This window comes from Nelumbo lutea, chromosome 1 (assembly GCF_056320005.1).
Source record: "Nelumbo lutea isolate HS-2025 chromosome 1, American lotus-T2T, whole genome shotgun sequence".
Taxonomy (NCBI): Eukaryota; Viridiplantae; Streptophyta; class Magnoliopsida; order Proteales; family Nelumbonaceae; genus Nelumbo; species Nelumbo lutea.
In genome coordinates this window covers 175856612-175913209 of record NC_142684.1, presented here as the reverse complement: position 1 = coordinate 175913209, position 56598 = coordinate 175856612, and the positions used below count along the sequence as shown (strand labels likewise).

Sequence of the window (56598 nt, the reverse complement as noted above, 5' to 3'; positions counted from 1 at the left end):
TGAATTTTTCTCTTCCTTCCTTCAATCCTTATCCTTCACTTTGGATGGATGTCTTTTCAACTACTACCACCCTTTAAATTCCACTTTGATCCGACCCACCTACATTACTCCCTAAATTGTTGAGGAATTCATGAATTGGAGAGAACTCTTCTGCTGTGTTTACTTAGCTATCACGACATGTATCCTATTCAAATAATAGTACGATGAACTTTATTTAGTTCTCTTTTTTATTTTTTTTTATTTATTTTTTTTTTTTTTGCTTTGGATTGTGAACATTCATGTAAACACAACACATTGGTCAAGACCACATCTTGTTCAATCTTATCAACAAATTAAACCCCTAATTATGGCAGCAAGGAAATAACATATTTATTACATTTTTACAATGTAACTTAAATGCTCAACAGTATATTTCATCATACAAAATATCCATCTGGAATGAGTGGGCAGAACTTATGTTATAGGACTTCGTTGCTGAACCGCCATCAGATTTAGATATTCCGTATGACTTTCTTTTGTCAGGTAAAAGTTTAAGCCCTGTGTCCCCGCATTTATGATCATTTTTCGTCAAGCTAGAAAGAGCTCTCCAGGGGCCCAAAGACCATGGCGTTTGATGTTTCTGCAGCTTCCATGATGAATTAAGACCTCGGGCTTATTGTTTGGAATCTGGAGGAGGTGGAGGTATAAGTAGAAGGGATGGTTTTAACTAGTGGGATTAAAGACTGCACAACATCAGTCATGAGAGGTCGGTAATCAGCTTCTGGTTGAACACAAACAGCAGCAATGGCAGCTACCTATAATATCAATGTGTTGAGAATAAAATTTGTCAGTTGTGATCATGGTGAAACAGATGGTAACTGTAGAAGGAGCAAACTGACCTGAATTAGTTCCTTCTTTGAATATTGGCCTTTTAGAGCTGGATCAACCATTTCTACAACTTTCTCTCTGTTGGTCAACCTTGGAAGAGCCTGAGGCAGAAAGAATAAATAAGCAACGCTTCAAAGATCGGTCAACCTTTAAAGATTGGAATCATGCATGCACAAGAAGAGCAGTCAGGGAAGCTAATAATGGTCCCGATGAAGGTTAAAAATGATGGAGACTGGAGGTTATACTAGGCCTCTCTGCAGTTGAGGTAGGTTCATCTCAGAGAGATGTTCTGGGCTCCTCATGCATAAATGGTGATTCTTACTGAGGTATCAAATAGTAACCAACTAACCATTTTGAAACTATCAACTAATTGCCCCCTCTCATATTACTAGACAAATCTTAAATTGTGATCAAGCTGACAATTGGAAATTACTCTGTAACGGATGATATCCTAGGAAGCAGAGGTAGATGTTGATTCAATCTCAAGCTGTCAATGGATGGCACCGTTGTTATGGCTCTTTAATTTCAAATGCTTTTGACATTTATTGAACATAAGAGGAAACCATAGTAAAATCGGTAAAAAAGACTAGAGCTGTTTTATTACTGACCCATGAGACAAGGAAATGCTCTCCAGGAGGGCGCTTTGTATCGACAGGTATACGACCTGTTAGGAGCTCTAGAAGAACAACCCCGTAGCCATAGACATCTGATTTTGCAGTTAGCTTACCAGTTGAAGCACACCTTCATTAACAAGCAGTAACAACAATAATCAGATTATTAAGCTCATAGTTCACTCAACTATAAATTCAGAGGAAAAAAGGGGAAAAAAGTGAAAAAACAATCACAGATTCTATCCTTTGGGTGTGTATCTTTCTCCCAGATTGAATATGCTAGTTATAATTACTTTAGTCACAAGAGTGCGGTTTGATCCTTTTGATGGTTCCTTCTTTAATTCTATTAAACTTGCCACCGAATGCTTAATTTGTTCAAAAGGTGTTGACAGTGCCTGAAACTTGGGAAATGACCCAAATTCCATTTTCACCACCAAGAGTGTTAGAATTCCAAATGTGGTCGTATATCTTAAAATCATTTTCCTTCAAATCGAACTTTTCACATTAGAGTGGCCTTGAGTGAAGGCAGATCAAGATGGTCCCCCAGCTTGCCTAAGAACCGGAGCAATGAATGTATAGATAGAAGGCCACACACAGTCACTATTAGGTCACTATCAACTGCATTAATGCCAAGGACCAGACACTCCGGAACTTATGGATGCCAGCTGAAGCCTAGAAGTAGCAGGAAAAGAAATACTAAATTACTAATAGACTCAGCAAAGACCGGTCTGAGAGCACCAAATACCTACAAAGCCCAAAGAAAGAGGGGGGTTACTGGATTCTGCTCTTGGAAGTCATTTGCAGACTTCTGGGACACCAGAGAGTCAATGGATTCAACACACTTAAGTAGCCATTGATAATATTTCTTGTTTCCTTCAATTAGCAGACTATCACGATCCCAATCATGAATCATTGCCAATAAGACAAGTGCGTTCGGATATGGAGTGTAGCTTATGGTTACATACATTCTGCCATGGCCCCCACACATGGATGACCATGTCTGCACCAGTCGTCTGCACATGGAGTGTGTCATGCCAACCGGGTAAATGCAGAGAGACAGACACCCAAAAGATAGGTAGGTGGCAGGTAATAGAAGACTTACTCAGGCGCAAGGTATCCCGTGGTCCCTACCACAGTGGTTGTGATCTGACTATTGATCCTGTCGGGACCTGTCTTGGCCAACCCAAAATCTGAAGCTTTGGCTCTCAAGTTCTGATCTAATAGAATGTTGCTGCACTTGAAATTCCGGTGGATGACTGTTGGGACTGCAAGCTCGTGGAGGAATTCGAGTGCTCGAGCGCAATCGAGCGCAATCCTTAGCCGGGTTGCCCAATCCAGGGGTTGATATTGCTTGTGGGTCCGGTGGATGTGGTGATGGAGGCTGCCATTGGGCATGTATTCGAATATCAGAAGCCGATGCTGTTGGTCTGCACAGTAGCCCAGTAGCTCCACCAAATAGGGGGAATGCAGTCGGCTCAATAAATCCACCTGCATTTCAAGTCAAAATTGGAAACCATTTTCTTACCCACCATGTGCAAGTTATAAAAGCCTTCATAAAAATTTATGGATTAGGTCTGAGTATGTGTGTGAATGTGTGAAACAGAGAAAGAGAGAGACAGAGAGAGAGCAAAGACAAGGAGAGGGATTTCTTATCTAATTGTTTGTTTGAATATCAAATTGAAACTTCCCATCATTTTACTCTGTCTCAGCTCTACTTCCCAATTTAATATCCTTTGATTCTATTTAAATACAACCATAGGATTATCTAGGAGCTACAATATATTTAATCTACTAAAACATCAAATAAAAACAAGAGAGAACAAACAAATGAAAGAGCAAATAAAACAAAACTAATAAATGAAGTGACTCACCTCAATCCTGAACTCACGCTCCCCTTGTTTTCCTTCTCTGTGTACCATCTTGATTGCTGCCACAGTCCCATCACCCAGAGTCCCCCTATACACCACCCCATGTCCTCCCTTGCCTATCACATTTGCTTCACTAAATCCATCTGTTGCCAATTCCAGCTCTTTGTAGGTGAAGACTTGCACTCCTCTAAATTTGGCTAAAGGGAAATGACCTGAATTTCCTCCATAAAAACAACCACTCTTGACATCTGTCTTAACATCAAACACCCAATCAATCAGCAATTCAAATGCCCACAAAATAAAATTAGAAAACTCTTTCTTCCTTCAATCAGGGAGGATGAGATTCACACAAAGAGAAGTATATATAAAATTTGAAGTGGGTTCTTACCCGGACTAGCACTGAAACTTCTGGTACTGTGAACACCGAACCTACAAAGTTTGATGTTGTTGATGTTACTGTTGTCGTTGCTACTTTTGCCGGTGCCATTGTTTTTCCCAGACCTAAGTTTGCGGAGCAGGATTACAAGTAGACATACGGCGAAGGCCAAAACAATTGAGATGATGGGTATGATGATTATGAGAAGGGAATCCCGAGAGAGAACACCATGGTGGTCTTGATGGGACTCTGTGTGTGAAGTGTATTCGTGATAGGCATATCGGCGTGCAGTCAGACTGGGTGGTCCTGACGGAGCGTCTGATGGGAGAACCCCCATGAGCTCTAAAGAAAGAGGAGAAGAAGAATGAGGGAGAATTGTAGAGGAAAAAGGATAAATAGAGAGAAAGAAGGAGATTGTGTTGGCATCAAAGAGGGTGGATGCAGATACATGATGAGCTCGTTATGGAGCGGAGGCTGAGTTTTCCTTCCTGGGAGGTCAACTTGCCTGTATGGCCACATGAATCCATACTTGTTTCACGTGCATTCTCTCTCTCTCTCTCTCTCTCGTGAAGTTTAAAGGTATGATGTACTTCATTCGTCCCTTCTTTTGTATTATTTATTAGTATTGTCGTTGTCTTGTTATCAGAAGAGCTTGGAAGCTTTTGCACTACTGTCATATTATACAGAAATATCAATAATTAACAAAGGCAATCTGGGTAAAAACATCATCCCGAACTTCCGTGTCGTTGATCATTTTTTTCCTGTAAAAAACAATAAATCTGATAACTACAATGTTGTTTAAAATAATTGGTCTTTATTTTTGTTATTTGTTACAAAAATAATAAATTATTCTTAATTACTTAATAAAATAATTACTTTTTATATTATCTATAAGTATTCTATTTTATTAATGATTAAACATTATAATTTTTTGTAAAGTTACTTAAATATTTAAAATAATTAAATATTAATAAATACAAAAATTTAGGTTATAGTCATAATTAAATTAATCTAAGCCCGAGCTTGAGGTTTAAGAATTCGAGTTGGGCTTCGATTGATCCTCAACCTGACTCAACCCCCTAAGTTGCAACCCTAGGAGCAATGTGACATTTGCAATTATCTGAACCAAATTGAGCTATAGGGGATGGGATATCCCCATTGTGTAGCCCAATGAACCAAAAACATAAAATATATTGGGCCAGATTTTCATAATGTATTAATAATTTTATAGGTTGCCTAGATAGATTTTTTTATATATTCATTATAATAAACTAAAATTAAATAAAAAAAAATTAATTTATAAAAGAAATCATAGTTTTATAATTAATATAGACATGCTTGTCCCTATCACAGCCCTGACAAATATTATTACACTTGGGGTGTGGGGCAAGGCAACCTTAAAAACTCTTAATACAATAGTAAAATTTGGCCCAAGATCTTGTATTTTTTGGTTCAATTGGCTATACCAATGGGGATAGTCTAACCCCCATAGTTCCTTTGGCTTCAATATTAATAACTTTTATCTAAAATTAGTTAAAACCCCAAAAATAATGTATGAATGGGTTGTCCTTGTTTTGGTTCAATCTAATCATGAATGCCATTTCTCTTAGGTGTGCAACTTGGGTGGATTGGATTTGAGTTGAGGATCAACCAAAGCCCAACCTATAGTCTTAAAGCTCAAACTTGGGCTTAGATTAATTTATTATGACTACAACCTAACTTTATATATTTACTAATATTTAAATATCTTAAATATTTAAGCAACACTTACAAAAATATTATAACATTTAATCATTAATAAAGTAAAATAAATAAACAACTATTTTATTTAGTAATTAGCATTAATTTGTTGTTAGCTATACTTGTGTTAATTTTTATTAACTTTTCTATTAATGTTTTTTAATTTTCATCATGGTTAGATAAATTGTTATTAATTTTTATATTTCTAAATTGAATTTAAATGAATGCTATTTTTATTAATTTCTATTAATTTTTGTTATAAATTTGTTTTGATACTAATTTTTATTAGATTTTATACTCTTTCATTTTTTTTAAGTGGAACTTAAATGTATGTGCACTATATAAATAATAATTTCAAATTAAATGGCTAATTTAAAACATCTATTGAAATATTGCACATATATACTTATTTTAATTTTCATAACTTATGTTAGTGGTATTTTATTGTTACTAACTTCATTTGTTGGTATTATTAATTTGTTTACTATTAATTATATATCTATTTTTTTATTAATTTAATATCTTAACATGGTGAAATTTAGGAATGGAAATAGGGCATGGACCACTCTATCCTCATTTGGGTATATAAATTTATGCACGTTTTAAAAATGACCTATAAAATGAACACTGTAGGTTTGGATTAGAGATGAATTTGTCAAATCAATTTACAAATTGATTTAATGGTACTTCTAATAACTTAACTTCTTTACTATTATTATTTGCTTCATGGGGCTACCTCCATCCCCAAAACCCATAACCCCCAACCCTAGTAGCAGTGATAATTGGTCCTATATCTCCACTACAAACATCCAGAAAAGCTATCAACTAAGCCATCATTAATTGGTAACTTAACAATTCAAGTGGGCTCCTCACACGGGTAAGTATTTGTGTAATTTTTATATTTAATGAGACCTAAAAAGTTATTTTATGAAAATAATATTAAGTATTTGTTTTGCATTTATTAAGCTTTTCTGACTCAACCCGAAGCTTCCAATTCAGGAAAAAAAAAAAGTGGAAGAGTTTTAGAATCTAAGCTACCAACTCAATTATTACTGAATGCCAATCAATGTTCCCCATAAAAAATCCAAACTCAACTCATGTTAACCACAAAATAAACTCCCTTCTACATGAATTCATTAGCAGATTACCAAATTGCTCATTTCAATTGAAGCAACCAAAGCATAAATAAAACTCAACCAAGTAGTAGATAACCCAACCCCTTTTTCTAAAATTTCTCAGACAAAGCAGAAATCATGGTGTTCCAACCCTCTCATCATTCTGTAGAACAACTGCTGCAACATAAGTATGAGGAAGATTATTGGCTACCCAAGTATATATTTTTTAAATCTGTGTACCACTGATATAGAACCAATTTTCATTCATTATTTAATATAGAGAGTTGGAAAGTTACAAAAGCTAAAATAAAAACAACAAAGCTCAAGTCTTCGAAGCAAAATAAATAAATAAATAACATAATTAAAGAAATGAAAGTTTGCCTAAAAGGCTAAAACCTACAACAATGAAAAAGTTTAATTTGCTTCGTCAATGATGTACCCAATCCCATAAGCCCTTCATGTGGAACTTTTGCAACTTTTATCAATGAACAGAGCTCATCGGCATCTTCCTTATCATCCCTCTTTCAAGCAATGAGAACTCGAACTCACCTTGTCACACTCTAGATCCCCTATTGCTTTCTATGTAAACTTTTTGATTTCATGTATGGCTCCCATGCTCTAGGAACCATCTTCTTGAAAGTGCGTTGATGTAAGAATTTGTAGAGATTGAAGGTGTACTCCCTAGTGACGATCACCTCTCATTTCTATCATTGTTGCTATAGCTTTTTCAAAACCCCTTAATCTGAAAAGGAAACTAAATTAGAATTGAAGTTGCGGAAACCATAAAAAGAACAAAAAAAAGCATAAAACAGTACTTGAACTTTCAAACATGTCACTGTAGTATCTAAACTTTTAAAAAGTGTCAAGTTGGTCTCTACCATTAATTGATTATCAGTTATGTATTGAAAATGTCAAAACTACCCTTCAAAAATAGACAATGTTCATTTTCTTCTATCTTGAAACTGAACCAGTTGAGGTGCTTGAGATTCTAGACTAATGAAGTCGTAGTCTTTGACCTTTAGATCTGAAACACATTCTTGTCTAATTATTTCTTTACTTTCAGTTATTGTTTCCCTCTATCATATTTCATGTTTTTTCTCTCAAGGTAGAAGACAATGAACAGTCTTCTTTTGAAGGATAGTTTTGATATTTTCAATAGATAACTGACAGTCAATTAACGGAAGGGACCAACTTGATACTTTTTGAAAGTTCAGGTATTGTAGTGGCAAGTTTAAAAGTTCGGGCACTAACTTGACAGTACCCCCAAAGTTTAGGGTACTAAAGTGAAATTTTCTCCAAAAAAAAACTGAGAGATGTGCATAGCTACTATTTTGCACATATACGGCTGCAACAATCCAAAGATTCTCATAAAGCTCTCTCATTTTGTGCCGAATGAAAGAAAACCAATAGATAATTTCACCTGATGCCAACCCCAAAGCATTTAGCTCTATGCTTCATTTTGCACTTATTTCATAGTTTTCTGTTCAGTTATTAGAACATGCAAGAAGAAGAAGAAGAAGAAGAAGAAGAAGAAAAGAAAAGGAGGAAAAGAAATTGAGGATATAAAAGAGAATGGGTTGAAACATCTCCTAAGAAATGCTCCATTTGAGAGAAAAAACCCTGGATCCAAGCATTGCTTTAATTGAGGACGGTAAATGATTAAAAGAATTTTGTTGCTTTTTTAATTGTAATGCTGTTTAAGAGGTAATAATGTATTTTAAAATGAGAGACCATTTCTTTTTGCGAGAGAGTTGCTGATTGGAATAAATATAATCGATGGTTGATAATGATTATTTTTTTTATATTTTAAAACAAAAAATATATAAAAAAAATACAAAAATTTTGAAAAATAAATAAATAGATTCTTTTCAAGAGAGACATGCTGACATGAACCGTCCAATTTTATTATATATATGTTAGTATTATCGTTGTCTTGTTATGAGAAGAATTTGCTGGATTGATTAGTAATTGTCTTCCGTGTCGTTGATCATTTATTTCCCGCTATTTGCCCAATTGATTGACAGTTGAGAAATTAAAAACTCCTTACTTCTGATTCAGGCTATGGACCTCTTGTTGCCGACTGCCTGGAGTCTAGAGAAAAGATATAAATGCTGATGCTTTTCTTTGATAATGTAGAAGAAAACTCGTTCTGTGATCTTTGGCAATGCGTAGAGTGAAGGGTGTCAAATAATTGAAACTCGTCTGGAAACTGAGACTGGGTCATGAGGCTCTCAATGTCTCTAGCATCATCTTTGATTGTTAATCTACTCTTTAGGTCTAAGTTGGGACCCAACTCCCAAGAACACATCTTCCCGGACAGCCCAGACCTCTCTGAAACTCTTCTACAGGCAAGGGACCTCATTGACGCATTACAATAAACACATTTGATGAGCTACAAATTAACAACAGTTCTTCCACAAGGTTTGTTTTCTGGACATATATAATAGAAGAGATTGCAGTAGATACAACAACTAACATAACATAATGGCAATATAGCGGAACTATCAAGTAGTAGAGTAGTAACAATTGACTGGGCACGGTAATAATCAGTGGTCTTCTGGGCTGGTCCTGAGGCCTATAATTATTGGGGGCTGGTCGGGCAGGAAGCTTTTAGTGGTTGGACTCTGCAGCGTGTCAATCCGGACACTCGATTTGACACTGGTCGCTGAATTAGAGCGAACTCTATATGATTTTGATTGTACTAGAATGATCTACAGACACATATCTTCTATAACATCATCATTAGCTCGTATCACAACAAAAATCGTAGGATTATTTATCCAGTATAAAGAATGTCGTTAGCCCTACTCCAATTTGGCCATGAACTAACCGAAATCACTGCTCCAATCCAAATGCTCAATCTGGTGTAGCCTCGAGTCAGTTTTGTCACGTTCTCTACTCCAAAATCGCAAGTATGCATCAACAATTCTGGACATTGCATCGAGAACTGATCAAGTATTAACTCTCGATTCATTTTTAATTCTCATAATATTCCTCGTAATGAGTGCTGGAGTTGGAGACTGTGCTTGGACTGGAGTGCAGAAATGGAATCAAATTACAGCCCCCCACAAATCAGCTGGTTGGAAACAACCAACCAAACCAACCTTCCCTTTAAAGAAGTCAAGTAAATGATCGGCGGAAGCAATTAAGCAAACAAGCCTAAAATATTGCGACTTTCAGATTCCACGGCAAAAATCCCTCCCATAATTCCGTTTGGGGCAGAATTAATAAGCATAATTAAACGGCAATTTGCAATGCAAATGCATGGGTAGGGTTTAATTAATTTGAAAGTGACAGAGGACTGCAAGACCAAATAGACAGATCACTGTGCTTATTCTCTCTCACACAATTACACAGACGCAAAAAGCCAGTAGCTCCCTCAGTAATACCTGGACTGCTCAGAGAGAGATGCTCCAGAGTCCAGTCTGCTGCCCTCACAGCTCAAGTGGCCGCGACGTTACAATTGGTATGCTGAGCAGGATGACGAGAATGCACATGAACTTAATCAATTGGGTGGTCCCTACATGTTGCTGAGAGTTATCCAAAGTAAATCTTTACATCCCTGGTTCAGTGTTCTCTCATTAAACAGTATAATACAATCTTCTTTGACAAACAGTATCTGCTCCTCTGAGAGAATCAGAATATCCCAGCTCCCAGGAAGCAGCAGCTGTAGATTCCCTGTACAGAAAGATGGAACCGTTGAATTGTTGGGATCTTTCATCCAAAGTAGCACAGCGAGTATGCATGCAAAATCTTCGGATCAAAATATAAATATATTTCCCACTGCTGTGATAGGCAATTGTTACCTTGTTGGATTTCAAATGACAGGTGAGAATATAAAGGGTAGAATAGTTTCTACTTCTCTAATGCTAAACAGAGAAAACCACCTCCTCAGTACAGTAATGGCCCTAAATGATGAACATTTCTAAAACTGCAGGCATCATCTGATCGTCAGAGTTGGAATTACCAAAACTATGACGCCGGAAAGATATGATACCGGGATGAATTTTGATGAGTACAGACTACCGACTGATTGCTTATCACTTTTATTCGTTATGAGCCTTTTCCGATATCATCGCATAAGCATAGCCGAACCCTAAACGCCATTGGGCCCATTCCTCTCCTGCCAAAATAAGACGAACCACCAAAGAGGTCTCACACTATTTTTCAAATGCCAGTTAACGATTTACGACACCGGACAGAGAAGCTCGTGTCACGGTGTCAGGTTGGCAGCGTCAAAGCCCATTCATGAATCAAACATATTGTAAAGGTGGGTCGTGGGTCCTCTTGTCTTGTTGATCGGAAAAGGCTAATTTTTAATAAAAAAAGTAAAGAATTCAGGGCCTGGGCATGAATTTCTTGCAGAATCAATCAATTCTTTCTGCCGCTTTTCGTAATCGTAGGACTCACCAGCCAAATTGTGTACAATTTGCATACGTGCTTGCAATCGCTTTATGGAAATTCTCTAAAATTCATCATTAGTTTTCAGCATTTCTCTTAAATTCATCCCAACTTTTCAAAATGTCTAAAGCTCATCATATTACTAACTTGATGTTAAACAGACCACAGGTGTTATTATATTGCTATTTTAACTTTTATAGAAAAATATAAAATATATATAAAATAAATTAACGGATGTTAATATATTATCATTTTAATATTTAGACATAAAAAAAGGAAAAGGTTCAAAAAAATATTTTCAAATAAAAAATACATAATAGAAATTACAAAAAATATAAAAGTTATAGAAATTGCAAACAAAATTAAAATTATTTTCAAATTATAGAAACTATAGAAATTGAAAAACAAAATCAGAAAATAAAAATTGTAGAAAAAACACAAAAAATTATAGATTTAAAAAAAAATAGAAAAATGTACAAAACAGAAATTATAAAAAAAAACATTAGAAATTATAACAAAACATTAAAATGCAAAAAAAAAAACAAGAAAATTGAAAACTGAAAAAGACTATTTTTCCTCTAACTCACCATTCAAGGGTAATTTGGTCATGAAAGTTGTTATTTATGCTGACATTGACACCTATGTTAAGAAGCATTAGCGGTGCACTAACGAAAGATGAGTTTTGGAAAATAAAAATTTACTAATATAGTGAGTTTTAGACATTTTGAAAAGTTGTGATACGTTTAAGAGACATGTTGAAAACTCATTGTGAGTTTTAGAAAATTTCCCTTTTTTATAATAAAAATGCATCTTTCAACGGCGGATAACAAACCATGTCATCTATGTTTTACCATTAAAAGCATGAGCTGACGTAGCTCTTTTATCCACCGTGGAAAGGAGCCGCAAGATAATAATTGATATTACGACTTAGTTTGGAAGGAGTACAAATGCAAATATGTAGAGTAAAAAACCTTATATTTTGTATGTATTTGGATCGTATATTTTTGCATTTGTAATATTTCCAAACTGAGCCTACTCGAACATGTGTATCCATCATCTTTGCAATCAAGGCCTTGTTTGTTTTGCGGATTTTGGAAGGGGGGAAAAGTCAGTCAATGGAATTTTGATTCCCATTGACCAACTCTCCCATGTTCTTTTTCAAGATTTAGGTGGGATCCACAATAAATGTCTTTATCTTGGGTATCACTTACTCAGGAAAGTGTTACCCTTCTCCCACTTAGGAAAATTAATATGTCAAAATATAATATGTCAAAAATGCCCATTAAAAAAATATAATTAAAAAAGCATGGACCTAAACCCAAGGGTACAAATGATGAAACATAGAAAAATTAACCACTTAACTATGAAAGTGGGTGAGGCAAAAGAACATGTGGAAGTTGAAAGTAGGGGTGAGCAAAAAAAATTGAAAAACCGAGTCAACTAAAACCAAACCGAAAAAAAAAATCAATTAACCGAACCAATCGATTTGGTTTCAGTTCGGTATTTTAAAAAAATTGAAGGTACCAGTTCGGTTTTAGTTAACCAATATAAAAAACCGACGATTAACCGAACTGACCAATATACATATATTCTATATATTTTATATATACTTATGTATATTATATATTTTTTATATATTATAAATTAATAAAAATGCATTATATATATAATTTTTTATTATATATTTATATATATTTTTATAATATATATTATAAAAATTAAAAAACCGAAAAATCGACAAACCAAACTAACAGTTAATCAACTGGTTTCGATTCGATTTCGGTTATCAATTTTCCAAAAACCAATAGGACCGGTTCGATCCTAAAAAAAGCCTCACAATTCGGTTAACCGAACCATGAACACCCCTAGTTGAAAGGTCTCATTTACCCAAGTAAATTTAACAAAAAAGAACATGGGTAAATACACTTACCCTGGTAAGTATATTTACATGGGTAAGTGGCCTCTTTATAAATGAACAAGGCCCAAAAGATGCCCAGGAGATATAGAGGGAAACACATCCAAAAAGGACAACATTGAAAATTAAGGGAAATTTTCACTTAAGTAGGCTGAACTTTAGGGGTAGTGTCAAGTTAGTATCCGAACTTTCAAACATGTCACTGCAGTACCTAAACTTTCAAAAAATGTCAAGTTGGTCCAAAATCGTCAATGAACATTAAGCATCATGTAAAAAGACAAAAATGCCCTTCACAACTTCACCTATCATCTAATTTTCTTATGATTGGTATTCGAGATTAGCAACCGCCTCCGATATCAAGCTGGTTATGACAAGCTCTCGAAGTGTAGTTGCAACAGATGACTCGGACAATTGCATGCGCTACTGAGTTTTGTTTTGAACTTTTGATTTCCTCTATTTGTTTGCTCCCCCAATTCTGATTCCTATTAAAATGGCTTAGAAAATTTTAATTCAATGAAAATAACTGAATTGTGTGCTTGACCAATCCGTATAGATATTAACTTGGCTCCATAGAATAGGAGCAAGCTGGAAATAGATGCAAGACCGAGTCTGATTAAAGAGATTAGGAAAGCTGGCAATAAATGCTTGACCAATCATCCAAGAAGATGATGAGAGCAATTTTCACACTTTGAAGCAAGAATAAAGAATATATATTCTGAAACAAAGAAACCTCATGCTCTCATGGCAGCCAATTCAAGCACCTCAATCGATAATCAGTGTCTTCAGCAACTGTAGTTCCGATAGAACCATCACATTGATCATACGAAATTTTAACCACAAGCCACATATTCAAGATTGTAAACAAGAGATAAATGACATTTAATATTATAGTAAATAAAAAACAAAATGTTTTCTTCTTGGCTTCATGCTCAAACCATATTAATAGCCTTCAATAAAAAGATGAGTTGCAAAACAATGTCTCCAGAAAAACAAAAAGGTTGGATAACGGGCTCAATGCAAAACCACGATCTCTAGAATGGAATTGATTCAAGGTCTTGAGAAGAAGCCCAAGAAAAATAGGAAAAAAAAAAGAAACGCTTTTCAAGAAACATGGTTTTCTGGATGAGAGATTAAAGAAACATAGACACCAAAGGCGTGAAGATGAGAGGATAATAAGTCTTAGATTTGTTGTCAGCAGTAAAAGGCATAAAACAGTAGTGCATTCTGGGTAGGAACATCAAGGTAGAAAACAATAAAATAATGTCTTATTTTGAAAGATTACTTTGACATTTTCAAATATTTTATGTTGCACATGTCATCAAGTGATAACTGACAGCGACTAACTTGACACTGTTATTTTTTTATGAATTTAGTAGCATGAGTTCTGTAACCTCATCCCTCAAAGTCCAAAACTATTTGATGCAACACTAGATAGTGATCCTGCAAGAAATGTTGGCATATCAGTAACGACGAAGATTGTAAAAATAATTCAAAAAATAATAAACGATAGCTGATTAGTATTATCCATTGAAATTTTGTATATTTATTTCATTATTTGTATTGAATTCTGTTTTATCTGTTCCGCCTTCATAGTCGGAGACTAAAGGCTGATGCGAAAAAAGATACAACCAGAGGGTACTGTGTCATGGTGAGGGGCCGTCGGCTTGTTGGCTTAAAAGAGAATAGTAAGTCGAGTCTCTTTCACTAAAGAAAATTCAATGGATATTGAAAATCTGTAGAAACGGAAACAGAGCAGAAGAAACATATCAACCGATCAACAACGGAACCAGGATCCAACAATCAGCGATGATCTGCCCCTCCATCAAGCATCAGACTTGCCATACCCCTGCCAAGTGATTGCTGTTAATAAAGCTTCATTATTTATTATACAGAAAATCGCGCTACACGTCAACCATCATCTAACCAACAGAGAATCAAAAATCGGTATTATCATGAAATGACAATCTTGCATCAGAGTTCCAGGCAAAAATTATCATCGTAGACAGAATATGAAGGCAATACACATGAAATGAATTAGAAATCATCATTTAAAAGAAAAGTCCTGCCAAGCCCCTGTTTTAGGCTATTAGTTCCGTTAGTCATTGCACATCCCTCTGTTTGGAGATGAACCATGGGAATGTAGGCTCTCTGCATAGTGAATACTAGTGAGCTTCGCATGCATCCCTGCTGCCACTGACCCGTAACTGGGTCTAGTGTATAGCACCCCGCCTCTAGGGAACCAAATCCACACCACCCACACCTGTCTTAATTTTATAATGGTAATTGTACATAGAAAAGGTACAACTCCGCCACTGTGAGCATCTTACACTGCTGGTCCCAAGCTCGAGTGTAAGACTTTAGCCAAACTCTTAGGGTCGTATGAGTTTCCCTTCCTTTCCCTACCTTTTCCTTCAAACCAAACACAGCCTTAGTGTAATGGGTCCTGAATTCTTCTTTTCATGCCTGTACGCTCATAATTTAAGGATATGACACTAAACAAAATGGAACATAAAATAGGATTCATGTAGCAAAACCCCATATACTTGGGATAAAACTCACATGATGAATTGTACCTAAAAGGTATAAAGTACTAAAGTTTAACCAATAATAGCTCCAGGTGAAATTGAGTGAAATACCAATTGATTGGTTATCAATTTGTTAGTTAAAATACCTTTTCAGTCCACAAGTAGAACTCATTGATCCTTTGAACCATCCCAATAAACATGGCAGGTATGGTGTTTATGATCATTTAGCTGGCCTTAACCAGGATTTATTACAACAATCAAGATGAATTCTACACCCCCTATAAAATTCTACCTGGCCTAACTCAGGAATTCAAGTACAACTCAGCTATTGCCAACAGCTCTCTGCTGTATCACTGTTTTCCATGTATCCTAACAAAGGGCCCTCCGAAATAGGAGTGACAAGAGATGAAAAAGGGTATCTGTTAGCTATGTATTCTGGTCCAATTGGGGTGGGAGACTCCTCGAGGGCTGAGATACTAGGAGCTCTTGAAGGAGTACAAACATGCATATTAAGAAATAGATCATAGAAGCTGATTCTGAAATTGTAGTGAAATGGTTAAAAGAGGACAATTCCAAGCTCTAAAACTAGAGCAATGAAAAAGAGGAAATTTAAGTGGCTGAGTAAGGACATGGAAGTTAGTTGCACATGGGTAAAGAGAAGTGCAAACTCATTGGCAGATGGTTTAGCTAGGCAAGGGGTGAAGAGAAACTCTATTTTTTAGGCTGTGTTGTAATTGATTTACGGTTTGGGTGTACATTGACATATTAGGGAGAGATTTTTTAGCTCCTTAACTATGTACTTTCTCAATCTTTAATAAAATCCACTGTTATTGATTAAAAAAAATGCATTCTAACAAAGGGTACGTTAGGCTATGTTTGTTTGCGATGTAAATCTGAACAAAATGCAAATTGTGCACCCAGTTCAGTTTTGCATCTATTTAGGCCCTGTTAATTTACAAATAAATTACTTAGGTAAATACACACACCTGGGTAAGTGTTTCCTGGGCAAATCAGTAAATGAGACACTCCAATTTAACCATGATCTTTTGCCTCACCTACTTTCCTGGGTACAGTGACCGTTTTTTCATCTATTACCATTTTACCCTGGGTAAAGTATATGACATGTAATAATAGGAGTTTAAGTCAAGAAACACTATGGATTGGAGACCAAGAGAGAACCAAATGTAACCATTTTCGGTACCTTGTTCAATAACTCATAACAAAGGAGAGATTGAGGATGTCACCCAATGAATTAGAGCAGCATGGACAAAATGGAGGGATGCATCTAGATTTTTATGTGATAGGTGAATACCACTTATAGATTATAAGGAAAATTCTATAAAACAGTTGTAGGGCCAGCATGTTGCATGGAGCCGAGTATTGGGCAGCCAAAAAATGACATGTCCGGAAAATGAATGTGGCAGAAATGCGAATGCTAAGATGGATGAGTGGAGAAACTAGAAATGATAGGGAATCGGAGTAAGGAACCCAGGAGTAGTTCCAATAAGTGATAGAATGAGAGAGAGAAAGTAGACTAAGATTTGCACACATGCATAGAAGACAACTGCACCAGTTAGAAGTGATTTATTACACATTGAAGGGGCTAAAAGATCTCAGAGTAGACCAAAAAAGACATGGATAGAAGTAGTAAGAAATGATTTAAGCACTAATAATTTAATTGTGGATATGGCTTTAAATAAAATAGATTGGCAAAACAGGATTCATGTAGTAGATCCCATTTAGTTGGGACAAGGCATGGATGATGATTATGATATAAAGTGACCACTTGTAGAGTTATTTTTGACTGAACAAAATTTGGTCTCTTTCCCTCCCTGATGGATAAGACTTTTCTAGGTAAGTGGCCAAAATACTACCCAGGAGGGAAGTTATTTTTCCATAGGGCCCACAAATGTTTGCAAACAAACATAGGAAAGTTGACAACTTTCCCACCCCAAGTTACCTGTAAACGAACAGGGCCTTAATTGCAATAATACTTTGCACTCTTATCTGCATAGTTTTCAAAGTATCAAGGCGAGGCTAGGCTATAGGGAGCACCTTGTCACCTAATTGCTTGGACATGCACCAAGGTGCCACCTACGCCAATAAAAACCACGAATCCTAGGGCAATTCCCTAGGTTTCATAGCAAGCAACAACCATCTTTCACTATTAATTGACTATAATCTTCATAAAAAATGTATAAACTTCATTCAAAACATAGAAAACAACATATTCATGAAAAAATTGAAGGGAAAAAAAAAGAAATTCATTTGATTGATAGCAGAATGTTTATGTTCTATTGATGATTGCAAGAAATTGTTGTGATTATGTCACCTCGTCAAAACAAAATCACCCATCCATGCATTCAATGGATAACTTGGTTTATTTTTTATTTTTTTGATAAATATGGATAACTTCGTTTATTCTTTGACTTACAGTATGTTTGGGTTTTTTAAGAGGTCACAAGAAAGCATTATGATTATGTGAACTCATCACTCCACATGTTAGACTACCTTCGTATTTGTTTTTGTTGATATTCCTAGTAAGGTAGTGGATCCTAGAGATAGTTTCCATTTTATCATATCATAGTGGTTATTCATATATCACTTAAAGTAGCAAAAACAAGAATGCACTCCATGGGTAATTTCATCATTCATTTGATTGATAGAATGTCTGTTTTATTGGAGATTACAAAAAAAGCATTGTGACAATGCAGACTAATCGAAATCAAATCACCTAGGCATGAACTCAGAAGGTGATTTGGTTTTAACTTTGATTATTAGCATGTTTAATTGATCAAAAAAAAATTATTAGCATGTTTATGACTTTATTGGAGGGTCATAAGAAAGTGTTGTAACCACGTAAACTCATCCAAATCAAATCACCCGAGCATGCACTTAATAGGTGATTTGGTTTTACTTTTGATTGAGAGCAAATTAATGTTACATTGGAAGGCCACAAGAAAGTATTGTGACCAATATAAACACATCACAATACATGTTAGGCTACCTTGGCATTTCTTGATTATCATAGTGAGGTAGCAGACCTTAGAGGTAGTTTCTATTTTTTCATATGTTAATGGGTGTTTTTTGTATCATTTGGCATAAAAAAAAGCCATGCACTTACTGGTGATCATGTGAACTCATAAAAACCAAATCACCCATGTATGCACTCATTTAGTGACTCGGTTTCCGAACTGATTGTGGTCGTGTTAACTCAATGCTCAACATGTTGGGCTACCATACTCATCAAAAAACATGTTAGGCCATTTATAAATTGTCATAGTAAGGTAGTAGATCCCAGAGAAAATCTCTACTTTTTTGTATGTTAGTGGGTTGTTAATGTAATTCGAGGTAGTAACAGTAGGATGGACTCACTAGAGAATTTGGTTTAGTTTGATTAATGGCATGAGAGGATCGCAAGTGTTGTAACCATGTGAACACATCAAAACCAAATCACCTAGGCAAGCACTCACCATGTGATTTGATTTTTCATTTGGTTGATAACATGTGTTTTATTGGAGGGTCAAAAGAAAGTGTTGTGACCATGTGAACTCATTGTTCCACATATTAAGCTATTTTTCTATTTCTTGATCATCCAAAGTAAGGCAGTGGACCCTAGAGGCATAGTTTTCAAGGTGTTGAGACAAGGCTAGGTGATGGGTTTCTTTTTTTTTTTTTTTGAATAAAACCCATCTTTCACTATTAATTGTTGCCTAGTCACCTAGGTGATGGTTTTTTTTTAATAAAAAACCATGAATCCTAAGGTAATTCCATAACTCCTTAGATTCCATAGTAAGCAGCAGTCATCTTTCACTATTAATTATCTATGATCTTTAATTGATCAAAAAAAAAATATCTACTATCTTTATAAAAAAAAGTCTTGTTTTTACTAGGTTACAAGATTAGCAATCAAAGAAGCATAACCTCCTGAGAAGCCAAATCCCCTTCCAGCTCCTTCCACTACCATATCCAAATACTCAACTTGAATGCCTGATATAATTTTAAAAGGGATCACAAATTGCTTCATATGTAAAAAAAAAAAAGCAACACAAGGCATCCATGAAAAGAACGGTATAGTTCAGCTTAATTTATAGTTACTTGGCATACAATCCTTGGAACATGTCAGTTTTGCTCTGCTGACACCCAATAACGAATGCCAGCATATATTGTCTTGCAATGTGACGAATGTGGACCTTTGTGATCATCATCCAAGTAATAATTCCAGGAAAATTCCCCTAGATTCTAGTATGGATTAAGCATGCCTCATGCATGAGTAACAATAAATGTAGTAGCAACAAGATATTCAACCCTCCATGGCAATGCAAGCAATCAAAGTTAAAAAGAACAATAATAGAGGACTTTATCTTGAAAGAAACCTACACCACAGTTGCAGTAATTTACTGAAATTATCTGAGAGAAGAATACAAAATAGAATGCCAAGAATTTGATTCAAGGAAATCTACCAATAAAACCTACAATTTAAATCCCTTGACTTGTTTAAAAATATTTCAATACCTTCTCAGCAACTTTATCCAACTCAATCTTCTTCTCAACCTGTCTTTGCTAGAAATCACCTCAACCTCTACCACTTGCTCCTCTAATTTTTCCTCTTTGTCTTCAATAGATTTTTCTTGATTCTTCAACACCATCATTCTTGACTTCATCCACAGAAATTTCTGACTGTACTCCTGGTCATATTTCACCTTTCAAGCATCTATAAGCAACCCTACTATATCATTTATTGCTCTTCACACCCTTCCTCTTATAAACCTTGTTCAACCTATTACATGGGCCTGCACCATAAATACCATCTTTCTGACTTTGGAAACATGAACTAAATGATATTTTTTTGATCCTTTTGGTTTTCTAGAGCAAGCAGAAGTTCCTCCTAGGCTCTACGAGATAAACAGATCTACTTGGTCCACAATTTATTCTACCCAAACATTGAACCAATTTTCTAACCAACACTTCAACAACACTATTGAATTAAAATCATCTCCATTCTCTCCAACATAATGAAATCTGTACAAGTTCCATTCCAACACTTCATAAAAGTTTCTGATTTTATCTGGAATATTCTTGTCAAACTCAAGCTCTGATCCATCAACCTCTCACTCGGAACTTAAAACTCTAATACTGAGACCACACTCCCCTAACTCCGCCCCCACTCTTTCCAAATTAAGATTAGGACATCTTACCCCTCCAACCTCATTTCTTCTTGCATCCTCTGTCATCTCATCCACTGTAGCGTGAATAGTAGTAGAGAAGATCACTTTAGATCCTTCCTTGGTCTTGCTGTCAACTCCTTTCCATTGATATCTCAAGGGCACAAAACCCCCCCCACCTAAACAAATAGGAACACAAACCACACCCAAGAGGCCCATCCCAATTTAAAAACATACTCCCCTGGCTTCAAACAATCACTCCTCTACATCCTCCAAAGCTTCATCATACACATTGCTATCTTCAATAGATTCTTCATCCAATCGTTTTTTGGATTCCCACACACGCGTATGCCCCTAAGAACAAACCCAACATTCTGCTGACTTGAACCTCCCTATCAGCAATTTTGTTTCTAAATCCACCCTTTTCTCCATCAAATCCACTTTGTCAAGCAATACAAGAGCCACCTCTTCTTTATTCCTCGTTTCTTCTCCACCTCCCAAGTCAAACAAATCACCCCTGACCAGATCTATCTTTGCTTCCTACCAGCTGCCTATCAACCAAACTTTCCATTCCCCCACCAACTGGTATAGCCTTAACCACAATTTTAAGACCTTTTCTTCTGTAAACTCTTTTGAACTTATTCATGGGACCTGGCTCAACTAGGCCATCTCCAAGTCGTGTGAAGACCTTTATAACATGAACATGGTGTGTCCTGCTCGAGCTTCTCAACTTCTTACAAAGAGCATCCTCTCCAACAGTGCCAGTTTTCTCAATCTCAGTCCTCCAACCAATGTAAACTCCAATCCTGCCTACAACCACTTCAAAAAACGGCTCAATGTTGATTATCCCCCCACATAATCCCTAGAATAAGCCCCTGGCCTAGAACTTGAAGTTACAAAAGCAAAACATACCTCAGGGCTGGACACCACATTATTGCCACGACTAGTGCAGATGCTTTGCTCCAACTCACTTCAAACACTAATGTTGAAATCATATCAACCCCAAGCATGTTTTCCGCCTTACTTGTACAGTCATCAATCTTCTTTTCGACAACACCACCGCTCGGAGAGGATTGAAAACGGGGAGAGCTCAAAGCACAGCTCGATTTCTGCCCATGCTCCACCTTGTCGGATGCACTAGACCTATCTCCAATGGGCACTGGAGCTCCAAACTCAGGATCCAGCTCCTTCCTAAAACTAGAGTTGTAAAATGGGTCATGCTGCCCGTGGTCCAGCACAGCATGATCACTGTAGCAACCAGGCCGTGTCAGGCTTAGGTTTTGAGGCCTGGGCACAGCCCACTACGGTCCATTTCGACCTAGGGGTGCAAATGGATCAGATCATGATCTGATCCGATTTGTCGGATTCGGATCACCCCCCCCCCTCATATAAATACCCTTACTCACCATCATTCTCATCACACCAATTTTCTTTAAAAGGTAAAAGGAAAGTTTTATTAAAGAAAAGAGAGAACTGAATACAACCACTTAACAGGTGCTAAGATAGCACCAATTCTCAGACTCTCTCATACTCTCATTACTCACATGCTCTCTTATACACAACCCCATACTCTCTCATAGTCTTTTTTTTATCAATAACTCTGAAAAGATTTCATTAATTAGAAAACTTTAGGATACAACAAGTTGTGAAAGAAGCCAGCTTTAGTAAGCTGTCCTCGAACAGAATTACAAATGTGCCCAAAACATGTGTTCTTTGAACCCCTTGCTTTACTAAGCTATCTGCCAAGCTGTTGGCAGATCTCCTAACCCATCCCACCTGGATTGACATGTTCCTTGACATCCATTTAAGTCTTTGGAATTCATTCTTCAATTGCCATGTCACCCCTTCCCCTTTCTGCAACCATTTTATCACAGTTTTTGAGTCTCTCTCAATGATTAGTCTATTAATACCCAACTCTTTAGCCTTCTCAACCCCATATACTGCAGCTAGAAACTCTGACCTTGCCGCATGGCCCTGCTCCACAGGACCAGAGTACAGAGAAATGATGTTTCCATTTTCATCTCTAATGGCCTGAAGGGCCTGCATTACCCACACAACTCCCACCAAAGTTCAGCTTCTTCCAGCCATCTGTTGGAGGAGACAATGCCTCAGAAAACCATTGTCTCGTAGATGATGAGGCAGCAATAAGTCCCCAAACCCTAAAAATGTTTTGGACCTTAAAAGCTCAAAATCAACATCAAGCTTTTTACCCAATTTGCCACCCTCAATGTTATTGTTTCAACTAATGCTTCCTTACATTTTTTCATTTCCTTCAAATATTCTTGCATTTCTTTCCTCCCAAAAAGTCCAAAGTAGTGCTGCTCTAGTACACATCCATAGACCTACCCCTCCTTTTAATGCCACTAATACCATCAAGGCTGAATAACCTTCCAATCTGTCAGGAGAAGACCACATGTACCCATAAAGGGAAGTAAACCAATTCCAAATAAAACAGACAAAAGGGTAAGATATTAGGTGGTGGAAAGCAGTCTCACCACTCAACTTACACAAGACACACCAATTGGGGGACAAGCACCAATTTGGTTTTTTCCTTTGAAGTACATCAAAGGTATTAATACAACCATGAAATACTTCCCAACAAAAATCACTAATTTTAAGGGGAGTGGGGGGGCACCAAATTTCTTTGACTGGGAAAGGATGAGACGAGGGAGTGACAACCAACAATTGTAGAAGGGATTTACAAGAAAACGACCCATCAGAATTAGGACCCCAAATCATAGAATCTGACCCACCTTCTCCTAAGAACACTAAATTCAGCAATCCTAACAGCTCAGACACTGCAAGAAGTTCAGACTCTCTAAGGTTCCTATTAAAGCCAAAGTTCCAATTCAACCCTGAAAGGTGAGAAGGCTGACTTTGGAAATCTGAAATAGGCCTACCCTTGAACCTGGACAGATCACAAAGAGAAAGAAATTTCTCACCCAGAGTATCCCCAATCCAAACATCCTCCCAAAATCTGATTTTACTACTAGAAGACAAGCCGTACCTGATATGATTTAGGAAGGTAGGGAGAGCATCATGGATGGCCTTCCAAGGAGAAGCCAAGGTAGCCCTACAGAGACATCCAACATCCCATCCGTTGCTCGACATGCAATGAATGCTTGCAACAACTTTGTGCCATAATTTCTCATTTTTCATTTGGAAACCTCCAAAGCCATTTGCTAACATTACCAATTCCCAAACCCCCTTCCACCTTCAATTTCACCACCTTTTTCCCACCTAACCAAATGATCCTTCATTTTTTTCCCCTGGCTCCCAAAGAAAATCCATCATGATTTTTTCAATTTTCCTCACTATCCCCTGTGGCATCCTAAACATTGGCATGTAGTAAACTGGAAGATTTGCTAAGGTAGACTTGATTAGAGTTATTCTCCCCCCTAATGAGATATAGTTCCTTTTCCACCCTGCCAAGCATTTCTCGATCCTTTCCACCACCAAAGACCAAAAACTAGCAGATCTAGGGTTGTCTCCTAGGGGTAAGCCCAAGTATTTCAACGGCCACTCTCCTTTCTCACAACCTAGGGAATATGCCAAAAACCTCACTTCATCCTCTTCGATGTTGGTTCCAACCAATAAGCTCTTTGAACAATTAATCCTCAAATTAGACATCCTCTCAAACATATTTGTCAAGGTGACGCCTAGGCAACTAGGCGATTTTTAGAAGTCACCTCGCCCAGCGCCCAGGTGTTTTTGTATTAGGCACTCACCCATATGTATTTTATACTATTTGTTTAAATGTGCATATGTATAATATAATTTTATTGGTTTGTTTTATCTTATTAGAATACACCCTATTGTATATTATCATTCTTTATTAAAGTAATTCTCTTTTACATTAAAACTACGAAAGTTTCTTTGGGTTTGAGACTTTGAGTTTTGAACCGAGAGCTGAGAAGAGAAAACGATGACTGAGAAGTTTCCATTGTTCAATCCAAGTAGTCCAAGACCTCCAAGTACGTTTTTTCCTTCTTCAAATATTTTTGGGATGAAACAGGGGCTCCGCCTCCTCCTCCTTCCTCAAATCACACCGGTACTATGCTCTCAAGACCTCCAAGTACGTTTTTTCCTTCTTCAAATATTTTTGGGATGAAACAGAGGCTCCGCCTCCTTCTCCACCCCCTCACCTAGGCAACTGAGCGCCCTGTGGTCACCTAGACTCACCTAGGTGCCTTGACAACTATGCTCTCAAAGAGATTCACAACCAATCTCAGGTTTTCCATTCCCTCCCTACTTTCTCCATCACAAAAAATGAGAATATCATCTGCAAACTTTGAGTGAGTGACCAAAACATTATCCCTCCCTACTGACCAACCCCTGAATAGCTACAAACAATTTGCTGTCAAAATCAATTTACTTAGGGCTTCAACAATCAAAGTAAATAGAAAAGGAGAAAAAGGGGTCACCCTACACTGTCCCATTAACTATCACTGAGTAGTGACTAGTTTGTAAACAGCCCTTAATCCATTTACACCACAAATTCCCAAAGCTACACCTCATAATATCAATCAAGAAGTTCCAATCCACCAAATCATAAGCTTTTTCCGAATCTAGTTTGATAGCCACTCCTTTCCTCTTTAATCCCTTTTGAGCCTCCACACATACATTGGCAATTAAGATTTGATGAATAATCTGTCTATCCTGTACAAAGGCCCCTTGAGATTGAGAAACAAGTGGGGGAATCACCTTCTTATTCCTCAAAGACAACACCTTTGCTATCACCTTGTAAATACTAGTGGCTAGACTTATTGGTGTAAAATCCCCTGGCTGGTTGGCATTGTTCTTCTTTCGGATTAGTGCTAAAAATGTAGAGCTCATACTCGAACTTATCACCCCTCTTCTATAGAATTCATTGAGCACTCTGAGCAGATCTCCTTTAATTATGTCCCAAAAGTCTTGATAGAATGCCATTGTGAAACCATCGGATCTTGGTGCTTTTGATCTATTCATAGAAAAGACTGCTTCCTTAATCTCTCCCTCTTCAAACCTTTTTTCCAAATCTTGGACTTGAGTCTCCCCCGATGTCTCCCAATCAACGCCTTCAATCCTCCACCTCTCAACTAGGGGTCTTCTATAAATAGACCTAAAATGCTTTGAGAATGCTTTAGCAATCTCGCCTTGGTCCATGATTTCATTTCCCCCACCAATAAAGAAGTAATCATGCTCTTCATTTTCCTTCCATTTGCAATGGCCTGGAAAAAATGTGTATTTCCATCACCAATCCATCTCTCTCTTGATTTTTGCTTCCAACATATTTCCTCCCTCAATAAAGTCTCCCCTAGCTCTTTCTTCAAATACCATCTCAACTCCCTTTCACCTTCACCTAAAGTTCCTTCTACCTCTTTGCTATCAATTGCCTCAATTTGAGAAATCAAAACAACTTTCTTCTCCTCCAATCTTCCAAACTCCTCCCTATTCCACTCCTTGATCTCCTTTTCAACAATTGGAATTTCTTTAGGAACTTTTGGCCTTCCCACATTGGAGATTGGTCCAAGTTATTCCACCAAAGCCTTGACTTTCTCTTTAAAATCCGGGTGAGTGAGCCACATATTTTCAAATCAAAATGGAGTTGGGCCACCATCACTGATTCTCTCAAACAAGCAAATGGGCCAATGGTCTAAGGTGATTCTAGGTAAATTTCTCCCAACTAACCCTGGCCAATGCTCTTCCCAATTGGGTGAAACTAAAAACCTATCAAGCTTGGATACAACAGGGGTTTGTTTGAAGGTTTGACCAAGTATAGCAAGATTGCCCCAAGGGAATATCTCTTATCTCAAAAGCTTCAATAAAGGAATTGAACATTCTCATATTCAATGTAGTTCTTTGCCTACCCCCAGTTGTCTCACTCACAAATCTTACTACATTGAAACCTCCCCCAAGACACCAAGGTCCTTCCCAAAGTCCCCTAATATCCCCTAGCTCCTCCCACATTTTATTCCTTTCTCTACATGAGTTTGGCCCGTAGACATTCCTAAGAACCCATTCAAATCCATCCTGCACACACTTCAACTTAATAGAAACTGAGAACCTGCCCACTAATTCTTCCAAACATTGAACTGCTTCTTCTCTCCACATTGTTATAATGCTCCCCAATGCACCCCAAGAGAGAGCAAAGCTCCAATTAATATTCCTCTCTCCCCACATGCTCCTTATCCACTTCTTTTCTACTTCCTGAATTTTGGATCCTTGGATTAGAACAAAATCCAATCTATCCTTCCTCAATAACTCTTTAATTACTCCTCTTTTTGTAGCACTTCCTAATCCCCTTACATTCCAACTAATAATCTTCATGATCACACCAAAGACTGATCCCAAACCTCATCTAGCCTATAGGCCCCCTCTCCTTCTTCCTCCCCTAGAACTAAACTCCTTATCCCCTTCCACATCACTAATGAGTTTTTCAACTTCGTTTAGCTTCCTTCTCCTCTTGCCCCCCTTTTCTTTACTTACTTTGTTTTGAAGTTTCCCTTCTTTATTTTCCACTTTCAACCCCATTTTATCAGCCAAGTCCACCACCAAGTCCCTTGTACGCTAATCTTCTTGACTTCTTTTACTCTCTCCCGTCTCCTTTTATTTCTTCCCCTTAACTAATACCCTCCCAACCTCCTCATCTCTCGATCCTTCCTAGGATTAACTCCTTTTGGTGATTTCTTTTTCCCCATCTATACCCAACCCCTTATTAGTCACTACTCCTTCCTTAGTCCTCTACATCCTTTCACACTTAACCTCAAAAACACCTACCCTTTGTCACCTATTGTCTCTCTCTCACCAACTTCACCTCCTAATCCCCTACTCCTCTCGTTTTGTTGGCAGATTCATGGGCAAATCATAGCCAAGGATGGGAGTTGAAGGATCTGTAGGACCATTAAAACACAGATTAGCATCAAAATCTAAACCAACAGAGTTGTCGAGGTAACCAGTGAAAGGTTGAGATGTAGATATAACAAGAGTTTTAGCAACAAAAGCTTCGGTACCTTGTTCTTTTAGGTGCCTCTCCATACCCCCAACATAGTTGTCAGGGCAACGCCTAGGCACCCGCCTAGGCGTGTAGGTGCTTTTTGGGCCTCGCCTTATACATATACATATATATATGTATGTGTGTATATATAACATATTATAAGTTTTGTATATTTAATAATTTTTTATATTCTAAGTCTATAATATAAACATAAACATGATGCATTGAATCATTATTTTTATTTATTTCATAAGATAATAAGTTTTTTATTAATTTCTTATCTCGTCAAGGACCTCAAGGTTTCTGATAAATAATGTTTGAAGATGAGTTCGAGAGGTATGATATTTGAAGACGAGTTCGAGGGTACCAAGTTGTACGCCTTTGAACAAGAAATGGAAATCGATCACAGAAGAAGGTATGCTTTTCGTTCTTCTTCTTCTTCTTGGAGCAAAAAACAGGGGCTCCGCCCCTTCCTCATTTTCTGTTTTGGAACAAAAACAGGGGCGGATCATTTTCTGTTTTAGAACAAAAATAGGGGCTATGCCCCTTTTCTTTTTCTTTTTCTTTTTTCAAACAAAAATAGGGGCTATGCCCCTTTTCTTTTTCTTTTTTTTTTCGAACAAAAATAGGGGCTCTGCCCCTCCTTTCTCTTCCACTTCTTCATGGAACAAAAAAATATCAATGGACTAGAACCACCTTTTCTTTTTCTCAAAACAAAAACACTCCCTATGGAACAAACAACAAGGGTCTACACCTTCGTTTCCTTTTTCTAAAAGAAAGATTCATCTTCATTGTTTTTTGAACTAAAATAGGAGCTCTGCCCCTTCTTGTCCATGATTTGTGAGGTTTTTATTTCATGTCTTCTTTCCTCTAAGACGAGAATAGGAGCACTGCCCTTCTATTACTTCTATTGCAATGGCGAAAGTAGGGGTTCTCCCCCTTTTGTTCTATATTTTATTTTTTGACATTAAGCAACACCTAGGCGACCAGGAAACTAAGCGCTCCCTTGTCGCCTAGGTTAGCCTTGGTGCCTTGAAAACTATGACCCCCAACTTCAGTTCTAATTAAATGGGAAGGCTTTGAAGGAGTATTTGACTTGGCCACCTCAATACTTATACCCCCCCGCCTAAAATATCATCTATAACCTCCCGGTTCCCCTATTGAATCACCAACTTGTCATCTTGCTCGTCTCTCACATGGAATGAGATCCTTACCCCCTTGGATACCTTTATTCCCCTCTTGACAATATCTGGTGTTAGCCGCAGATCACCATCTTTGTTTTTAGTTGAATGAGATAGGTTTCCATCAAAGAGGGAGACAATGTGAAAGCCATCATCACTCTCCTCGCTGACCTGAACTGTGTCCCCAAAACTCCCGATGCTATAATTGTCTTCAGAGGAGAAGTCGTCACTAAGTCTTCACAATCGATACTCACTTTAAATTGAGTATCCGTTTCCCTCCTTTTCCTGCTAGGATTGAAAATCCTGTATTTTACATATCCATACGATTGAGTCCTTGGGTTTCCGAAATAGTGTAAAAAGAAGTGCTTCGAATCATTGCTATTTGACTCGGACCTGTTCTAAAAAAGTCGAGGCACTTCGAATTGTTTGTTGACACGGACAAAGTCAGGGAAAACCTCCGAAATGATTTCAATATTGTACCTTGGACATAATAGTTTCGAATCGAAACTCTTTAGAAAGAAGATCTTTTGTCTCATGGTAGCTTGCTCCAATCCCCTTACGGAACTTTCACTATTAGGTTAGCGATACACTTCACATCATCTTCGTCATCATCCTTCCAATCCGCCTTAATCCTATCATAGCAAGGCTTAGGCCTATTGCAATTCATCCACTGCATCTGTGAAGATTTTGTGCATGTTCGACTGTCATGGGTCGATGGGGACGATGATAGAGCATGACTACCGTCCCCCGTCGCCTTACTAAAGCCCTTGCACGTGCCACTTAAGTCGTCACGTGGGTGGAAATTGGCTTCTGGTTCGACTTGTTGGTTCAACCTATGGCCCATCCCTTTTGACGCCATTTTTTAACACTTCCACGAAGGATGGTTTACACTTCAGGTCAACCAACTGGTGATATTCGAAAATTTTTTAATAACCCAATTTTAATGGCAAAGTGGAGCTGAGCAGCCTATTGTTCAATGGCCCACCTTCTAAAACAGAGCTGACTGAGAGCAACTAGTCTCGCATAGCTTCATTCCACCTAGCAGCCTTTTGGACATGTCACCATCATCATCTTCCTCCTTACCTTTCTCCCACAACAACGTTTCAACTTCCAGTGCAAACTAGACTCTCCACCACCGCTCGTCGAGAGGAACTCGACTAATCTTGGGACCCACTACGAATTAGAACCCTTCACCTTGATTTTTGCCACTTGAAGAGAAGACAAGTTCATTGCTACAAGCGACCCTCCACATAGTACTGCCACTTGGGAGAAAATCTCCTACTTCCATAGATTGAACGGAAGCCCAACTAGCTTTATTTGAAGAAACCCTACTTCCTCCAACTCGAGCTCATTGCAAGATGAGTTCCAATTTTGCAACAAGGCCCAACCCTCATGTGTCTATATTCTAGTTGTAACCTCAAGAGAGCGACCAAAATCCAAAATCAAGAATGCTTGTTCTATCATTAGAAGCGTCTTCATGACATCAACTAAAACTCCACTCCAGTCTACCACTTCCTCTTCGAGTCTTGTTACCTTTCTTTTTCCCTAGTCTTCCAAGGTTCCATCTATTACCATCATCGAACACACAATGGCTCCACTCACACCTTCATTCTTTTCTTTCTCCTCCTCTCCAATATGTGAGATTGCTAGGCTCTTATCCATTGCGGTTTCCTGTGTTGGCATTTCCTGTACTTAGGTAGGGATGTTCATTTTTCTTTCCAATCCCCACCTCTGCTCGAAATCATCTAGAGCTCCTGCAAACGAAATCCAATCTTGCTTCCTTTTCGCTTTTACTATACAAATACTTGCTTCTTTCTATTTCCAAGCGCCTCAGATAGCTTAATGAAGGTACCCCTATTATTACTTTTCTTCTCCACCAGGAATCTTTTTCTGCCACAAGCCAACTCTCCTTTCCATCCAGGCTTTGTGACCGCAAGGATTGTACCATCAAGAAAACCTTTGATAAATCTCTCTTTTTCTTATCAGTGAATATTCAAATTTATTAAATCAAAGTCAAAGATAGTACAACTTAGGGAGAGGCACGAGATGCTACCTCCCCTTTAAAAAGGGGAGATGGAGGAAACCATCAACCCTTTAGTTAAAGAACATAACAAAGGAAAAAGAAAATTACAATGAAGCCCAATACAATGAAACCCAAGTAGCCCCTTGTTTAGCAAGATAATCAGCCAAGGCATTAGCCGATCTACCCAACCACTGAACTCTAACTGTCATACCCCTCAATAGCCATTTAACCTTTTTAAAATATCCTTAAAGTTCCAAGTGACATTACCCGGGTCAGCCAACCATCCTACTACCACCTTGGAGTCTCCTTCAATTATTAAGTTTTGCACTCCGAGTTGATAGGCAATTTGTACCCCCTGTGCCGCAGCTAAGAGTTCAGCCCTCACAGAGTCTCCTATTCCCACCGGTCCCGAAAAAAAGGCAATGATGTTGCTACTAAATCTCTCTTATCTTCTCTGATTTTAATCGCTAATCCTCCACCGATTTCTTCCAGAAGAAATCTCTTCTTTTCCATGACCATTATCTTCCACCACTTTGTCGCCAACAGAAACCATTCCTTCGTCATCATACCCTCTCCTACAAGTAGCATCATACATGCTACCAAAATTGTCTATGTGGAGCCGAAGTGGGGAAACCTTGTTGGCTTCTCTTGGAGTGGTGCCTATTGCACTTCACTACCCTTGTTCTTTTTCTCTCATACTCTCTTTATCTCTTGCTCCCTAGTCCCTAATTCTCAACTTTATTCAAGTTTCAACAAGAAGAAGCCTTGCTCAAGTATATCAAGTTAGCAATTTGGGAGGCTTAGAAGCTTCACCAGTTAAAATCAAGTTGGGATTCCAAACCAGTGAACTGGGTAAGTTGCAATTAATTTTCATTTTTTTAGTGTTAATACTATATTTTTTTAAAAATGGTTGATTCCACTCAAAATCAACTTCCCAACATGTTCAACTTCAAGGATGTACAATCACAGTACGACAGCACTGGTATGGGTGCTAATGGTTCTATGTTTATGCTATCGAAGCCACCCCTAATACTACTACTAGGGGAAAGAAAAAGTCTAGGTTGTCTAGCCCAGTCTAGAAAATATTTACTATAGAAACTGTTAAAAGGGAAAAATAGATGTTTGCAATAAAATGTAAGAGTGATTTTAGTCATCGCAACAAGGGTGGTATGGGCCATTTGGCTAGATATATGGCCACTCACCTAAAAAATAATGATAATCAAAATCAATCACAAATTGGGTGTGGTTTTTTTGGTAACTTTCAATATTCCCAAGAAAAAATGAGACAACAATTAGCTAAATATATTATACACGTTGAACAACTGTTTGTATTAGTTGAAGACTAGGCTAGAAATATTTTTACCACAATTAGTAAATTCCCAATTTAAAAATATATATATCTAAAAATACAATTAGAGCAATGCTTTAATTTTTTTTTCATATAAACAAAATTTAATTTCAACTTTGTCAACTCTTAATTCCAAAAGTACACTTACGTTTAATGTTTAGACTTCCAAATATAACATTGGCTTTTGTTTACAAACTTTTTATAACCAATAATGATTGGGAAATTGCAGTTTGTATTAAAGTTTTTTACAATCCTTTTATGATACATCCAAGGTTCAAATTTTTTATACACCCGTGTATAGGCAGGGGCGTATCGGTACTTAAATTAGCATGCTTTTATATTTTTCTAGTTTTTTCAAATTTTGGTTTTTGGGCATATTTTTAACCATATTTTTTTATTAAAAAAGAGTGGTTCTCGAAACCCCTTCAAAAAAGGCGTATCAGGCGTACCGTATCGAAATTTTGAACCTTGGATACAACCAATGAATTTCCGGATGTTTATTACACAACTTCTTGTATTTTAGTTAATCATTTATTTATGATTATTGAATATTTTTCAAAATATAGAAGTAATTTAAATTTTTAAAATATTATTGATATAATAGAAATTAAATTTAAAAAATATTGGGAAAATATTTTTCCTCTATATTGCTTAGCTATAATATTATATCCTAGGATTAGAAAATATGGTTTAAATGTTTTACTTGAATCTTATTGCGAAATAATGAGAACTAAAATTGGAACAAAAAAATGAAATTGATAATTTATTATTTTTATATGAATCTCAATTATAAGGACATAGGAGAACTTGACAAGGTACAACCTTCACTACTAAAACATCTAGTTCTAATAGTGGAAGAGAAAAATTTTGGTCTTTAATAAATAAAAGGCAAAAATCAACTACCATTTCATCATCAATTTCATTTACAAAACTTATTTTTTATTTACAAGCTAATTTTACTAATTTAATTGATTCTCTTAATTCAAAGGAATTAAATAATTTCAATATTGTAGCCTGATGGAATGAACATGGAAAAAAATTATCCAAAGATGCCTCTCCAATTTCTTTCAAACAATCTCCAGACACCTTCTCGTTACCCAAACTCTTGATACAGCCACTTTCTATGTGTTCTACCTTGTTCTCTGAAATTGCACTTTTACCCCCTAGCCCCTCCAACTCGATGTCTCCTTCCTCCACCCAACTCTTCAACTTCTCACCATCCTCAACCTTGCAATCTTAAAGGATCACCCTAGATTCCTCATCCACAAAATTAGATTCTGCCTTGATTGAACCTAAATTTTCTCTCCGCTCAAGAAAAAAAGTTTGATCTCCCCCCTCAAGCCTCATACCACCTTAAACCAATATAAGAGGAATATGAGGTTTTGAATTTGCTACTTGCTAGCATCATAGAAAAACAGTGTATCACCTAGAAATCGTAAAAGAGGGATTTTTCAAGCCATTGGTACCAACTTCAAATCCTTCCAACGTACCTCCTTCCCCACCATATTGTTCAACCATTCCATCACAATAAGGAACAAAAGAGGTGATACCTTAAAACCTCTCAAACTAGGGAAATCCACTTTAGAAGGCACATTAGGTTGCATTTGTTTGTGGTGTAAATCCAAATTTACACCGAGGAGTTTAACAATAGTCGTCTTTTAAGAGTGTAAAAAGGCAACCAGCTTTTGGCCCCATTAACACTCCAGTGTGTTTGGTTGATTGACGTAAAATACACGTCGCAGTTTTGCTGCCGTTTGGAGAATACCCATCGATGTAGAACTCCACCTCTGTTTAAACTCCTGAAATCTATTCAGGGGAAATGGTAAAGTCTCATAAGTTTGCATAATCACAAATTCAAAGAAAGCATGAGAAGAAAATGGAAGTAGAAAACGAAAATTTTGGTTCAGTCAAAGGGCGAAAAAGAAGTGCAAAGAAGGGGGAATTGGGTTTACAGAGAGGGAGAAAGGGGAAGTTGAGAAGGACAGGATTTTGTTCGACTCACTACCAAAAGGATGAAATCGAGGGAGAACTGTGTTTAACGAAGGGCTTTCCGATGACAGAATTAGAGAACGGCTTGTTCCTGATAAATTGAAAGAGAGAGAGAGAGAGAAGCTGAGAAGGAAAAGTTAGTTCCTAGTAGATGGAAGAAGGAGAGGTAGAAGGTTATCCAATGCGAGCAAGATCGTAGACCACCTTCTACAAGGTTTTCCAATGAGGATGATTATCAGAGAAAGGTCTTCCAGGTGGGATTGTGAGAGGGACTCAAAGATTAGTTCAAGAGTCATAGATGAGGAACCAGGTTCCTACAAGCATGAACATAGCAATGGAAAGAACCACGGGAGAGAGTACTCCTCTGGAAGTTGTCTAAAACATAGAAGCAACAGCACCGGTGACAGAGATGCCACAAAGTTGAGACAAAGCAAAAAAGGAAATGGAGAAGAGAGACGTTATACGAGCGGGAGGAGTTTTACTTCATTCGGAGAAATGAAGAGGTATGTCAATTTTTTATGTATTTTTTATATTGATTATCATTGTAAAAGTCTTCCAAAATGAAGTTTTACGCGGATTTCTAGTGTTCAACTACACTCCATCCAAACAGCTGCAAAACCGGACCAAAGTGTAATATTACACCGGTCCGGTATTTACACCCCAAACAAACCCAGCCTTAATGAGAATTGGAAATCTTGATGTGGTAACACATAATCCAATTGCAACAATTCTGCACAAAATGCATCCTATACATTTACAATATAGAATATTAGAATTTCCCCTTAGCCAATTTATATTTTGCACCTCACTATCCAATACAATCATAAGAGGCCAAGTACAATCTTCAAAGCATCTTGTACTTGTCTTGACCAATTCATGGAAAAGATAGTTGGTTTTGAGCAACCTCTCCATGCCTCTTGGCAAGTTTACATTGAAGTTGAGCATCATTTATTTTGGATAAATAGATAAAAACTGATTGTAATATCAAAATGGTTAATGTTTTCAAACACTGAAACAAGACAATACTGTGTTCCATGTGAATTATGCTTAAGATGTGTACAAGCCTCAATGCATGGAGCTTAAGCCTCACAAGCATCTCTTTCTTTGGTAAATAAATGATCAATATAAAAAAATAAGGACCATTCTAGATTATATATTGTATAATTTTACCACAATAATTGTTGTAACTTGTCTTCTATAAGATGCAGGCTTATATCATTTTGTCATTGGTTATGTAAAACTAATATAATAATAGAGTGGGTGTTGTCAGGCCCAAGGTTCAAAATTTTGATATGCCCCTGTGTATCGACAGGGGTGTATCAGTACTTAAATTAACGTCGTGCTTTTAGATTTTTTTAGTTTTTTATTTTTCAAATTTTGGTTTTTGGGCATATTTTTAACCATAATTTTTATTAAAAAAAGAGTGGCTCCTGAAACCCCTTTAAAAAGGCATATCGTTAAGCCACCGACACGATACACGAATATCGGGTAATCGAGCGTATCGTATCAAAATTTTGAACCTTGGTCAGGCCCACTAAGATTCTCTCCCAAACTGTCTTCTTGATATTTGTGGAAAAACTACTAGGAAGAAGCAAGTTGCCCATAAACACACAAATAGGTAGTTAAAACACTTCATTTGAGAAAGGATTCAGGGGCCAACTTGTGAAACATTTGGAAATGTAATTTTCATTGAAGAAACAATCTTGGAAGCAGCTCAGAAGCAGTCCAAGAAGCACCACGGAATCATGGTTCCTTATGGCAATCAATTCTTACATGGTACTTCAATCAATGAAACAAGAAAAAAAAAATCATAGGTACAAAACTCCAAACAAATAATTATATTAAGTAACAAAAGCCTTTTCACTGGGATATGATTCAGGAACCAACTTGTGAAGCATTTGGAAATGTGGTTTCCATTAAACAAACAATCTCGAGAACAACTCAATAGGTACATGAATTCCAAAATAATCCAAGGAGCATGGAAACATGGCTCATCATTGGTGAGTGTGCATATGTGTATGAAAGAGAGAAAGGAGGAATAATTACGGAACCTCAAAATAAAGAGATGATAAATATTATGTGACAATAGGAACTTTGATTTTGTTTTTAAGAATTAAAATAAGCATAAATAAGAACCTTACTCTTTTACATAAAGAGAAAGGAGAAAAGGCAAGAAAATATTTAAAAAAAAAATAAAGCATTGGTGCTGATTTATTAAAGAAAAAACATGTATAACAATATTAATTAGAAATCTCGTAGACATTTAGAAATTTGTGCTACAGCACCACCTACCTTGCCTCCCTTATCCTAAGGTTCTTCTGAGCTCCGTTTCTTGCAACAATTTCTTGTTGCGGAAACTGAGGTGCAAGCACATGAGTGAAGCACATAAACAACTACAAAACCGCTTTTCTCTTTTCCTAGTCATTAGCTTCTTCACTCCCTCTTTTAGTATCAAATGTCCAAGCAGTATTAAGTATGAAAAACTTATGGGCAGCCAAGGGCCCAACAAGTCTTCAACTTACGGGCACCTGTTGGACTGTTAGACCATAAATCATACACCCAATGATACGCACTATAGGTGAAACACTTAGACATCTAAGTAAATATAAGACGACTTTAACCAGCATTGCATATAAAGCCTCAACCGTACAAAGTACCCCGTCTAATAGCAATGAACCCAACGTCGACTACATGCTACTTGGACCTGGGTACATTTTATTGAATGAAAATCGAACATCTGCGTTCTTCATTACCACAATCCTCAGAAGTAAAATTGCAAATAACAACTAAATAATAAATAAATCTATAGGAAAAAAAAAAAGTGAATTTGCAGGCATTCCCTTCAATTGCAATAAAAAAGCACAAAAACAAAGAAAAAGAAATATTAGGAGAGCATAAAACGGGAATAACTGAAATTTGCGATGTCGGTGAGAAAAGAAAGGGAACTCACTTTTTGTGCCTCCGACCTCGCTTGGGCCCCCAGGCCTCCAGCTTCGCGACAGGACAACCGCACTGAGCCCGAAACAGCAGAACTGCCCGTCCATTCGGCGGTGCCATCTTCCTCAGCTCAGATCTCAGAAACTCGTAATCTGGGTTCGACTCCGAGCCTCCTTTCCAGGGCAAATTAGCAAAGTCTTTGGACGAAGTTTTCAAGCAATCCTCCGTCTGCAACTGTAGATCATACTCTCCGGCCTTCTTCAAGCCTTTGCATCCCGGATTGTCGCATTTCCTCGACCTATTGCCGCAACAGATCTCAATAGCAACCACCGACACGATAAAGAAGAACAGAAACCCTAGAAAGTAAGTCAACGGAGACTCTCGGAAGGAAGCGGAGTGAGAGATAAATAGAGGAGGAAGGATTTGAGAGAGGGACTGGAAGATGTAAGAGAGGCAGGAGATGACGAGGAAGGCGCATGAGAATAGCACGAGAATGAGGATGAGAATGTCTAGGGTTGCAGAGGGTGAATGCTTGCAGAGGAGAGAATTAGGGTTTGAGGAGGATCTCCTGGACTTCTGAGAAGGTGATGGGGCGGGCATGGCGGTTATGGAGGAGAGAGGATGTAGCATGTTACGTTTTGGGTCTTGTTCTGCGCCTTCTCAGCTCTGTTTTATGAAATGAAAGACCAGGGAAAGGAGAACGCTGGACGCGCAAGCGCGAGTTAAGGCCAAATGTCGTAAAATCTAAGGTAGCAGCGTAGGTTAAGGTAGCAGCGATGGCACTGACTACCAACGTAAGAACTACGGGCGCCAGAAGCCCAAAGACCGAAGAGCTCAGCAGCCAAACCAGTGACTGACACCAATTTTTCTTTCTTGGCAGATGAAATACCACCCACGTGTCATACTGTACAACTGTTGGACTACTGACTCTTGCCACCTGGCAATATTAGTCCTTCCTCATATTCGGTCCAATGTGAACCCTTTCTCCGAAGTATTTATAGGGTTTTACCTTTATTTTAACAAAATACATAGGCTTCCATCATATTACACGAGCATGGATCCCCTCCCAATAGAAAAATGTTCAAGACGTTGGAAGATCTTTGTCCACCCATCTCATATGTGATGGGTCCCAATGGCGAGGGAGTGGGACTGGGATCTGTTCATAACAAAAATTGTACCAATATGGTACCAACATCATCTCTGTTCACACCTCATCAGTGAGATTCCCTATGTTTGTAATGTGTAGGTACAGATCATATTGACACGTGTTGAAACATTTTTTGTTGAATACATCTGACCTCAATGGTGAGATACTTAGTATAAAGATGCATTATTTTGAAAGAGTATTAAAACAGTTTGCTGTTGGGAGGTGGTCCCACTATACATAATAGTTGCAATGGATGAATCTACATATGCTTCCAACTCGAATGCTCCCAATATAATTGTAACAAATAGGATTAGAAATAGGGAAAATAGGTGATGCAGAAAATATATGATATGGCAAGAGTTTTGACCAATCAAAACTTATCCATAAATTTTGATAACTAACACCATGTTCCCTTATCATTTTAGTTTATTGGTCAGTTGTTTTTTGGATATTATATATTTTCTATATCATAGTCGAACCCATTTGAGACCCATCTTGCATAAGACATAATCATGTTGGAACCATTTTTGTTGGGAGAGATCCAGGCTTAATCACAACCCACTTTACTTGGGTCTTATAGTCATATTTTAAAGAGATCTAAGGGCGATTGTTAGAGGGGTCAATGTAAGAGTCCAAGAAGCAAGAGTTATAACCATGTGATCATATTGATGGTTGTGCCATGATCATCTAATACATGTGGGGACCCCTAAAGTAATTAATAAGAAGGGAAAGAGAGAGTTTGAATTTATGACCCACAAGACCTCTACTCACACTTACCGCATGACATCACATCCCCACATAGGAAACATCTCCTGTGGGTGGGGATGTGATGTTCCCAATTCACAGCCGTAGTATTTTGTAGATACTAGATAGGCGATCCAGAATGAAAGAGAGTAGCTTGTTTCAAATGATGTTTTCCCATATCAAGCTGCCCCTGTTTATTATTACATGTAGCCGTCAATATGTTTTTAATTTTATTTCTTTTTTGGTAATACACCAATTCCTCCGTATATTTGCCTTAGTTTGATTTTGAAATCCCTTAGGAATTTGGTTGACTGACAGGTTTATAATAATAATAATATAAGAAAAGTTTGTCTTTGTTTGGAACTAAATCCGTCAAAGGGTTTGAGTCAGTAGGATAGGGTGGTTTCAGTCTCGACCCAATTATTAATGGGGACAAAATCGTAGACCCAAAACCGCCTCAATCAATAACACACCGGGTCTGACCCGGTGGATTCAATTATACTGAAAATTATATTTATTTTTTATTTAATTAATAACTTAAAACTAAAATTTTGATAATATAATATCAATAAAAATGATAAACTGTTAAATCACTTATATGTTAATAATTTGAAGATTTTTAACCGATATTGTCTTATATGTTGTTTATCAAATTTATCATTTCAAATATAAAATATGATAAAAATTATAAAAATAATTAAAAAACTTATATATATATATATATATAATAAAATAATTGGTTTGACAGTATTCAAGACAGACAATAACTGAAATCTATCCAATTAAAATCATGGAATTAGAACTAACAAAATCAAATTGATTCGATTCAGACAATCAGATACAACCGGGCCAACCAAATTATTAGCCATGACAAAATAATGAAGCAAAACCAATATAGTCGGCTCAATTCGATCAGTTGGAGCAGTAAGTGACTCGTTGACAACCCTATGAGAAATATATATCATCAAAACTAAAATCCTACGGCGTTGGCCATTAAATAGTCTTTAACCTTCACAAAAATGGGAGAAGTCGGCATTCAACCTTCAGCAAAAGAAGAATGGGAGAAGTGAAATGAGAAATCTAAAGATACATGATGCATGAGTTCCAAAAAGCTCATGGCTGGCCCCACAGAGTCACCACCCATTTTTGTTTTAGAGGAAATTGGTCCTCTTTTCATGTTAAACCATTCATATTTTTTGACAAGGAGGGACTCCACTCTTTCACCAGCCTAGAAACAGGAATTCAAGAATTCTTTGAAGGAGAGGGAAGGGGTTAGGCACCCCTCTCCTTAGTTAAAAATGTCGATCATGGTTTAATGGGGATTTTTTCAAGGAGTTGGTATTGAATTTGCCAAATTCCTCACCTCTCTTCCTTAAGTACCATGACTGATAAAACTAAAAAATCCTTCCATAAACCTTAAATTCCTTCAACCTTACCACAACAATAAGCCAAAAAAAACTTAGAAATCAAATAAAATTACTAAAAATCAAGCCAAAACATTGACAAGGTGAGTTGAGAGGCCTACCTCTCGAGTGTAGCCTTAACAAACAATTTTCAGCAGCTATGACAGGCTCTGAAATGCATGTTGAGGGTAATCGTCATTGGTGGTTCAATTCCAAACGTTCTTGGATGCTATGAAACATATATTTTAGAGTATCCTAGACTTAGGTATGTGTTAGGAACAAGATAGGGAGAGATTAAGTGATTTGGACACCTTTCAAAACCCTAGGGTTCCCATTTATATGGGGTTTGGATATGTTTTCACTCAAGACCGAGTTTCTTTGAATCATTGATGCTCTTTCTCTGTTTTTTCTTCAACAATGTGCTATTTGTAGAAGATAGAAGGCAAACAACATCTACAACTTCTTCACACATCCAAGGCTTTATAGGGCTTTCTCTCTGTGTGAAATCTCAAAGATTTTGCTTATAGAAGCTTTCAATCATCAATTTTCAGTGGTTCCCCATGAAAGATTGAAGAGATTTTGGGTTTTTTGGCCCCCCAACGAGGTGGTTTTCATGTCTGTCATTGAAGGGCTTGAATTATACATTCTACTGGTAGAAAACATAAATTAAATATGGCCTTTATGTAACTTCATAGGTCTAAGAAGGGTTATTTTGGGGTTTTGGGGTTTATTTCACCTGTTAGGAGCATGTTGATTGGTCCAAATATTTAGAGGGGCTTATGAAGGGATGACATCAGCCACCACCTCCTTAAAACCATAGATAAGGCCAACTAAGAGTGATTTTATCTAGAGCACTAAAATAAAATATTTTTAGTTTAACGATCAAATAGAGAAGTTAAGCTGTAAAAATTGATGTAGTGGGGTTTTTAAGGTATTTGAACATGGTGGTGAGGTCCGATTGATCAAATAAATTTGGAATGATGGAGATCCATGGCATAATGTGCTCTAATCAATAAAATTTGCTAAAATAAAATCTTAGGTTGATGGTGGGTTAAATGAGGAAATCTTGAGATGAAATTTGATAGGTAGACATTATTAAACATATTGGATTTGATGGAAAATATGGATCTTTGATCAAAGGTGTGGATTAGAAGATTTATCTCAGATTAAGGTTTCAACTTGGAATCTTGCTAGTTTCAAAAGGAAATGAGGGAATTTATGGTTGAAATTAAATGGTGGGTTAATTTAGGGTTTTGGAATTATTGAGAGGGGTTTGGTCATCAATATTATAACTCTTGGTGTGGTTGGAATATTTGTCAATGAGATGATCAATTGTAGAGATTTTGAGTTGAAATGTAAATTAAGTTGTTGATCATGTGAGGAGTTTAGATTTGGTCTTTGTGGTTTATAGTTTATATGATTGATTGTTGTGATTTTAGGATGGGATTTGGTAGTTGATGTACCTCAATGATTTTAGAGTTTGGGAGCGAGAACAAAGATGTAAGGTGAATGATTGAGAAAAAATTGGGTGTTGACAGATACCCTTCTTTGTTGGAGGTGGTGGGCCTGATCAACAAAGAAAAAAAGCACATAGGGATTTTTTTGAGGGTTAGAGAAGGAAAGGCAAAAAAAATGTTGTTGGAACTACTTAGTGAAGGCCATAATTGATTTAGTACAATGTCTCTCACCTAGAATATGTTCTAAAATCCCAAGCCTTTGAAAGGAAATTATAACTAGTGCTCGAGAAAACAAAGTGGTGCCATCCGACCTTAGATAAGATTGGTTTATTTTGACTATTTATAGCATCAGATCTTAGATAAATTAGATTGATTAATTGATTTGATCATTTCAAAGTTTGATATTCGACCATTTGATGGATATTAGATGAATACCTAACGATTTTGATGTGATTTAACCATACTACTTGTTGGGAAACCTTACTAATCACAAATAGTTCCTATTTGGGAAACCTAACTATTTATAACAACCTTACTACTTGTTGGGAAACCTTACTACTTGTCTAGGTATTGACGGTCCTAGACAAAAGTTCCTATTTGGGAAACCTTACTACTTATTGGGCATCCGAACATATAAAAACTTCTTCAAAATTCCAGTATTGAAGCTCCAGTAAAACCTATATAATCACAAATAGTTCAGCTTGGAAAACAAAGGTGACTTGATTAGTTCGACCTCCAATAATTTTTAAGTTGGTCTTCATCATCCATTCTAGCTTTACTTGATCTAGCTTACTAGCTCTAGGAGGTCTTAATCATCCATTATACCAAGAATTAGTGCTTTTCCAAATAATTTTCATTTAACAATGTAAGGACCTTCATAAGTAGGGGTAAATTTGCCCCTAGTCAGTTGATGATTTGGGATGATCCTTCTGAGCACTAAATCTCCAAGTTGCACATTTCGAGGACATACCCTCTTAGTAAAGGAGCATGTCATTCTCCTTTGATAGGCTTGAGTTTAGGTCATAGATCTTAGTTGTGTTCATCCAAAAATGCTAATTGTTCATAACGTGTTTGGACCCAATCTGTCTCTGGGATCTTTGATTCTAGTATGACACGCAATGACAATATTTTAACTTATGCTGGTAGAACTGCTTCAATGCCATACACCAAAGAATATGGTGTTACTCCAATTGATGTTCTAACTAACGTACAGTAGGCCAATAGGGCATATGGTAACATGTCCTGCCAAGACTAGTAAGTAAGAGATTTTTTTTCAGAATATTTTCAATGTTTTTGTTTGTAGTCTCTATAACTCCATTCATTGGTGGATGATAAGGGAATGAGTGCAATTATTTAATATTGAATTGCTTGCAAAGAGCTGTGACTTCCTTTCCAATGAAATTCCTTCCATTTTCTAAGATAATTTCATGTGGTGCTCCATACATTGTAATAATATTATTTTTGATGAATTGAATAGACTTGTTTATTATAGGTTGGGTTATGGACATTGCCTCCACCCACTTAGTGAAGTAATCAATAGCTGCTAGAATGAATTTGTGCCCATTTTCTGCAAGTTCTAGAGGACCAACCATGTCTATCCCCCATACTAAAAAGGGTCAAGGTGTCATGAAGCAATATAACTTGGAAGGTGGTGCATTGATCTTCCAGTCAAATACTTAACATGCATGGCATTTTTTAACATGTCAACAACAATCTTCATCCATTGTCATCCAATAGAATCCCATACAAAGCAACTTATTTGTTAGCATGTGCCCATTCATATGAGGTACATATATGCCACCATGTACTTCTTCAATCTTCTTTTGTGATTCTACATCATCCAAACACCTTAACCATGACAAGCTAGGGGATTTTTTTGGCACAACACCCCCCTAATATAATGAATTGTCCTGCTAATCTAGTTATTGCTCATTTTGCCTTTAGATATACTCCTTATAGGAATTCTTGATGCTCCAACAAATTTTGAATGCCATAAAACCATTGCTTGTCATCTTATTCTTCTTTCTCAAGTATGATTGAATGTACACTGCTCATATAAGCAGGCTTTCTTTATTGATGTAGACTAATAGGTTATATTGACATATTAGGGGGCATTCTAGTTGTCATTCCTAGAGAGGCTAGAGAGTCAGCAAACCTGTTGTCCTCTCGAGGCAAATAGTTAAAAGAAATGTTCTTGAATCTGTTGATTAATTCCCTCAGACAATTGTGATATAATTTTAGTCATTCATCTCGTACTTCCAAATAACCCTTGGCTTAACTAATAATTAATAAAGAATCTCCAAATACCTCAAGATCATTAATGTCCCAGTTGAGTGCCATTTAGACTAATCGTAAGCATGCTTTCCATTCGCACGTGTTATTGGTATTAAAGAAATCTAGGCAAACAACCAGGGGGTAATGAGTTCCTTGGGGATCCACAAGAATTAGACCAGCTCCCCATCCATTTTGGTTTGAAGCCCAAAAAAAGCCTTCCATCTACTTCCTAATCTAACTAATATCACAAGTATAGATTCATCTGGAATATCCACTTGTATTGATTCATAATCTAATGTAGTTGTAAGCCAAATGGTCTGCAATGGCTTGCCTTTTGTATTATATACTTAATATTGTACTTAGAGATGAGCATGATCCATCATGAGATTCTACTAGTGACTACTGGTCTTTCAAATAAATACTTGATTGGATCCATTCTAGATATAAGCAACACGGAATAAGCCAACAAATAATGGCATAGCTTTTGGAAAACCCAAACGAGGGCTAGTTACAAAATTTTTGGCTCAAGTAGTAAATTTTCCTTTCCTTTCTTCCTGTCTCATTGTGGTGCCAAGTATACACCTTACTGAGTTCTCCTTCAATGACAAATACATAAGCAATGGTCTTCTAGGCCTTGGGAAAACCAAGACCGATGGATTCGTTAAATATTTCTTAATTTTGTCAAATGCCACTTGGCAATTCTAATTCCATATATCATCAGGGTATTCTTATTGAGAAACTTGAAAAGCAGCTCGCATATTGGTTTGAGTTGTACTATGAACTTTCAAACATACTATAACCTTCCTAGGAAACTTCTTACCTCTTTTTCCATTAGAGGAGGTAGCATGTCCACAATTGCCTTGATTTTGGTTGGGTTTGTCTCAATTCCCCTATGACTAACAACAAATCCTAGTAACTTTCCTAAAGAAGTCCCAAATACACATTTTTGTGGATTTAGTCTCAAGCGAAATTGTCTAAGCCTCTCAAAAAGCTTCTTAAGGTCCTTTAAATGATCCTTTGGTTTTTTTTTTTGAACTTGGCAATCATATCATCCATGTATACTTCCATTTCCTTGTGAATCATATCATGAAACAATGAAGTCATGGCCCTTTGATATGTTGCCCTGACATTTTTTGTCCAAACAACATAACCTTAGAATAGAAAGTTCCCCAAGGTATTATAAATGTTGTATTGTCCTTATCCTCCTCTGTCATCTTTATTTTACCATGAAAACATTTCATGACTTGTAGTGTCATCTACTTATATATCAATGTTTGGCAATGGGAAGTCATCCTTAGGACTGACTATATTTAAATCTTGAAAGTCTACACACATTCTGACATTTCCATCCTTTTTGGGTACTAGAACAATGTTAGCTAACCATTCAAGGTAAGTTGTTACTTTTAGGAATCCTACTTCAAATTGTTTTTTTTTTTTTTTTACTTCCTCCTAAATTTGTAAGGACCACTTCGGGTGGAGCTTCTTGAGCTTTTATTTTATCAGTTTTACATTAGGATATGTAGCAATCTTATGCATCACCAAGTTCATGTCCAATCCTGGCATGCCCTTGTATAACCATGCAAATATGTCTCGGAATTCATTCAACAATTTGATCATAACACCTTTTTTTTTCATGCTTAGACTAATTATAGTTTTGACTATTTTTGAATCATCTCTTGTTCCAAGATTAATTTCTTTTGAATCAGCTTCTAGCCTTCCTCCCTAATGTTGTTCAATTTGATCAATAATACTCTGAGATGCCTCCTCCTCCTCCTCTTCCTCTTCTATCCCCATTAGAGCAAATTCCAATTTGAGATCAAAGTTAAAGAGTTGTATGACAGGATCAGGTTCATGAAAAATCAAGAAAATGAATAAGCAAAGGAAAAACTTTTATTGAAGCGGTCGGACCCAAGTCATGGGACCAAGGCTGCCTAAGTACCTTTTTGAGAAGGATCAAGCCAATTGTAGTTTGTACAAAAATACTTACATTAGATTTAAGAATTTGGATTACAAAAGGTGCTTTCAAAGTTAAAGACACATGGTAGAAAACATTAGCCCCCTTGTCATAAAATTACAATTTAACAAGCCCCAAAGGAAGAAGAAGCCTCATCACCTAAGACAGTTGGAGAGGACATCCAGTTAGAAAGAGGCTCCTTAGTATGGACAACCAATTGGGCAGGGTCTTCCATGACCTCATCATTAATTGTACAAACATCTCCATCTAAAGACTCCCAAATGGCATGATCTTCAAACTCATCGATTACATCTAGCGTTGTTCGAGAATACATTGCCATAATAGGTACCTCTACTTTGCTCCAATCAATTGGATAATAAGGTAGGTAGACCCAATCAACTATTTTTTCCTTCTCATTTTGGGCCACCGATGCTAAGCTACTATCCTTTTCATTATTTTCTTTTATTCAAGAAAAAATGGAGAGATGTTAGGGATATCCAGGGAAGTTTCATGAGTCAAGGAGGTGGGTTCAAGCTCTTGGGTCATGGTGGTTGGGTCTCTAGCTTTAACTAACTTCATTTGTGTGGAAAGAGCCACACATTTCTTTTTTCTATACTATTGGCCAAACAAGGCATGCTTGTCAGGCTGGTAGCCTGTTCCCAACCAGGGGGAGATCCCCTAACTTTAACTAGGTTAATCCTTCCTTGTTGGCTTGCCCCTAGTCCTTTGTTAGGATCAAACTTCATTTTCGCCATCGTCTGGAGATGTAGTGCTAACTTCCCATGAGACTTTCTTGCTTCCTGAACCTTTTCAATTGAGTTCACTTCCTCAAATTGATATTGAAAGAACTCAGCCTCTTCTTCTAAATGTTGGACTGAAGGTTCAGTTGCTGGTGCTATTTGGCTATCCCCAATAACTACAATGATCTCATTGTCATGAACGAATTTTAGTCGGTGGTGGAGAGATGCTGGAACGACTCCAACTAAGTGGAGCCAAGGTCTTCCTAGTAATAAGGTGAAAGACGCCTTGATATTGAGAACTTGAAACTGAATTTGGTAAGTCATTTTTCCAATAGTTACATTTAGTCTCGCATCCCCCAAGTTTGGTCTTACTGAATTATCAAAAGCCCGAACTGCCATGGGTCCTTTTTTCATATCATGTATATTAATCCTTAGTGCATGCAATGTACTTAGTGTACACACATTCAAGCCAAATCCATTATTTATAAGTATAGTGGGGATCCTCATTACTCTACAAATCACTATGATGTACAATGGGAGATTGTGTGAAACACCATCTATTGAAATTTCATTATTAGAGAAAGTGATTACTCGAGGGACTGGGATCATGCCAACCATATGTGCCAACTTCTCTGGTTCAATGTTTAGAAGAACATGAGCTCTTTTGAAAACTTCTATGACTTGATTCTTATAGTGTTCTAAGGATAACAATAATCCTAGTATTGAAATTTGTGCTATAATTTTTTATTATTGATTTACTACATTGTATCTAGACTTCTCGATAGCTATCAAAAAGTCATAATTTTATTTTCTTTTATTTTCTTCTTTATTTTCTTTCCCTTCAGATTGTTCTCCTACCTTTGCCTTCCCTTTGTCCATGGATTTAGTTACTTCTCTAGGTGGGAGAAACCTTCCAAATCTTAGTAAAGCTACATATTCCTGGCTAGTTTGCTATGCTTGAGCCATTATTGGCTCAGTAAGATAATTCCATGGAACCTTTTTTGAATTTCCCTCATTGAGCACTTGGTAGGAGATGATGAAGGGCTTATGAGTAGGATTAGGAATGGGCATGACTTCAAGAGTAGACGGACAAACTGAAGGACAACTTAGGGGAGGTATGGAAGGAACTATTATACGAAAATGAGGTCTAGTGTGCATACGATGTTAAAGGATGATGGTGGAAGTGATATTGATACTATGAGAGGGTCCCAATTGGAACAATCAACCTTGTTGGATCCACAAAGTTTGTACCTTCTTCAATGCAGTGAATATTGCTATCAAGTTCTACCCCATGTGTCAGCATGGGGCTCTAGGTGATTCCCATTGGTTGGGACTTCAACTGTTCGACTTGAAAAGTAATGAGAGCATCATCAATCAATCTCTAGATAGCATATTTAAGCTGCCAATATCTATCTATTATGTTCCATGGACTTTGATGATAAGCACAATATGCATTTTCATCATACCCTTTTGGCTTGGGCTCTGACGGTGGGGGTATGGGTAAACTTTATCCTCCTCTCTTTCTGAGCACTGACATTTTGGTTAATTGACATGGATGATGGTTGAGTTTATGGTGGTTGGAAAGGTTTTAGAGTCATTGACACTTGATGAGATGATTGGGGTGTTGGGTCCTCTTGTGTAAATGGTTGTTATGTTGGTAGGACCTTAGGTGGAGTGGAGTGGAAGGAAGGCATAAAAAATAGGGGTCATGGGCTATTAGTGTTTGGGTAAATAGTTGCTACATAGTTGAGTGGAACTTGGCGATAATATGGTACAGTTGAAATAGCTTGCACCTTATTTTCTGATTTCTTCTTAACAAGAGGTCACTTCACTAGGCACCAGTTGATTGAGATGGACCAACATCTATGGGTACTAAGGCATTAAGCCTTCCTTGTTTGATAGCTAGAGGTGTCAATTGAACAGATTTGGTCCAACCTGATCTAGTCCAATGTGAGTCCACTTATAAATGGACTGGATCCAATCTAGTCAATATCCAATACAAACCAAATCCAATCAAATCCATTAAAATGTAAATGGATTGAATTGGATCCAATCCAAACCGAATGAAATATAAAAAATTATATAAAAGCACTTTTAGCATTGAAAAAGCACTTTTATAAAAGTACTTTGATAAAAATATTTTCATAAAAGTGCTTTTACAAAAGCACTTTATTGTAAGTACTTTAGAAAATTGCTTTTGTAAAAGTACTTTCATAGAATTCATAGAAGTATTTTTATAAAAGTGCTTTCATGTAAGTACTTTTATAAAAGTGCTTTCATAAAAGTTCTTTGATAAAAGTGATTTCCTAAAAGTGCTTTCGTAAAAGTACTTGCATAAAAGTTTTTTTTTGTAAAAGTGCTTTCGTGTAAAAGTACTTTTATAAAAGTGCTTTCATAAAAGTGCATTTATTAAAGTGATTTTGTAAAAGCGTTGTTATAAAACTACTTCTATAAAAGTGCTTTCACAAAAGTACTTTTGTAGTGCTTTCGTAAAAATACTTTTCATAAAATTACTTTTATAAAAGTGCTTTTATAAAAATGTTTTCGTAAAAGTATTTTCATAAAAGTGATTTTATGTTATTTTCATTTTTGATTGATTTCAAATTGGACAAGGGTTTGGCTTCATGATCGAATTATTGAAATTTTGGTTTAGGTCTAAGTCAAATCAATAAGAATATGGACCAATTTATTTTGGATTGGCCCAATCCAATAATTATAATGGATCATCGAAATCTGATTTGATAAGGCTTGGATCGGATTGGATCCAAACCAAAACTGGTCAATTGACACCCCTATTGATAGCTTCCTCAATTCTAGTGGCCCCCCTAACTACATCGTTGAAATCATTGAGAGGTTGACTAATTAGCATTGTGTAGTAAGGGTGCCTAAGTGTTTTAATAAAAGATCTTATCTCTTATTTAGGAATTGGATACTCCAATTTTGTTATCTCTCTTCATCGGTAAGCATATTCAAAAAAGTTTTCCCCTTCCTTTTGTGTCATAGTTTCTAGGTCAACTCTGTTTAGAACTAATTCCATATTAAAAGAAGAATGACCAAGGAGGGCCTTAGTTACCTCTTTCCATGACTTCTTTTTAGCAGGGTCCAACATTGCAAACCACATATGAGCATCTCCTATTAATTTTTTTTGAAACATCTGTATGAGAAGTTTTTCATCTGACCCATACTGAAACATGTCTCTACAAAAAATTTTGAGATGGGGTTGAGGGCATCTGATGCGGCACGATCCGGGCACTCCTAGCCGGCTGTTGATTGGCTCCTTATTGGCAACGGACGACACCTGAGAAGATAGAAAGAAGGATTCCCGGGGATTTACCCAGTGGGAATACTCCGAAGCTTAAGTCAGAACATTGGGGAACGAGAAAAAAGAGAGTGCGAAAGCTAAGAGTGTAGGTTGCACTTTATCACTGTGCTCGAGAGGTTAGCTCGCGAGCAAGTAAGACTCTGGTTGAGGATATGAGAGTGCAGAAGTATTCAAAAATCTGAGAGAGAGCCTTTCTCCTTTGCCTCAGGGGCTTTTATAAGGGAGTTACTATCAAATCGGGTGTACCCGCCACTGGGCCCCTACCGCAGTCATTACCTGCCAGGGCTGCGCAGGTGATCGTTGCAACATTCCTCTTGCTCGAATAAGTGACAAGTCTTAAAAGGGGAGGCATGCCTCCGCCTGCTGAGAGACGTGGGTGCAGACTCTCAAAAGGACAGGGACTGCCCCGTCAGTCAAGAGACGTGGTGCAATTCAATTGGTATGATCTGTTAGACGGAAGGTTCCTGAGAAATGTTTGCGCTACTCACTCGCGAGCTACTTTATAGCGAATTTAGGGATACTTCAGGGTTACCCTTATTAGAGTTGGTCTCTTGGGATGACTTATATGCTTAGGTGCTGGAGCAAGCTGGTTTCCCTAGCTCCCGAGCTAAAGTAGCCTCAGAATATCCCCTTCGAGGTAGCTCGGGGAATCCGGAGCTCGTATTGTAGCGAGCTGCTCTATAGGCTCGTTACTTAGTCGTTGCCAGGCTATGATGTTAATTTATCTAGGAGTCTTGCATCAGGATATAAGCACAACTCTTTGAAATTTGTGGTGCCCACATTATGAACTCCTTTTAGCTTTGGAATTTCCTCATTCATTTTTTCCATCTCTTCCTTCATAGGATCAATTACAGGCAACACTAGCCTAGGTGGTAATTGGATTGAGCTATTCGAGGATCCTCTTCCTCAAAGTCATCCACTTGGGTGGCCATCGGTGCTTGAGTAGGATTAGTGAAGATAGGTGGTACTAGCCTTGGAGTTTGGGGGCAACACTAGCTATAAAAACAAACGGTGTTGGGTTTTAGGTGGTGATTGTTTGATTGAAGTTGGGTGCTTAGGAGGTAGGAGGGATGGTAGCTTGTGGATTGGGATGGTTCCTTTTAGCAAGCAATGATTTCATTTTTTTCAATATTTCTTGAAGATGAAGAAATTCACTATAAGGAACAATAACCGACATGGTGGATTCTGACCCCTAGGTGGTAGTAATGGTTGGTTGTCCTCCAATTTGGACTTCAGTATGCCCATCCTCTTGTGCCATGATGTGGGCAAGGGTATGGGTCACTACTCTACGGTTCCTCATTTTGACTTGATTGATGATCTTGAAACATGCAGCAGGGGTTGAGATTTGATATAATGCAAAAAAAAGAAGTGTTGAATTGATACTTTTTGGTAGGTTTGATTTGAAGCATCACCTTTGTATTTGATTTGGATATGTTTAAATATTTTTAGTTGATTGGGTTCTTAACCATATTTTGAGAGTTTTAGGCTTGACAAAGTTTGAACGCTTGATATTTTATAAGCTTTACTTTCTCTTTTTGTTTAAATGCATTTGACAGGATTATCAATTTAGGTAAGTTTTAAAGCAATAATGGTAAAAAAAATCATCGATTTGATCATTTAGTATAAAAAATACTTTCAAGAACCAAGTGCAAAAAAAAAAGGAAGAACACTCAAAACCCTCAATTAGGGGGATCTCAATGCCATAGTTATTCTAGGTGGCCTCTAAAGTTGCAATACGACCATACACTTGATTTGTATACCCCTCCACATGAATTACAAAGTCATTGTATTGGTTGTTGATTCAGACTATCTCATTTTTTTATTGTTGTAATGCTTCTTGAGTTTCCTTGAGTTGATACTCTAGTCTATGTTTCTCCTGGATAACCTCTTCTAGTCGTGTAATGACTTCATAATGGTTTTCTTGTGCTTCACATATCTCTTTTTGTTGATATTCTATTTTTTATTTTACCTTGCCTATCTCATCATACAGTTTCCTTTTCTTATACTCCATTACTCGTTGTTGTTTAATTGTCTTCCTTAACTTCTTTCTCATAGAGTCATTGTGTCTTCCTATCATCACCTCTCGCTCTTTATTAATCCTATTTTGGACATGTAGCTCAAGAGCTACTTGTAAATATGGATCATCTAAGGAGTGTTTAAGAGATTCTCTTGATATATAATACCTTGCAAGGGGGCTCTAATTGGCATTGGGATTTCTAGAAGTGGAGCTAAGAGTGAAGGAAAATCTTGGCTGCATGCCCATTCCTAATACATATTATCACATAATGGTTTTGTGGTATGCAATAGAGTAGAGAATTCTCTCTTGCTAGAGGCCAACCCAATGTTCTTTAAACCATCATTCCATGGCCCCACAATATTTTATGAAACTAATCATGTCCCCTTTGATGTTATTAATAGTGGGGATGAATTTCCAAAAGCCTAATTGTCTTAGAACTCTTATTAAGACATGTGGAGAGGATTTGTAAAGTCCGGCTAAGACCATGTTGTGTTAGTGTTCTACAACTAATCGGGGTTAATTACAACCCTTTTGTATAGAAATCTCATCTTCCACTCGATCTCAATTTTTTATCCATTACATCTTTGCATAATATTCTCTTTCCGTTTAATAACTGATTGAGGCTCAGTACGTAAGATGTCCTTCACTTGGTATGAAGGTCAAGGGGTCATATGCTTCATAGTCATAATGACCAAAAAAGGAAAGTGTTGAATCAACCATAGTTGTAGAACTTGTAAAGAAACTTGAAATGGCCATACCGATGGGTATGTAACATGGTTAATCCTCTCAAGATTTTTGCCAAAATAATTGGAACCAAAGTTAATAATGAAGTTCCTTTGATTTGTTGAAGTATTGACACCAATCGCGCATAGGTCCTTTTACGATCTTATGGAAAGAGCAGGTGTCCCACAATTGCCATGAAGATAATGTTTTTCTATCCTTCCTTATCTTTGGTAGGATTGTCAAGCCTAAGAGTAGAGATGGCAATTTTCCTTATCTTTGAGGTCCCCGCATCGCCCCGACCTCGATTATATATATATATATATATTTAAATATTATTTATATTAAATATATATATTATATTATTTATATTAAATATATATATTATATTATTTATATTAAATATATATATTATATTATATATATATATATATATCGAAACATTATTTATAATTTAAAAAATTTTATTTATTTTAAAAAAAATACTATTATCTAAAAAAATTTCAGGGATTCGGGTCCTTGCGGGGAACCCATCTTCATCGGGATCGGGGATGGAGGACAAATTTTATCCCTACCAGGGATCAAGGACGGAGATGGGGGTTAATGTATTCAATTATAATAGAAAAAGGAATTTATAAATAATAGTATTTTCATTCCTACCTAAGAATCTAAATGCAAATACTATATCAAATACTATTAATGCATTCAATACTATTAGACTCTTGAATTCATCATTCAATGCATTAACAAAAAAGAAAATAGGTTTGCCAAAAGCCTAAGATTAAGGAATTGCCGTAATGAAACATGATTTTCTGCTCACAAGTTTGCCAAAAGCCAACCTATGTCTATAATTTAGTCCTACTTAAGGACTAACTTCCTTGTCAACAAGCCTAACCAGCTAAAATGTGACCTATGTCTATAATTTAATCCTTAAAGTGAAACAATGAGAAAAATGCAGATCTATATGGCTAAGATTGTAATGCAATTTAGATTCCTAAATTCCCTCAAATAACGCAAAAAAAAAAAGATGAGGATAATGTATTAATGTATTTTGAGTTTGAAATAGTGGGAAGATGTGAATCTTTACAGCTGAGATGATAATGCAATTCAAGTCCCTAAATCTCATCAAATAATACAAACAAAATGCATAATTATGAGGATAATGTATTGCTGTATTTTTAGTTTGAAATAGTGAGAAGATGCAAATCTTTATGGATGATATGGTAATGCAATTTAGGTCCCTAAATCTTATCAAATAATGCAAACAAAAAGCAAAATTATAAGGATAATGTATTGCTGTATTTTTAGTTTGAAATAGTGAGAAGATGAAAATCTTTGTAGCTGATATGATAATGCAATAAAAGTCCTTGAATTAGACCAAGTAATGTAGGAAAAAAGTGCAGAGCTCTAAGCCTAATGTGTTGTTATAACTTAACCACCTAATATATGCTTGAAATGATGAATGGTGAAGTGAAGGTGCAATGAGGTATTCCAAGTTTGAAATCCCACTCTATCTTTTCCTTCATAAATGAATTTCTATGGCCATATACACAAGGATAATCAATTATTTCAACCTTAGCAATGGATCCCTCACATTTTCTCAAACTTTTATTCTGAAATAAGCCACTAAGTGTGTTCAGAAATTAGATATGCAAAAGTGAAACACAAGCTATGTTCATAAATTAGGAAATCTTTTTCACACTCAGACTTAGGTATGCAAAATTTTCCTTAGAATCCCAAAGGTCTGCAATTTTTTTGAAATCCCAAAATACAGATATGAATTATTTTTTTCTTGACAAATCAAAATAGAGATTGCGATTTAGAAAAAAAAATGCTTAAAGTTCACAGCCATGAACTGGAATCATTGTTTAATTTGTCAAACTAAAAGTGCATGAAACATTCCCTTAAACATTGAAGGGGGCAAGAGTCATAACTTGGAGCCACTAAAAACTGAAAATCGATGATACATTCTAGGATCGCAAATACATGAAGTGAGGTATGGTCATAGAATCTAAAATTAATAGTAGGTTAAAACATATATTTAAGAATTGGAATTAAAAACACAACTGATGAAACTTGACTTTTAACCACTGAGATCAAAGATGGTTATATATTGTGATTAGTGTTATGTGAGCCCAAAACATTGACTTTAAAACTGAAATCAAAGCTTGTAGCACACGTTTAGCAAAAAGGAAAAAAATAATCATGGTGGCTTGAAACATCAATCTAAAAAATTGAGATTATAGATGTTGGACAAACTTTGATACAAGAAAAGCAAGAGCTTGAAATATAGTTGGGGTTAGAGATGAGTTGAAATATCCACTTAAAATTACAAACATAGAGAGGTGGAACATGGACAAAAAAGGATAAATTAAAAGAAAATAGACAAGCACATCAAAAATTTCAAAAAGCAATTTTAAGTTATAAGAGTTAAGAATAAACACATGGTTTCAAGCATGGCCTTACAAATTGATAATAGAGAATAAAATTACATCGAAGCATGTGGGCTAAAACCAAAAAGGATAGAAATGGGTTGAATCTAGATCCAAAAATTAATGTCCAAGGTGGCTAGCTAACACTAAGACTAGAAGCATAGGGACCAAAATACTGTGAGCTAGAAAACATACATGCACACCATCTACATCTATTGTCTACTCTCTTTGAAAACCAAAATCTAAGTCTGTCTATAATGTATTTTCCTTTGGAAGATAAAACATTGATCTGTAATTTAGAACCTTATTTGAAAACCCAAATTAAGACTTGTAACCAAAACCTCAAATTTATCGTAGAATATCAAAACTTGGATGTGTTATACCCAAAACTTATATCTAATCCAGGTTTGCACTTCCCTTCATTAGTTGAAACTAAAAAACTTAATTGTAGGTCTACAACTTGTTTACATATTCTTTTTGTAAATCAAAACATAGATTGGTAAAATTCATCGAGAATTAAACTTGAGTACAAGTATGCAATTTGCACTTGTGGGATAAAGCAAATCTGAAATAATCTCAAACTTGAACATAGATCTATGAACCTACTTACCTACAAACCAAATTCTAAGATAGTTTTAAAAAATGCAAAATATGATTTGAATCTTCAAAATCAAACTCGCACTATAAACATTTTTGAGAAGAAAATTCAGGCTTGGACTCAAACCTAGAATTGCTCTGAATTATAATCAGGCTTGGACCCAAGTTTAAACATGAAAATTCTCCTCTAAAATAATTCTAGGTAATGGTTTGAATTAAAAAGAAAAACAAAAACCAAAATTTGCATACACTAGTTCATATCTTTTTTTTTCACCCAAGTCTGAATTTCTCCTTTAAACTCAAAGTTGAATGTGAGGGAAAGAAAAAGAAAAAAATGCAACATCTGAAAACTTAAAATCAGTTCTAGAAATCATGCCCACACACTTTATTTATCTCTAAAACAATATGCAAACTTAGTTCCAAATCTGCAACTTAGTTTTTGTTTTAAAATTCAAAACATAAGGCCATTTGATTTAGAAAAACAAAAAAAAAAAAAAATAAAGCCAATCTTGAATGTAATCTTCTGAAAACCACAACATGGATAAATCTGTAACAAGGTTCTTTCTTTAAAAACACATATCAAATTTGAAATGGACTTCTTCATTGAAAATCCAAACTTTGGTCAATCTTGGAATGTGTTCCTTCATATGAAAATTAAAGCATAGGTGAGGTTTGACACTTTCCCTTTTAAACCAAATACAAGACCATTAAAAAAACATAAGAACAGTCTTGAAAGTAGCTTTTAACTTTTAAG

The 56598-nt window shown here is 36.6% G+C and overlaps 2 protein-coding genes and 1 long non-coding RNA gene across 4 annotated transcripts; all 3 read right to left on the bottom strand.

The window, feature by feature from the left end:
- Positions 1 to 311: 311 nt before the first annotated feature.
- LOC148879377 (Protein kinase superfamily protein) lies at positions 312 to 4275 on the bottom strand. Its single transcript, XM_088960901.1, has 6 exons — positions 3735 to 4275; positions 3350 to 3594; positions 2581 to 2966; positions 1476 to 1608; positions 879 to 968; positions 312 to 794 (listed from the first exon to the last, which is right to left on the bottom strand). The coding sequence occupies exons 1-6, from the start codon at positions 4057 to 4059 to the stop codon at positions 639 to 641; spliced, it is 1335 nt and encodes a 444-aa protein (XP_088817027.1). The 5' UTR covers positions 4060 to 4275; the 3' UTR covers positions 312 to 638.
- A 5550-nt stretch (positions 4276 to 9825) lies between these two features.
- On the bottom strand, positions 9826 to 10794 carry LOC148879376 (uncharacterized). Its single transcript, XR_016104205.1, has 2 exons — positions 10384 to 10794; positions 9826 to 10255 (listed from the first exon to the last, which is right to left on the bottom strand). It is a non-coding gene; the product is annotated as an uncharacterized LOC148879376 (long non-coding RNA).
- A 3258-nt stretch (positions 10795 to 14052) lies between these two features.
- On the bottom strand, positions 14053 to 37801 carry LOC148879375 (uncharacterized protein At5g19025-like). Of its 2 annotated transcripts, XM_088960899.1 has the most exons (3): positions 37051 to 37799; positions 14665 to 14739; positions 14053 to 14333 (listed from the first exon to the last, which is right to left on the bottom strand). In XM_088960899.1, the coding sequence occupies exons 1-2, from the start codon at positions 37665 to 37667 to the stop codon at positions 14694 to 14696; spliced, it is 663 nt and encodes a 220-aa protein (XP_088817025.1). In that variant the 5' UTR covers positions 37668 to 37799; the 3' UTR covers positions 14053 to 14333; positions 14665 to 14693. The 2 variants fall into 2 exon arrangements, with proteins under 2 accessions (XP_088817025.1, XP_088817026.1); XM_088960900.1 differs by lacking the exons at positions 14053 to 14333; positions 14665 to 14739 and adding an exon at positions 19257 to 19408 and having other exon boundaries at positions 37051 to 37801.
- Between the last annotated feature and the right edge of the window lie 18797 nt (positions 37802 to 56598).

What these genes read in the sequence shown, in the direction of transcription:
- LOC148879377 (XM_088960901.1), bottom strand. Translation starts at nt 4,059, where the DNA reads ATGGGGGTTCTCCCATCAGACGCTCCGTCAGGACCACCCAGTCTGACT. An exon ending in AAGTTTCAGTGCTAGTCCGG is followed by an intron (nt 3,595 to 3,734) that starts GTAAGAACCCAC and finishes ATGTTAAGACAG; the next exon opens with ATGTCAAGAGTGGTTGTTTT. An exon ending in AGCGTGAGTTCAGGATTGAG is followed by an intron (nt 2,967 to 3,349) that starts GTGAGTCACTTC and finishes CTTGAAATGCAG; the next exon opens with GTGGATTTATTGAGCCGACT.
- LOC148879375 (XM_088960899.1), bottom strand. Translation starts at nt 37,667, where the DNA reads ATGCTACATCCTCTCTCCTCCATAACCGCCATGCCCGCCCCATCACCT. An exon ending in CGAGGTCGGAGGCACAAAAA is followed by an intron (nt 14,740 to 37,050) that starts GTGAGTTCCCTT and finishes ATCACTTGGCAG; the next exon opens with GGGTATGGCAAGTCTGATGC.